General features: G+C 33.0%; 4 protein-coding genes and 1 non-coding gene across 5 annotated transcripts; 3 read left to right on the forward strand and 2 right to left on the reverse strand.

Moving 5' to 3' along the window:
* The first annotated feature begins 4,511 nt into the window (after positions 1-4,511).
* On the forward strand, positions 4,512-6,392 carry LOC122294735 (arogenate dehydratase 1-like). Its single transcript, XM_043103660.1, has one exon. The coding sequence runs from the start codon at positions 4,702-4,704 to the stop codon at positions 5,989-5,991; it is 1,290 nt and encodes a 429-aa protein (XP_042959594.1). The 5' UTR covers positions 4,512-4,701; the 3' UTR covers positions 5,992-6,392.
* A 23,132-nt stretch (positions 6,393-29,524) lies between these two features.
* TRNAL-AAG lies at positions 29,525-29,605 on the reverse strand. The gene has a single exon. It is a non-coding gene; the product is annotated as a tRNA-Leu (tRNA).
* Positions 29,606-35,013: 5,408 nt separating this feature from the next.
* On the forward strand, positions 35,014-35,736 carry LOC122294804 (putative phytosulfokines 6). The gene is made up of 3 exons (XM_043103777.1): positions 35,014-35,202; positions 35,292-35,371; positions 35,465-35,736. The coding sequence occupies exons 1-3, from the start codon at positions 35,106-35,108 to the stop codon at positions 35,573-35,575; spliced, it is 288 nt and encodes a 95-aa protein (XP_042959711.1). The 5' UTR covers positions 35,014-35,105; the 3' UTR covers positions 35,576-35,736.
* A 1,821-nt stretch (positions 35,737-37,557) lies between these two features.
* LOC122294982 lies at positions 37,558-38,993 on the reverse strand. Its single transcript, XM_043103976.1, has 4 exons — positions 38,819-38,993; positions 38,246-38,503; positions 38,063-38,137; positions 37,558-37,855 (listed from the first exon to the last, which is right to left on the reverse strand). The coding sequence occupies exons 1-4, from the start codon at positions 38,875-38,877 to the stop codon at positions 37,795-37,797; spliced, it is 453 nt and encodes a 150-aa protein (XP_042959910.1). The 5' UTR covers positions 38,878-38,993; the 3' UTR covers positions 37,558-37,794.
* A 2,817-nt stretch (positions 38,994-41,810) lies between these two features.
* On the forward strand, positions 41,811-50,020 carry LOC122294233 (protein TIC 100). Its single transcript, XM_043102814.1, has 11 exons — positions 41,811-42,545; positions 43,580-43,651; positions 44,586-44,675; positions 44,797-44,970; positions 45,631-45,721; positions 46,061-46,123; positions 46,213-46,279; positions 46,854-46,957; positions 47,032-47,158; positions 48,297-49,036; positions 49,474-50,020. Exons 1-11 carry the CDS (start codon positions 41,914-41,916, stop codon positions 49,903-49,905), a joined length of 2,592 nt encoding a protein of 863 aa, XP_042958748.1. The 5' UTR covers positions 41,811-41,913; the 3' UTR covers positions 49,906-50,020.
* The last annotated feature ends 22,069 nt before the right edge of the window (positions 50,021-72,089 follow it).

Here is a 72,089-nt window from a genome sequence, read left to right on the forward strand (position 1 = left end):
ACCATTAGTATTATTTGTTATGATTCGAGGGACTAAGGGTTTTTATCAAATTATCATTCAACAGCTCTAATGTTTTGAAAATTACAACAATTAGACTTCTAGCTTGTACAAGAACATGAATCCCCCGCCCACAACATAGATCATCCAAGCTGCTCCCAAAAATTATGAGAAATGATATTTGTAATCTTAGAATGTATAAGTATTGCACATTTTCTTTGAAAAAAAAGGGTAAATTTGGGATTTATATGAAAAATAATTTTTTAATAGTAAACCCACTTTTTTCAAAGAATGTTGCACGAATCTGACATACTCTAAAACTGTATTTAATATTATTTTTAAAAAATTATAAGATGAAATAAAATTTTTTGGTATTATACATGATTTGTAGGTGAATAAAACCATTAAAAGATAAATGGGTTCTTTCGGGTCCATCCTGATCGAGTGGACCATCGTACGTATTTATCATTATAAAAAAATCGTTTATTTGATATCAGTTATTTCTTATAAAAATAATTATTTTTTATTAAAATAAGTCTATTTTTGTTATAACTAATCATTTTTGTCTCAAATAACAAGTTATAAATATTCATTTATTTGTAGTAATATACGTACAGATCATGTCGGGTACGTTCGGATAATATAAGAAAATGTTACGATCTTAAAAGTAGGTTTAAGGAAATTCATATGAAAAGAGTGTTAATTAAGACGTACATAACCTGTAAATTAGCGCGTAAGTTCTATAAAGAATTGGTGGATTTAAGCTTAATTAATTCCACATTTATTTTGGAAAGTTTATGCGTCACTTTTGCGTATGGAACTGGCTTTAATTTTCAGGCTCCCCCGCAAGCTTGCGTGAACTATTAGCATGCCTTAGGAGGAGCCATCGACCAGATTTTCAGGCCTATAGAAAGGAAAAAAATAAAAATAAATAAAGCACAAACCAATTAAGTACGTACGTAATTTAATAAAATTTTTTATGTATAGTCAATTTTTATATATTATTTTATGCATTTTATTGATGTAATTGATTGTATATTAAAAAATAATAATACAGCTAATCACATTAGTGAAATTCGTATAATATATGTAAAAATTACTGTATGTAACATTAATTCGTAATTAAACATGATATCCTACATGATCATCTTACCATGTGTACGTTGTTTTAGATTTGTGGTACCAATTAATATTGATGCGTTTCCAAAAAATTATCATGTGGTTTCTTAATTATAATTATTTAACGTAATTAAGGAGTTTAATTTAAATTATTTATAACAAGCAATAAGAAATTATTATATTAAGGCAAGCATGGAAAATGAGTTTCGACTTAATAAATAGTTATATTAATATATCCATAAATTAAGCTGATCATCTAAGCATGACAGCTCCCAACCAATAACGTAAAGAATTGTAGTCTGTTTTACCATGTTTGTCACTGCAAGATATTGTATATAATAATGCAACAAGGAATCTTACTTAATTCAACCTATATATATATATATGTGTGTGTATGTATGTATATATATGCTTGAATTTTCACATCACGGAACTAGTTTAACTACCTTCACAGTAATCCAATCTTTGTTTTTCGAGTTAATTACGTACGTACCTCGCTTACTCGTGTCGGTGAAGTTGGTAACTCTTTCCTTGCATTTCGAGGTAACTCAATATATATATATATATATATATATATATTTATAAATACTTCATTTAAGAAGAAATTTTATAAAAATATATGGAAAAAGCTTCTTTACCGCCCGGGGTTGATCACGCAATTTGACCGTTGGGTAAATTTTCTTTTATTTAATAATTAAGAAGGTAATTTTAAGTATATTGATATATTTTTTTACTTAATAATTAAGAAAGTAATTAAATAAATATGAAATAAAAAATAAAATAAAATAAACCGCTCAGCGGCATGAATGGGGTGGCATAATAGCCGGATCCAAAATATATTTACAAATTAAAAGTGAGATATATAAGATATATTATATTATAATATAAATAAATCTGACACATTATTTTACAATGTTAATCTTGACATAAATATGAGAGAAAGAACCAAACTATCTTATATTTTATTTATTATTGGTTATATACTTGTAGCTAATAATATATATTTTTTTTATTGACAATATTATTAAACCGTTTTTATTCAACTTCTTCCTGAACTTTCCATCAAACACTCGCTCTTGGCTTCCTCCAGCTTCGGTAAAAAAAATTAATAAACCAATTATTGAAATTTATATCCTTAAAGAAATTTTTCTAAAAAATATTGGATCGTTGCATGGAAATATGGTGATCTAAATCGTAGTAGTCTTTTTGTTTTTTAATCTAGAAAGGAAATTACTAATTAGTAAGTCTGCGGGTTTAGCCATTTAAGCTAGCTTTGTAGGATGGGTTGAAGCTGATCATGCCACGTTCATAACATATATAGTTATAAGATAAAGAGAAGTGCTGCAGATGCAAACGGATTATATAAAAGTAAATTCATAAACTGATATGATTTTATGTGATTTATTAGATTTATTTTATAATAAAGTAATTTTATAATGTGACGTATCACGTTAAACAACATTACTTTATAAGTTTATTTTTACGTAATTTCTTTGTAATTAAAGTATTTTTCATGATACACAAGCTCTTTTAACTCCTTTGGAAATTCACTTGCGATTTTGAGAGCCTGTTGTTAAGAATCTAAGATTACGCCATATCACTCATTTTCCTCAGTTTTTATAGCCAAATCTTTACAAGAGGTTAACTCATTATTCAAATTGAGTATCAACATTGGTCGTATGGTGGATATATTGCAAAGAAAATAAAGTTTTGAGAGGGGGGAAGTTCAAATCAATTGAGTTATTTGATGATTAATGAGCTAGAGATTCAAGAAACTTGGTCAAATTATTATACATTGGAATTGTAAGTAAATAGACATGTTGAACAAGAAAGGACATTTGCTATTGTTATTATTCGATCCTTTTCAAAACTAAGAGGAAGAATAACAAATAAAGCATAATGTGTAATGGTATCTCACAATGAAATGGAGTTATTTGACATAATTTAAATGGAAATAGGAGGAAGACAAGGGTATCTCTAACCACCGCCACATGCACAATATATCACGTGGTTTCCAAACTTATTCAACCAATTAGAATCCTCTTTATTTATTTATTTATTTTTAAAATCTATAAATTTCTCGCTCATCTCATCTCATTTTTGCATTTCATTGTCCTCTAAGGTAGATTCTGCAGTCAATGCTAACCATACTTGATAAGATAGTTATAAAATAAGTTTTACGAGTATCAAAATGAGATTATCTTGATAATTACCAGGATAGTTTATTATCAAATATCTTATAATAAAATTATCTAAAACATCATCCAAGTATATTTTTTCTTCTTTAACATGTTTTTTTTTTTTTTTTTTTTTTAAGTGACAAATTAAATGCACTCAATAAGGTAGTAGAGCTTTCAAATTGATCCCCTTCCCCCGCCTCCCCCATCAACTATAGTCCACCTAGTGCTTCAATTAACCCAAAAATAAGGACAAATAAAAAGGCATATTGAATATCTCAAAGACAAATAATAGAGCATATCCTCCCTCCCCCAACCCCACCCCCACCTCCCCCTCTCACGACGGGAATGGGAGCTCCACCATGCACTCATGGTGTGGTGGGGTCTTATAGTTGAAGATACGTGTCATGTTTTTTATTGATCTAACTTAACACTTGTTTAGGTCTCTTCAAGAATGCATAAATGAAGAGACGTTTCTTTTCAATGATGTAATACACTTCAGAAACTTGGAAAGTTTGCCCCTTTCTCACTTCCTTATCAAAACAAAAACTTTATATGCAATTTTAGTATTGTATTTTATTAATATATTAATAATTAATTACGTCATTTTTTTAATATAAAATAAATATTTTGATCCATCACATCAGCATATAAAAAATATATAAAAATAACTATATTTAGAGTAACTCTTTTATTAATATTATTAAAAAAAGATACTTCAGTCACAAAGAAGTTATATAAAAATAATCTTATAAATTAACATAACATCACGTGATTTGTCAAATCAACTTTACAATTAACGAACTATATTAAACTAAATCAGTTTGTGAGATTATTTTTATATAATTTAATTATGGCTAAAGTTTTTCTCTAAAAACAATAGTGATTTGATTGATAAATATTGTAAAATTATATTGTAAAATTTTCATTTTATGTATCTATGTCCTTTTCACTCAAGTTATAAATTTTAAATAAAAAATATTAAAATCCATAAATTTTGTCAATTGAGTCAAAAACAGGAACTAGATGTTGTAAAAAAAGTATATAGCATAAATATATATTTTATATAAATTAAAAAAATGAAGAAAAACAGAAAGAGGGGAGAAAGAGAAGAGGCGGGGTAGGTGTGAGATTGACCGAACCACCAACGCACACATCCAGCCTCTCTTTCTCTCTCTACTCCTCCTCACCGCCTTCTTCTTCTACTCATATATATAGACCCCCACACAGCCCTGTATTTTCTCAGCTTGACGTTTCTCAGTTCAGAGAACACCAAGCTTTCAGTTTCCTCTTCCTTACCTTATCTTTAGCTTTCACTTTCTCTCTCACCTACCATTACTCTATTTTTCTTTCTTTTTGTTTTCTCTTCATCTTCTCTGTTTTTGTGCATACAAAATTCACACACACTATGCAGGCTATAGTTCCAACCCCACCTCATAATCTTAAGTGCTTTACCGGCACTACTCCTCCGCCGCTCGCCCGTGTGGGACGTCTCGTTGTCCAGAGCGTTTACCGCTCCGATTCCGTGCACTTTTCCAACGGTGTTGGCTCGAGTCGAGCAGACTGGCAGAGCTCCTGTGCCATCCTCTCCAGCAAGGTCGTTTCCCAGCAGCAGCCCAATGAGAAGCCTGGCGCTGGTGCCGCCGGATCCGGCGGTGCAGACCATGTTGCTGCAGTAAATGGCCACAAGACTACCATTGACCTCAGTCTCGTCCCCATCGATACCGCCGATAAAGATAACAACAAACCGCAGCCGAAGGCTCTCACCATAACCGATCTTTCCCCAGCACCCATGCACGGTTCGCAGCTCCGCGTGGCTTACCAAGGCGTTCCCGGTGCTTACTCCGAAGCTGCTGCTGGAAAAGCGTACCCGAAGTGTGAGGCCATCCCTTGCGACCAGTTCGAAGTGGCTTTCCAAGCCGTGGAGCTGTGGATCGCCGATCGCGCTGTTCTCCCCGTCGAGAACTCCCTCGGCGGCTCGATCCACCGCAACTACGATCTCCTACTCCGCCACAGGCTACACATAGTCGGCGAGGTCCAGTTACCGGTCCACCACTGCCTCTTGGCCCTACCGGGGGTTCGGAAAGAGTACTTGACCCGAGTGATTTCCCACCCGCAGGCTCTCGCCCAGTGCGAGCTGACTCTTACCAAACTTGGCCTCAACGTTGCGCGTGAAGCAGTGGACGACACAGCAGGGGCAGCTGAGTTCGTCGCAGCAAACAACCTGCGCGATACGGCTGCGATCGCTAGCGCACGCGCCGCCGATTTGTACGGCATGAACATTCTGGCAGACGGGATCCAGGACGACTCGAGCAACGTGACCCGTTTCGTGATGCTGGCCCGAGAGCCGATAATTCCCAGGACGGATCGGCCATTCAAGACGAGCATTGTGTTCGCTCACGACAAGGGGACGTCGGTTCTGTTTAAGGTGCTGTCGGCGTTTGCTTTCAGGAACATAAGCCTAACGAAGATCGAGTCGAGGCCGCACAGGAACCGCCCGATCCGGTTGGTGGACGACGAGAACGAGGGGACAGCGAAGCATTTCGAGTACATGTTCTATGTGGACTTCGAGGCTTCAATGGCGGAAGTAAGAGCACAGAACGCTCTGGCGGAGGTGCAGGAATTCACCTCCTTCTTGAGGGTGCTGGGCAGCTATCCCATGGACATGACGCCTTGGTGCCCCTCCCGGGGAGATTAGCAAAATCCATCCCAAACAAATAATAATTAAAAAAAAAAAAGAAAAAAAAAAAGACAGCATATATTCCAATCATTTTACTTTATTTTTTTATTATCATTTTTCTTTTCTATTTTCCCGAGAAAAAAAAAATCTTAAATTGTATTGATGGATGGAGAAGCAAAGCAAGAAGAAATGAAGGGACTGTTTGGTGGGGTAGAAAAAGAAATCAATGTATGTATGAAAGAATGAATGTAAGTAGGCCATCGTGATGAGAAAATGCCACTAAATTTTGTGGTGGTTATGTGTAAGTGTCAATACCCTCCACCCAATCATTTGTTTGTATGTTAAATGTTTGGGGAATTTCCAAAAAAAATAGAATTGAATTTCAAAAATAGAAAAAATGATCGATATTATATTTGCAATCTCTCTCTCTCTCTCTCTCTCTCTCTTATTTTTTATTTTTATTGTGAACTGAATTTCAAGCTCACCCGCCAGCCTCATGTGGCGACTCAATAGCTTATTTATTGAATCAGCTATTAATAATATACATTTTTATTAATAATTATTTTCTTAATTACTAAGTAAAAGAAAATTTTTAAAAAAAATTAAAAATTTAAAAAAATGGTAAAGTGGTGATAGAATAATAGTAAGTTTATTATTATTCTTTATTTATTTATTTTTAATACAGTATACTTGTTATTTGTTAATGCAAGTGGTGGCTTTTTATATAAGCGTAATGTTATATAACTATTTATTTATTTATTTTTAAGACGGTGTACTTGTTATTTGTTAACGCAAGTTATGGCTTTTTATATAAGAATAATATTATATATAATTATTGAGTGTAAAGAGTAAATTTATTATTAAAAAATTATTATTTTTTATGTGAGTCTCGTATTTATTTATTTTTTTAAATGATTATGCTGCATTTATACACTCATGACCGTAATTATCATTTTTTTTATATAATATTGCAAAATTCATAATACTCTTGATTTGATGCCCCCAATTAAAACATGCTTCTGATTCCCCCCCACTTTGCAACTTGTCTTTTGTCATGTCTTTGAACTAACTTCTTTCTTATTTCTATAGGGTGGAGAATTTAATTAGTAGACTGAAACTATTTATTTACTCAAAATCTTCCCCATGAGTTTAAAAGAATTAGGACCCCACCCTTCCCAATCTCAAATGGTACAATGATACCAATATTAATGTCAGTGGCTCAAAGTCACAGTTCAATCTTAATCAGAAAAACCAATTTGTGATAAGTACATTATGGTAGGATAGATGTGATGTGTCAAAATCATAGAGGCATGTATATGATCTGATAATGGTGGTTGAGATTCATTTCTTTGCTGTAAGGTTACCTGTCATTGATGAAAATTATTATAACTATCCTGGTCTCACTGTTAAAAACCAAGATGTTAGATCCGAATAAAATTGTTTTTTAAGGTAATTTTTTTTATAAATATTGGTTTCATGTCAACTAGGGTTACTAATAAACAATGTCGCGACTCCATAAACAATTCGAGCCGAGACCGAACATGACTCGTGTAGTTTCAATTCGAATTCGGTTCGTTTATTAAATTAGCTAGTTAAGTCTAAGGAGAGATGGATGAATGCAATATTGTACTATATGATTTGTTTTGTTTGAGAAAATAATAAACTAATCAAGAAACTTGCAAACAAGCTCGAATTTTGTTCAGTGTCACGCTCGACTCGACTCGACTTGATTGCAGTTCACTTATCTGCCAAGATCCTTATACCTAAACTTATATAGCGACGCCTCTTTGATCAAACAGAGTTGTTGCAGCCTTGTATGTACGCAACTAGCAATTAATTTCCGAGGAAGGCATTGACACATTCTTGATGTGCCATGCAATAACTAGCAATTATTCCTTGATATAGCAATTGCTTCCCATCTCTCTGGCTAGAGTCGCTTGACAATAAAGAGGATGAGGTGGAAAATAAAATGGGATATTGTTTCTAATTAATTTGTACCATAAAATGTGTAGATGATCATATATATAGTGTTGTATATAAACACTGATAAAAGACTATATAAATGATATATAATTTATACAGTTTTAAATTGTACAAATATAATGTATTTTCTTTAAAAAATATAAATAAATCTGAGATCTACATGAAAAAAGTTTTAATTTTTAATAATAAATCTCACGTTTTTCAAAAAAAATACGTGGGACTTGCAGTTGCACGCCCCAATATATATATATATATATAACGTTACTCTAAATAATAATACGTGTAACATACTAATTTCTATAAATCTTAGCTGAGGTGACAATAAAGGGGCAAATTAGCTATCCCTACTCTTTATGGATTAGATTAATACTATATATAATTGTAGAATGTGCAAGCGTCATGCAGTTTTAAAAAAGAGTGAGATTTATTATTAAAAAAGGATATATATTTTTTATTTAGATCCCGTATATTTATTCTTTTTTTTTTTAAATAATTGTACGACGCTTGCACAATCGCGACTGAAAGTATCATTTCTCTATAGCTGTATTTAAATGTTGGAAATAAAATTAAGTTAAAAGAATAAAAAAATAAAAACACGCTACGATTCCAATATAGTAAAGCAGAAATAAGTTTTTTTTGGGGGCACCAAGCCTAATAATTATCTTCATAGGAGCTAAGCTTAATTTTTAGACAAATATATATTTATATTAAATAAAATAATATTAAAAAAGTGCAGATAAAATGTATATTAAATAAAGAAATTCATATTAAAACATATGTGAATTATATCTTTATATTATTTTTTCTTAAAAGTGAAAAACAAAAACCACCCTAATTGCATATTTAGATAAATACTTTAGTCATAAAAGAATTCAACTAAAGTAAATTAATAAATTGATTGGTTTGGCGTGGTATATCAGATTATAAAATTATTTTTATTATAAAATAAATTTAATATATCACATTATATTGGTAGAAACAAAAATCTAATTGACGAGAAAATGTAGGTAAATTGTGTGGCTTTTCGCAGATTGCAGGACACCCTCAAAATGAAGAAACGAGTCAATCCGCGCATGCACATAGTTTTGCTCACCAACCATGGGGAGGAAATTGTAGTTTCAAACTTGATTGCTGCAACAAAACAAGTCAAGGTTTCTTTAATATGTTTTATACTTTAATCGAGATGAAGGTGAACTGGTCAAGGTTGAGACCAAGACTGGCCTTTATTTATTGATTCATTTATTATTATTATTATATAAATACTTAATTTCCTCACTTTTTCACCAACCATGCAAAAAAGGGGTCCAAAAAAACCCACCTACGGTTAGCATTTAATTGAGTTTGTTGATAATACAAAAAACAGTCTTTAAGATGAAGTCATTTTGGCTTATTTCAATGAATTTCTACTGTTCTAAGAACCACTAGTTAATCCATGATCTTCCCAAAATGTCAAATCTACTCTTCGATCTGTCATTTTCACTACCAAACTTTTTTAATTTCTTTATGCAAAACAAACATTCATACAGACGAACATATGAACCCTTATCGATTCATTGCATAACACCAAATTGTCACATGAAAACACAAACAATTTCTGATAAAAAAAATACTACAGTCGTTCGTAAAAATGAATTTATAAATTGATATAATTTCATATAATACGTTAGATCTATTTTATAAAAAAAAAAATTATATCATCTGATATACTACATGATCAAGCTGCTCGTCACGGCAATTTGTCGGATTTATTTTTGTGAAATATGTTTATAGTCAAAACTTTTCTCTTTTTGATATCGAAAATATATTATAATAGGATTATATTTTATAAAGAAAATTAAACAAGTGAGAAAAGAATATAAGTTTTGTAGGGGCGATGGATGCATAGGGAGATCGAGGGGTTTGGTGGGGGGAGAGGAGATGAAGAAGAAATGGGTATTGGTAGGTGAAGATGTGCTTGTTAATGGTAAGTGGTTGAAAGCTACCACGCTTTTTATGCTAATGACGCCCGTTCCACCTCTCGCTTACGTGTTACGTCGGCATTTCCTCACCGCCGTGCCATCAGCAGTACACCTGCTTAATTTTGTCTCATCATTCTCATTATTTCTATGCTCTCGCGCGCGTACGTACGTTGAGCTGCTGCGCTGGCTCTGAAGTCACCGCCACCGGCAATAATTCTTCATGCATGGATTTCCTGATCTGAAATATGATCCAGCCCATGAAAGTGAACAAAATAAATAAATACAACCAGTGCTATAAAGCAAGTATTAATGAAGTACTGCACCACTTTCGATCATTCTCTTTAATTCCCTTTCCAGTAGTACTACTCTTGCATGTCTTTCAAAACCCTGAATATTAGGGTACCACTTTTCAACTTCTTGTTGTGATGATCAGAAAGCATGCAACGACCACTACAAAAAAAAAAAAAAAGAGAGAGTAGATTAGGCTATTTTTATTTCGGACGACACTAAAATTACCGAAAATAGTTATATTTTTATTTCAGTTGAAATTTTGTAACTAATTAATATTAATGTAGCCACAATTAAAGACCTTTTTTCACAAGTTTTGATTGTTGGAAATAGTTTTGTCGTCTTAATAACTTATTACAGCGACATGAATTCGCCACAATTTCTTTCGCTTCTTCATTTGACTTATTACCGCGACTTATAGTCGCTGTAATAAGCCAATTTAAATCTCCCCCTCCTCCCCTGACTTCCTCACTTTCCCCTCTATATCTCTTTGTTTCTCTCTATGAATACGATTTAGCATTCTCACACATTTTCGACCGTTGCTGCCGCTGTCTTCTCGCCACCGTTTTCTCTTCAATGCCGGTGAGTTTCTTACTCTCTCTTTCCCTCTCTCGGATTCGGTAGCTACATTTCTCTCTCACTGTCTGTCATGGAATCCACCATTTCTCTCCTTTTCTCTTTGATTTTCTTTCCGTTAGCTACATTTCCTTCGCATGAAAGCAAGTCACTCCAGATTTGTGACAGATTTGTTTTATTGTTATTTTAATCAAGAGATTTTCGATTTTAGGGTTTGTAATCAAGGTATTTTAAGGGTGAACCTATAGATATACAATAATATTGGTTTGTATTCTCTCAAGTGAATTTTAAGAGAGTTGTTTACTGATGTTTGGGGTCATTTTCATATCAGTTGTATTTTTCTAACTATTATATCAAACTTACGGAGACTCGTCCATGGCCACCGAGAGATGACTGCAACAAACAGGTGAGTTTTGAATCTCAATAGGGAATATGAGTTGCTTTTCCATCTGTTAGTTTAGAGATCACCTGCAATAACAAACAGTAAACACTAGGGCTTTTGCATTAAAAAATTGTATTTGAGGGTGATAATGTAAATAGTACTAAATAAATAGATGTACCTAAATTGCAAAAGCACATACGTTTTATTCAGAGAAAAAATATCTACTATTGTTTGAGTTGTGGGCAAGCAACACAATTCCTTTTTTATTATGTTTTCTTAAGCATTATATATATTTATACTTGTTTGTAGAAAAAAAAAAAAGTCTGTAGAGGAGCTAAATGATGAGACAAATGGGAAATTACCTTCGAACATGTTTTTCATTTTATCCTAAATTCATGAGGTTTTCAATTTTCATGCAGTTGTTGAAGACATATACATGCGGAGGCAGCCATTACCCTCTATGGATGCCATATACTTCATCTAGCCATCCAAAGAGAAGTAATTATTCTCCTTTTGGTAGCTGGTTATAGATACTCATAGTGATAAATGAGCAGAATTACATAACTAATTCCATTATTATATTATTGATATGCAGAATTGCTATATCATGACTTGGGATTAATAAATAAATAATAGGTCCTACGACACAAAAAGTATAGAGCGGACACTAAAAAAATATAAATATGATCACTATTAATGTCAAATGCTAATAAATATATTAATGCATCTTTAGTCTTTTACCTGATCTATATATCTTGATGAGGAGGAGGAGGAGAGGAGAATGTAGGAAAGAAAATGTCAAATGTTGCATGAAGTTGATTAACCAACATGCTTTTGCATGTGTGAGTACTTGGATTTCAAGTTTAATGTAAGAAAAAGGAAGAGAATGTATCTAAACAAGTAATGGCAATAGTTTAGTTACAGGTAAAGATAAAATTTATCTAAACTCACATGATTTATATTTTATTTGCTATATCATGTCTATTCTATCATTAATACTTCTCTCTGTCCTGTGTTTCTGGGTCACATGCATATGGGTTCACAGCACATTTGTATTTTGTGTGCAAGTACTGGAATTATTTTTGTGGAGTACCCTACCACTCTCTGTCATGTGAATTTAACTGGGACTGATATTGTAACTGATATTTTAGGTTTCTGTGTTTTTGGACAGCCCTGGTTCGTATGATGAGACTGATAGAATAATTGGGAAGATGAAGTAGATTTCTCTTGTTCCTATCCACAGTATCTATTCTCCAAATGGTGTGTTACTAATTTTAGTTTTGTTGTCAACTTTTTTGCCTTCTTGTTATTTGGGTTGGTTTTCTATGATGTTCATGGGGTGCTACTATCAAACTCGATCTGTGTATTTTGTATGTGCTTTGTGGGAAGTTATGTTATTATGTCGTAATAATGACCAACCAAACAACTGGAACATATTATGTATATGTGAGTTTGTTGGTAATTTTCATTCAGAAAAAATCAAATAAAAAAAAGATAATTATAACAAAAAAATACCCTAATCATTCGCAACATCCAAGAGACATGTACGTGCCTATGAGATGAGGTAGTAAACTTTGAAGATTTGAGGCCAACAAACCTATTGGTACCATGTGTATGGGCATGTTGGGGCACTCACAGTCGCACAGATAGGATGGCATGCATTGAGCACCACATACAGGGACAAAGCTAGGATGTTTATCTGATTGGGGGCCAGCTCCAATATATATATATATGATGCTATCATAATTTCCTGATTCATTACAGAATTGTCAAAAAAATATACTAACTGCATATAATTAATTAAGAAAAATATTTGGTAGAGTGGGTTTAGATTTTGAAAAGCTTTTCAAATGAGTTTCTACGATGATACCAAAATGAAGCGATCAGATTTTTATTTTTATTCTTTTTTTCTAGATTCTGATTTTGATATATGGGATTGCTTAGATATTTATATCTGTCTATTAAATATTGCTCTAATCTATTAAATATTTGGGTGGGTGGGTTCTACAGTCACAAGTCAATGTGACTAGCTAGCTCTTTTTATGCGTTTTCTCCTTCACATATTTTAGGTTTTCTTTACTCTTCGGTTTGTGAACTCAATTAATTGGTGGTTTATTTTTAGAAAAGTAGCAAACTGTAGGCCCAAGTCTCAAATCGATCATGATATGTATAGTAGTTAAAAACTTGAAATCTCTTAAGCTACTATTAAAAAGCCTTGAAATCTCATATTCATTGTACCCTTTCAAATAGCATCAAGTTTTGTCAACATTTTTATCGCATGGGAGCGAAGCCACGTGAGCAAGTCTCTAAGAAAGAGATAGAAACTTTTAAATTTGGTATACAGATCCACAAGTAATATGTAATAATAATCTCAAAACATTTAATAACACATGAGAAAATAATAATAAAAAAAATACGAAAATCTGGATATGAGTTATATTAAATAATATTACAGCTTACAATTGATAGTTGATGGACTTTACCGTCATTGATATTAATATGAAAAATTATTGTGTAGCCCAATTGCCTGATAGAGTTGAAGTCTTAAGGGCCTGTAGCCCAATTGCTTCTTATCTTGTGTTTTTATTATTGTCACAATTACATCATTGAACATTAGGGCCACTAGTGGCCCATGTTAGGGTTTATGCTTTCTATTATTTTCTTTAAATTCTGATTGGTTAGGACATAGGGTGAGTCCATGTGTGGAATCCTATTACAGATTTTTTTTTTTTTTTAAAATGATGTTTCTTGTTTAAAAAAGGGTACTGTAGCAACCTCTATGAAAATTAAGCTAGGTTTATGTCCTCCTACATGGGAGTATCTAATCATGCTTGTTTGGACTAATTTTTTCTACTGACCTATCCATATTTGTTTCTAGATAGATAAGAGTTGGATGCAAATCACTGATAGATTTGGATCTAGAGAATATGCTAAAGAAGTTAAGGAGTTTCTTACCTTGGCCCGATCTCATGCTACAAGTGAGACAATCCGTTGCCCATGTGTCTGATGTTCAAATAATCACTTTCGACTAATAAGTCAGGTATAGAGACACTTGTTCATTAAAGGTATTGACGAGAATTATATGGTGTGGATTTTTCATGGTGAGGAAGAAGATTTAATCATAAGTGATGATAATGATGATCTACATGATCCCGAACAAGAGGATGACCTTCATTGATGACGTTAATGTTATGTTACGAGATATTCGGGCTGGGGAATTTCCTGATGTTCCCATAACTGAGTCATTCCATGCTGAGGATTCGTCATCAGTCGATATTAATTCATCTCGCACTTTCAATCAATTGTTGGCTGATTCTCGACGTTCTCTTTATGAATATTGTACAAAGTATTCTTAATTATCATTTACTGTCAAGTTGCTACACATTAAAACACTTGGTGGTTGGAGTGTAAAATCTTTCGACATGCTTTTGCACTTGCTAAAGTCAGCTTTTCCCAATGCTCTTTTGCTAAACTCATATCAAGAGTCACGTAACTTCGTGCAAAGAACAAACAGATTCCATGTGGTTGACATATAGTCGAAAACATTGCTACATGAGTCATTGTCGATTCTTGCCATCGAGCCATATCTGGAGAAAGCTATAAAACATGCAAATTTTGGTAAAGCTATAAAAAAAAAAATGCGTACTATAGAGGAGTTTGATTGGACAAAAAAATATATCTTCTTTCAATTACCATATTGGTCGACCATAAAGATTAGACATAATCTAAATGTAATACACATTGAGAAGAACATTTGTGACAATATTATAGGAACTTTGATGAATATCTTAAGCAAAACTAAAGATCATCCTAATGCACGTCATGATCTTTTCAATCTCAACATAAGGAATGAGTTACACCTTATTCAAGATGGACAACACATTAGCATGCCACATGCATGTTATACACTATATGGAGCTGAGCGAACTGGTTTTTGTAGTTGGTTGCTTGATGTGAAATTTTCAGATGGTTTCGCTTCGAACATCACCAGATGTATTAGTGTACCTGATTGCAAAATCTCAGGAATGAAAAGTCATGATTGTCACATTTTCATGCAAATATTACTTCCTGCTGCAATTTCTAGATACTTGCGCCAAGATGTACGATTGGCACTAACTGAGTTGAGCACTTTTCAAAGAATTGTATGCTAGAACATGTAGGGTTTATGTCTTAGAGAAGCTTCAAGATGATATCGCTATCATTCTATGCAAGTTGGAGATGATTTTTCTGCCTACCTTCTTCGATATAATGGTGCACTTAGCCTACCATTTGCCACGTGAGGTGCTGCTTGCAGGGCCAGTTCAATATAAGTAGATGTATCCTTTCGAGAGGTATTTTAGAAAATTCAAAAGATATGTTAAGAATAAGGCCTACCCAGAAGGTTCAATAGCTGAGGCCTATATCCATGTACAATGCTTGAATTTTTGTTCCATGTACCTTAATGATGTTGAGACTAGATTCAATCCTCTTGAATGTAACGTTGATAAAGGAGATGAGAGTGTAGGAGAGGGACTATCTGTTTTTTCACAAAAGGTGCCCCCCATGGGTTTCACATCAAGTCACCAATTAGATGATGACATTTTCATAAAAGCCACATGGTATATTCTTAGTAATTGCATAGATATTGGGGAATACCTTAAGTAAGTAACCAAACTACTTACCAATTTAGTTTCTAAAGATACTGATTTACTTGTGTTGATTAACTAGTGTTGGCCTTTTGTCTAGTGAGCACTACTTGCAAGTGAGTGAAGAGTATCCCGACAATGTCGATAATATGCATGCTGTAAAATTTCCAGATTAGTTCAAGTCACATGTATGTAAATTCACTCTTGGTATGTTTGTTTTACGCCAAAACTTGTATTGTGTTTACTTTATGTGATTCCTTGTTTGAACTTTTGATAGATTCAAAGTCGACGCGCTGATAATTCTCGAGAAGTTTCAGAAGATTTATATGCCCTAGCATGTGATCTTGACCCTTAGGGTGTGTCCTATTCTGATTGCATAAGCAATGGTATAAGATTTCATATCACAAATCGTGAATAATATCGTCGCACCCAAAACTTAGGTGTCATGATCATTAGTGAACAACTAGGATCCGAGAAGCTTGAGTTCTTTGGTAGACTAATAGACATTTTGGAAGTCCGCTACATGGGTTGGCGTCATGTTTACTTATTCAAGCATGAATGGTTCGACATCTCTGATTCCAAACGAGGGATACATGTGGAACAACATCTTACTAGTGTGAATATGTCTCATATAGCTTATAAGGACGACTCTTTTGTTTTGGCATGCCAAGCTTCACAAGTGTTTTATTTAAAAAATCGTAGCATCCGTAGTGATTGGTATGTAGTGCAAAAGGTCATAAATAGAAATGTTTATAACCTTCCACGAGAACCCCTTATTGAAGATGACGCATCTGATTCTAGTGATGATGCATACCAAGAGGATAATTCTAGCGATGCTTGAGTGTCCATGCTAATGACATTCCACTGCAAACAGACATGCACAGGCCTAATGTATAGCCAGAGCAGATTGATATTCACACGTCCGTAATGCAAAGGTCAAATTGGGATCACTTTGAGCAAGGTTTTATCAAGAATGATACTAGTGAAGATAGTTCTAATGACAGCACTGAATTGGAGGGTAGCATAGAAGAAGATAGCCTCTTGACGGAGGATGAACTAGCCACTTATTTCTCTTGAATATAAGTATTTTTTTCAATTTAGTATCATTTTGTGTAAGTTGCTTATTAAGTTTGTTATTTTTTTTTAAAAAACATTGCAAAGTTTAATGGTATATTAACTATGTAATTGCGAATATGTCGACAAGTGAAAGAAGCAAAGGTAGAGGTAGAGGCCAAGCATGTGGCGTGAACTATAATGGAGGAAGATCTCAAAGAAATGAAGTTTGAAATAGAGTACCTATTGCTGTTCTTAGAGATGATGCATTCTGAAGCTCAGATGACTCAGCTGAGCAACCCAATGTCATCCCGAATGACATGCCAGCATTCGATGTGTCACTAAGCACAAACCCGTCTGGTATTAATCTAATTTTTACTGGTATTAGTGTTACAAATTGTTTAACATTATATGCTTAACATGGTGGTTATTTTGATTTTTGAACTTAGTACCACCTTGTCTGAAGCGTAGGCGAGGAGAAGCAAAATGCACAGAATTTAAGAAGGTGCGAAAACATGAAAAGATACCTTTGAGAATAAAGGATGGTGAAACTGCACCTTGTTGTGAAAATGCACTCATTTTTACTACAAGAATTACATGGTTGGTTAAGCATTATATGGACTTGAGTCATGCAAGCTGGTATGACGTACTAGCTAATGAAAAGGAAGAATTGATTTCAAAAGTTCAGGTAAAAGTATTGAATTTCATACATATTCAAATAGAGTATCGAATTAATTTGTTTGATGTTTGTCTCTAGAATGACTTCATCCTTGATTGGACCAAGAAGAATCATTGTGATGCGGTTATGAAGACACTACGCAAACGGTTTAATCATATTCGCTATGATTTACATAGAACCTATAAGCTATATGATAGTAATGAAAAAGCACTTGCGAATGTGCCATCATGGGCAACACCAGCCACTTGGGTGAAGTTATGCGCTCGATATTCAAGCGAGAACTTCAAGGTAATTTACTGGTCAATATTTAATCAATATTATGTGGCATTTTTTTAAATTAAAATAGTCATATAATCCTCTTGACACTTCTACTTTTCTCATTTATATCATGTCTTGTGTGAGTGCAATGAATGTCTGAACAAAATAAATTTAATAGGGAGAAGCAACAAAACAATCATACAGCTGGACGAAGGTCATTTGTGCGGCTAATGGAGATGAGGGTAAGTCTCCATTTTGGTTGAAATATTCCTTAAGATTTCCTATATATATTCAGTCTAAGTTGAATGTAATTTGCTTGTATTTGAAGTCTGGGAATGATAAAACTGTGGTTGATTTCTTTAAAGAAGTGAGGTGGTAAAAAAAGAAGAACAAATTTGTAACTCCCATGACAGAAAAGTAATATGTGAGTATTAAATAAAATCCATTGATTTTTAGAAAAAATCGTCAAATAATTTTTCATTCTATAAATACATATTATGAGCACTAACATGTGTGATTTTCTATTGGTTGATAGGATAAGATGGTTGCAAATATGTCAAAATTGGAGCCTGAGAAGCGGACTACTGAGGTTGCAATGACAATTTTCAAGGAAGTTTTGGGTCAAAGGTTAGGATATGTAAGGGAGCTCGGCGAGATGGTTATTTCCGAATCATCTAGACAAGCAACTGATACCCAAATAGCAGAATTAACTGAACGTGCAGAAAGATATGAGAAAGAGGTTGCAGATTATAAAGGACAACTTGATGACTTACGAGAGAATGTCATGTTACTACAAGCCAAGTACGACAAGTTTATAAAGAGATATGAGTCATAGAGGCAGACTCAGGGATAGTAGATTTGTAGTTTAACAATAGTGCTTATCGTTAAATAAATTTGTAGTTTTGTGGGTTCTTTTAAGCCATTTGCTTTTCTTAATGACATCAATAAACCTTAACAATAGTTCTAATGGTTTATAGACTTAAAAAAATGAAGTGCATAAAGATTTTAGATGAGTAATTTTAGAACTTTATTTTATTGAGAAATTTATTGTCGGCCCAAAATAATTTTACTTACTTGAAATGAAATTTATAATATTTCAATTAATTTTAGAGTATTTGTGAGAAAAAAAATATTTTATTTGCATAGAGGAAAGAAAATAAGTTCATTTGATTTGAGTGAATAAAAATCAATATAATTGAGAGGAGAAAAAAAATAAATATAATTGAGAGGAGAAAAAAAATAAAAATTGTGTATGATAGAGATATTTGCGGCGAAATATAATAGACTTTTTGCGGCTACATTTAGTCGCCGCAAATAATGAAAAAGATTTCTTTACTCACGAATTCGGGACAAATTTTTTCCGTCACAAATTCTTTTGTGGCGAAAAATAGACTTTTTTTGGCGACTAAGTTTCGCCGCAAAAACCCTTATTTGTTTTAGTGGAGGCATATATAAAAGGTGTGATGTGAATGTACATGTTCTTGCATGCAGTCACATTCACTAGATTCATAATTAATACTACAAGAAAAGTGCTTATCTATGGTCAGTTATTTTCTGCTAAAATGATTACTTCCTGTCAAAATTAGTCTATTTTCATTATTATTGTGAATGACATATCCCACTACCGATCGTGATCGTCAACCTGCAAGTCAAAAGTGAATGGCATTGGATGCATGTGGTCACTCCAATGCCTAAGGTAGTAAAGTATAATGTATAATGGCTCAAGTATATGATCAAAAGTGATTTTGGAGTTACCTGTTACTTACATATAGGCTCCAAAATCACTTTTGATCATATACTTGAGCCGTTACTTATATATGGGCTCCAAAATCACTTTTGATCATATACTTGAGCCATTTATGTATATGTAACTCAAAAATCACTTCTGATCATATACTTGATCTATTGTACATTATACTTTACAGACATAAGCATCTGAGTGACCGTAGACATCCAATGCCATTCACTTTTAACTTGCAAGTTGACAATCACGATCGATAGTGGGACACGTCTTTTACAATTACTACTCATTCTCGTTATAAATAACCTGTCATAAATATTCATTTTTCTTATAGCTAGAATATTATAGAGTTACATATATACTTTTCATGGCCTTAAGTTGCACGAATGCTGAACATGATATAGATAAAAGAATTTGTATGGTGAATGCATTAGTAGTTAAACAATTAGATCCAAAAAAAAAATTAAAAAAAAAACTCCCCATGCACAAATTGGTGTGAGGTCTTTAGGAGAAGGCCGGGGTGAACTCTCCCCATGCACCCCTTAATAGAGGTAGCCCATCCGAGCCACCTTGAATATGACTCAATCGGGACAGATCACAGCAGTGGCTTGTGTGTTTTGGGGAATTCTGTCTCTTCCACGCCTAACCCACACCTTATGGCGTGGTTTTGGCCACTCTAAAGATGCATGAGCCACCACTAGAAAGCCACAAAGTATTGGACCTAACACTTTTGGGTGGTTTAAATATGTTGCCCTCGATGGATGGGAGCTGTGACGGGGGTTCAACTTTCAAGCCTCTCTTCTAGTACTCTAGCCCATTCACTCATGGGATGTTTGGATTCAAAAATATTATCATTTCATTTTATTTCAACATTACAATTCTTATAAACTTTCAAAAAGGATATAATAAACAATTCAATTTTTTCAAATCTCAAAATAAAAATAATATTAAAAAATAATATACTAATAATATTTTATTCAACTTTCATTTTATTCTATCTCAATTCAACTTACTATCCAAATCTCTCAGCGTACAAAAAAGCACCCAGCTAACCCGATCCTATCGATCAAAAGAATTTCAGTTATATTTCAAAAGTTATTAGGCTGACATTACTCGAAAATACCGATATATATATATATATATAAAGTTTTTATATTAATCACCTTATAGTTCATCAACATTAACAGAAAATATGTATTCAATCACTAATTGTCATGGGTCAAAGCTGCAACTCTAATATTTTTTAAAAATAGAAAATATAGTTATAATAAAAATGATCTATTTTTAATCTAAAAGCAGAAAACTAAGAAACTGTATGTAATTGGAAGCCTAGCTACCATCGTATGACCGTGTTTTGACCAACATTTGATGGCCAGAATATTCAATATGGCCAATGGGCCATCTAGCCTCCAAAGTGTGGTCCATATTGGGCCATCTCATTGTGGCCACAAATTGGCCCACCCAAATCTATGGTGGCTAGGGTGGCAACCACCACGGATAGCCAGCCCTTCTATGTTTTTTCCTTCATTTTTGTTTTTTTTTTTAAATCCAATTTAAGTTTAATTTTTTATTTTTAAGGAATCTTAACCTATTTTTTTAAAAAATAAAATCAACAGCTGACAACTTGTGATTACGTTAATGTTAATGAATAGAGAAATTAATGAAGGATCCTAATTCTAATTTACTCAAAGTATAGGGATCTAATTATAAAAAAGAATGGACATATCACTAAAGTTAAGTTTCCTATAGCACATTTTGATCTGTATTTTGTTTGGAGGTCAACTAGAGTTAGCCTTTTGTCTAGTGAGCACTACTTGTAGGTGAGTGAAGAGTATTCCGACAATGTCGATAATATGCATGCTGCAAAATTTCCAGACTGGTTCAAGTCACATGTATGTAAACTCACTCTTGGTATGTTTATTTTACGCCAAAACTTGTATTGTTTTTACTTTATGTGATCCCTTGTTTGAACTTTTGATAGATTCAAAGTCTATGCACTGATAATTCTTGAGAAGTTTCGAAAGATTTATATGCCCTAGTATGTGGTCTTGACCCTTGGGGTGTGTCCTATTCTGGTTGCATAAGCAATGGTATAAGATTTCATACCACAAATCGTGAAGAATATCGTTGCACCCAAAACTTAGGTGTCATGGTCATTAGTGAACAACTAGGATCCGAGAAGCTTGAGTTCTTTGGTAGACTAGCAGACATTTTGGAAGTCCGCTACATGGGTTAGCGTCGTGTTTACTTATTCAAGTGTGAATGGTTCTACATCTCTGATTCCAAACGAGGGATACGTGTGGAACAACATCTTACTAGTGTGAATATGTCTCGTATAGCTTATAAGGACGACCCTTTTGTTTTGGCGTGCCAAGCTACACAAGTGTTTTATTTAAAAAATCGTAGCATTCGTGGTGATTGGTATGTAGTGCAAAAGGTCATAAATAGAAATGTTTATAACCTTCCACGAGAACCCCTTATTGAAGATGACACATCTGATTCTAGTGATGATGCATACCAAGAGGATAATTCTAGCGATGCTTAAGTGAGTGCCCATGCTAATGACATTCCATTGCAAACAAACATGCACAGGCCTAATGTAGAGCCAGAGCAGATTGATATTGACACGTCGGTAATGCAAAGGTCAAATTGGGATCACTTTGAGCAAGGTTTTATCAAGAATGATACTAGTGAAGACAGTTCTAATTACAGTGCTGAATTGGAGGGTAGCATGGAAGAAGATAGCCTCTCGACGGAGGATGAACTAGCCACTTATTTCTCTTGAATATAAGTAGTTTTTTCAATTTAGTATAATTTTGTGTAAGTTGCTTATTAAGTTTGTTATTTAAAAAAAAAATTAGCAAAGTTTAATGGTATATTAACTGTGTGATTGCAGGAATATGTTGACAACTGAAAGAGACAAAGGTAGAGGTAGAGGCCGAGCATGTAGCGTGAACTATAATGGAGGAAGATCTCAAAGAAAGAAGTTCGAAATAGAGTACCTATTGCTGCTCTTAGAGATGATGCATTCTCAAGCTCAGATGACTCAACTGAGCAACCCAATGCCATCCCGAACGACATGCCAGCAGTCGATGTGTCACTAAGCACAAACCCGTCTGGTATTAATCTAATTTTTACTGGTATTAGTGCTACAAATTGTTTAACATTATATGCTTAACATGTTGGTTATTTTTATTTTTGAACTTAGTACCACCTTGTCTGAAGCGTAGGCGAGGAGAAGCAAAAAGCACAGAATTTGAGAAGGTGCGAAAACATGGAAAGATACCCTTGAGAATAAAGGACGGTGAAACTGCACCTTGTTGTGAAAATGCACTCATTTTTACTACAAGAATCACATGGTTGGTTAAACATTATATGGACTTGAGTCGTGCAAGCTGGCACGACGTACTAGCTAATGAAAAGGAAGAATTGATTTCAAGAGTTCAGGTAAAAGTATTGAATTTCATACATATTCAAATAGAGTATCGAATTAATTTGTTTGATGTTTGTCTCTAGAATGACTTCATCCTTGATTGGACCAAGAAGAATCATCGTGATGCGGTTACGAAGACACTACGCAAGCGGTTTAATCATATTCGCTATGATTTACATAGAACCTATAAGCTATATGATAGTAATGAAAAAGCACTTGTGAATGTGCCATCATGGGTGACACTAGTCACTTGGGTGAAGTTATGCGCTTGATATTCAAGCGAGAACTTCAAGGTAATTTACCGATCAATACTTAATTAACATTATGTGGCATTTTTTTAAATTAAAATAGTCATATAATCCTCTTGACACTTCTATTTTTTTCATTTATATCATGTCTCGTGTGAGTGCAGCGAATGTCTGATCGAAATAAATTTAATAGGGAGAAGCAACAAAACAATCATATAGCTAGACGAAGGTCATTTGTACTACTAATGGAGATGAGGGTAAGTCTCCATTTTGGTTGAAATATACCTTAAGATTTCCTATATATATTCAGTCTAAGTTGAATGTAATTTGCTTATATTTGAAGTCTGGGAATGATGAAACTGTGGTTGATTTCTTTAAAGAAGTGAGGTGGTCAAAAAAGAAGGACAAATTTGTAACTCCCATGACGGAAAAGCAATATGTGAGTATTAAATAAAATCCATTGATTTTTAGAAAAAATCGTCAAATAATTTTTCATTCTATAAATACATATTATGAGCACTAACATGTGTGATTTTCTAATGGTTGATAGGATAAGATGGCTGCAAATATGTCAAAATTGGAGCCTGAGAAGCGGACTAAGGAGGCTGCAATCACAATTTTCAAGGAAGTTTTGGGTCAAAGGTCAGGATATGTAAGGGGGCTCGATGAGATGATTATTCCTGAATCATCTAAACAAACAATTGATGCCCAAATAACAAAATTAACTGAACGTGCAGAAAGACATGAGAAAAAGGCTGCAGCTTATAAATGACAACTTGATGACTTACGAGAGAATGTCATGTTACTACAAGCCAAGTACGACAAGTTTATAGAGAGATATGAGTCAGAGAGGCAGACTCAGGGACAGTAGATTTGTAGTTTAACAATAGTGCTTAGTTAAATAAATTTGTAGTTTTGTGGGTTCTTTTAAGCCATTTGTTTTTCTTAATGACATCAATAAACCTTAACAATAGTGCTAATGGTTTATAGACTTAAAAAAATGAAGTGCATAAAGATTTTAGATGAGTAATTTTAGAACTTTATTTTGTTGAGAAATTTATTGTTGGCCCAAAATAATTTTACTTGAAATGAAATTTATAATATTTCAATTAATTTTAGAGTATTTGTGGAAAAAAAAATATTTTATTTGCATAAAAGAAAGAAAATAAGTTCATTTGATTTGAGTGAATAAAAATCAATATAATTGAGAGGAGAAAAAAATAAAAAAAAATAAAAATTGTTTACGACCGAGGCATTTGCGGCAAAATATAATAGACTTTTTGTGGCTATATTTAGTCACCGCAAATAATGAAAGATTTCTTTATGACGAATTGTGGACAAATTGCGGTTATATATGTACTTTTTGCGGCTACATTTAGTCGCCGCAAATAATTTTGTGGCGAAAAATTAACTTTTTTTGGTGACTAAGTTTCGCTGCAAAAACCCTTATCTGTTATAGTGGACTGATATGACATATATAAAAGCTGTGATGTGAATGTACATGTTCTTGCATGCAATCACATTCACTAGATTCGTATTTAATACTACAAGAAAAGTGTTTATCTATGGTCAGTTATTTCCTGCTAAAATGATTACTTCCTGTCAAAATGAGTCTATTTTCATTATTATTGTGAATGACATATCTCACTACCAATCTTGATTGTTAACCTGCAAGTCAAAAGTGAATGGCATTGGATGCATGCAGTCACTCCAATGCCTAAATTAGTAAAATATAACGTATAATGATTCAAGTATATGATCAGAAGTGATTTTGGGGTTGCCTGTTACTTACATATAAACTCCAAAATCATTTTTGATCATATACTTGAGTCATTACTTATATATAGGCTCCAAAATCACTTTTGATCATCATATACTTGAGCCATTTATATATAGGTAACTCAACATAAGCATCAGAGTGACCGTAGACATCCAGTGCCATTCACCTTTGACTTGCAAGTTGACAATCACGATCTATAGTGGGACACGTCTTTTACAATTACTACTCATTCTCGTTATAAATAACCTGTCATAAATATTCATTTTTCTTATAGCTAGAATATTATAGAGTTGCATATATATAGTTTGTCCCTTTTCATGGCCTTAAGGTACACGAATGCTGGACATGTTACAAATAAACGAATTTGCATGGTTCATGCATTAATAGTTAAATAATTAGATCGAAAGAAAAAAGACCTCCCCATGCACAAATTGGTGTGAGTTCTTTAGGAGAAGGCCGGGGTGAACTCTCCCCATGCACCCCTTAATAGAGGTAGCCCATCCGAGCCACCTTGAATATAACTCAATTGGGACAGATCACAGCAGTGGCTTGTGTGTTTTGGGGAATTCTGTCTCTTCCACGCCTAACCCACACCTTGTGGCGTGGTTTTAGATGCATGAGCCACCACTAGAAAGCCACAAAGTATTGGACCTAACACTTTTGGGCGGTTTAAATATGTTGCCCTCGATGGATGGGAGCTGTGACGGGGGTTCAACTTTCAAGCCTCTCTTCTAATACTCTAGCCCATTCACTCATAGGATGTTTGGATTCAAAAATATTATCATTTCATTTTATCTCATCGTTACGATTCTTCTAAATTTTTAAATAAAATATAATAAACAATCAATTTTTTCAATTCTTAAAATTAAAATAATATTAAAAAATAATATACTAATAATATTTTATTCAATTTTCATTTTATTCTATCTCAATTCAACTTCCTATCCAAATCTCTGAGTGTACAAAAAAGCACCCAGCTAACCCGATCCTATCGATCAAAAGCATTTCAGTTATATTTCAAAAGTTATTAGGCTGATATTACTCGAAAATACCGATATATATATTTATATATATATATATATATATTAATCACCTTATAGTTCATCAACATTAACATAAAATATGTACTCAATCACTAATTGTCATGGGTCAAAGCTGCAACTCTAATATTTTTTAAAAATAGAAAATATATTTATAATAAAAATTATCTATTTTTAATCTAAAAGCAGAAAACTAAGAAACTGTATGTGATTGGAAGCCTAACTACCATCGTATGACCGTGTTTTGACCAACATTTGATGGCCAGAATATTCAATATGGCCAATGGGCCATCTAGCCTCCAAAGTGTGGTCGATATTGGGCCATCTCATTGTGGCCACAAATTGGCCCACCCAAATCTATGGTGGCTAGGGTGGCAACCACCACGGATTGCCAGCCCTTCTATGTTTTTTCCTTTATTTTTATTTATTTTTTAAATCCAATTTAAGTTTAATTTTTTATTTTTAAGGAATCTTAACCTATTTTTTTAAAAAATAAAATCAACAGCTGACAACTTGTGATTACGTATGTTAATGAATAGAGAAATTAATGAAGGATCCTAATTCTAATTTACTCAAAGTATAGGGATCTAATTATAAAAAAGAATGGACATATCACTAAAGTTAAGTTTCCTATAGCACATTTTGATCTGTATTTTGTTTGGAGGTCAACTAGAGTTATGTTTCATGTTTTGATTTTGATTGTGTAATTGTTTAATTTTATGTTGTTTGTTTTGACATTTTTTTTTTCTCAAGGGGCAAAAAGTTTGATACTCTTCATCACCTTTAGATCGTCCCATATTTTAAAAAAAAATAAAAATTCAAATATTAATGGATAATGACACTTTATCGTAATATATAAGAGTAGAATGAGTGGGTAGTTTGTAGAATTTTACATTTTTAGATAAGAAAATACTTTAACTATAAAAAGATTACACAAAAGTAATTCTACAAATTAATGTGGCTTAATGTGGTTCGTCAGATTGTTAACTTACTTTTATTATAAAGTAGATATAACAGATTAGATAAAATCACGTTAATTTATGAAATTATTTTGTATAATATATTTTTTTTATAGATATAATAATACCCTTTTAGATATATATAATTGGATTTTTCATTTTGTGGTGACGTGGAAATCCCAAGATGGGCCATGTTTTAGAAGTGGGTTTGGTTGTGCCAAATCATTCAGGGAAGAAGTAGGTTGACCTAGAAAAAACGATCATTTAGGTCTCATTTGATTATATAATTTAAATGAGATGATATAAAAGAAGTTTTATTAAAAGTTGAAGAAAATATTATTATAATATAATTTTTTAATATTAATTTTGTTTTAAAATTTGAAAAAGTTGAATTGTTTATTATATTGTGTGAAAATTTGTAAAAGATATAATGATTATGTAAAAATAGATGAGATGAGATAGTTTGGGTTTAAGTATCAAAACTAGTCCTAAGATAATAGTGTAAGTGTATGTTTGAAATTGCGGTGGGAAATATAGCTTATAATTTTATGACTTATAGCTTATAATTTAAGTAATAAGTTCTACTATTAAAAAATTATTTACTGTTTGGCAATCATATATTTAAAACACTTTCAAACATGTTACCTTTATTTGGAAACAAATTAAAAAAGAACTTTTTGAGGTAGAAATGACGACTATTTAAATTTTTAAAAATATGATCATATTCTTAAAAGTTTGAAAATTGTAATTATTTTAAAGTTGTATAAATATTTTCGTCCATTGACAGTCTTTTTAAAATTCGAATTACGTTCTGCATTATACAGAAAATCACGTTTAAGAAAAAGCATCAAAATTCTCAAACGTATTTTGAAATTAAAAATATTTTAACATGTAACACTCAAACAACCTAATTTTTTCATTGAAGAGTTTTTAAGAATATTTAAATATTTTTTAAAACTCTTACATTAACTCCAAACATGCCCAAAGTCTTGACATAAGAATGCAAGACTTGGGTAACAAATAGGCCCCCAACTTTCATTGACCCAAATTACCCTACACATTGGGTAGGACTTTATCAAATTTAGCAAAGCTTTGGATGAGTAATGATTTGGACCCAAAACAACGGACCCAAAACAACAGAAAGAAATTAAAGGTGTTTTTTCTTGTTTGAGGACACTTTCAGTTAAGTTTGTCCTTGCATAGAAACATGAAATGCACTTTCAGGAATTCAATTCCATAATCGACAAGAATACCATTTTTGAACAAACTCAAGCTTCTTGAATCTTGATCAACTTATGTCTTCTGCGTACAAAATCTATGCTCAGAACTATATATTGAAGTCATACTTATGATCAAATTACTTAAGAGTACCCTTCTCCTCGTAATTTTGTCGATTCATGGGTTGTTTTTGTAAACCTGATTGGTTTTTAGAAGCTTTTAAGATAATAAATTATATTTACGATCATAGGATACGCAAGTCTTGCTTACTTCCTTTAAAACTAGAAGGTAAATCTGAGATTAATATTAAAAAATTAATAATGGATTCCATTTTTTTCTCCAAAAGGATCTTAGAATTTTTTATTCGTATTTATGAATCGTTCATTCTATTCACCCTTCCTTTTTTTTAATATTATTTTCATTAAATAGATTTTATTTAATTTTAAATATTATATTTAAATATTATTAAATATTTTTAATGACTCTTAGGGGTGTAAATTATTCGGTCTAGACTAGGAAACCCTCCCAATTGAATGGTTTGGTTTGGTTCGATCCATATATTGATATATACTTTAGAATTTTGATTTTTGGTTTGGTCCAAATGTCTGCTTTTTTTGGAATGGACTGGATCGTACCAATCGAAGTATATATATATATATATAGTTTTTTAAAATATTTATATATATTATTTTATATAGTAGTTATATAAGTTAATTATATGATTTTCATACAACCTATCACTATTATGTAATTTTATTTTCATTTTGTTTGTTTTTAAATTTTTATGATGATTGCTAATTCTCATGGATGAATATAGATAATTTTGATAACTTTCTCTACTTTTTTTAGGCTATTTTCGAATACAAAATGTGCTTAAAAATAAATAGTCAACATTTAAAAGTGTAAACATTGTAAACTTTTTTGTATTGATGGCCGAAAATAGTCAAAATACATATTTTGGACTTTTTGTATATTTGACCCATTTTACACTAGGCGAGACCAAATAGCTAACTGTCCAATTCGGTCTATAGAGATAATTGGTCCGGTCTTGGTCTAGGAAAAAAGTTGATTGAAATTCTCAATCTGCGATCTCTCGTATCGGACTGATTATACTCTTAGGCGCAGGATTTGAGTATCCTAAAATTGTATCTTAACAATAGCATTAATCATGTGAGATTGTTGTTGGTGGGAAGAATTTCTGGATTTGTGACTTATAAAAGCACCATCTTTTTAGTAGTTGGAATAACGAATAAGTCTCATTTTATTGATCTGTGGCGTTGCTAGTGAAAGACATGCTATTTAGAGGGAAAAAAAAAAAAAAAAAAAAGAATGTTGAGAGTGGGATTTGAACCCACGCCCTTTCGGACCAGAACCTTAATCTGGCGCCTTAGACCAACTCGGCCATCTCAACATTTTTGTTAGCTGCTACGTAACATTTTATATTTAAATCATACTGAAATCACATTCTGTTCACAAATTCCATATCCACCGTTAATGGTGACCAAAGACGGTATTTTCCCTTCTCATTTCCTTTATTTTTTATTTTTTATTTAGGCCAAGGAAAATATCATTTTAATATTTTTAGTTTTATGGAATTTCTCTTCTTTTTTTTTTTTTTTTCTCATTTTAAACTAAAATGTTATGGCTATTTACTTTAAATGCATTAAGGTGCCATTTGATAGTGAGTTAAGATAAGATGAAAGTTAAAATTTAAATAATATATTGTTATAATATTATTTTTTAATATTTTATATTATTTAGATTTGAAAAGGTTGAATTGTTTATTATATTTTATGTAGAAATTTAACAAATTTATAATGATGAAATGAGATGACACGAAACACTTTTTGTATCCAAACAGGATCCAAATTTTCTTTATAATAAAAATAGATTTACAATCTAACGTATCATATCAATTTGTGAATTTACTTTTATGATATCTCATTGTAACTAAAACATTTCTCATGTCATTAACAAAATAAACATTGTATATTGATCTTATCATGACCCTCAAAATACTGACCATTAATAAACTAAAAAAATCTTTGTACTCACAAAAAATATTGATGATCATATCAATTTGAAGTTTTTTATTCCCTTTTTGAAGTGTAAAGACCACCGATGGAGTTTATTTGGAGTTTATATCATCATTAAAGCATGCAGCTTGATCCCAACTAGTTTGGTCAACTTTTTACTCTCTCATTGGTTCCTTAATTTTATTATTCTTTTAATTGTTGCATAAAAGGCCATTCAATTTTCAAAAGAACATTCGATTCTTATTTCCTGAAAGAAAGAATTTCAAGGACTTCTTCCCCATGAAGCATAGCGCGGGCGTGCAATTAATTGATCGCTGTTTAGACTTTAGAGTTTACATTATGTTTATTAGAGTAAAGGAAAAAAGAAAAGAGAAAAGGGAATGGAATGCTGACTAGAATCACTTCCAAAGATGTAAATAGTTCAGATCTTCATGCCCCATAAAACGGAGAAAGAAAGGGTGTTAACAGCATGGCTTTACTTTGGACAGTGCACATAAAAGTGGAATGCAAAAGAAGGGCCATTATTTTTAGAGACACAGACACAGACAGAGAAGCCTGGGAAAACGCCAAGAGAAAGTGGGCACTTCATATTTTTGTTTTTCATGCAAAATCTTTGGTGCAGATTTCACTTGCATGGAGCATTTTGGGGCATATTCCTTGCTGTAGGATTTATGGGTGATTTTGACAAAGGTCTAAAGCAATAATGACTTTAGTCGGGTGAACAGTCCTACAAACATTTAAAGCAATGTCTATGTACTTAGAGGAGTTGAAGAACTTGAGTTTTGCATTTCCTCTCCAAACAACAAACAGAAGAGCTCCCTTATTACTTTCGGAACATCAATACATGACAATTCCTTTATACATTCAGTACTTGCAACCCTTATAATATGAATTTATCAAGTCTAGCAGGTAAGGATCTTACAAATCTCACTACAGTTTTAACGCTTGCAACCGAATCATGCCCATCTTTCAAACTGTTGATCATAATAAAATTTAGAATATATGCAACACATCTTATATGTAAACACTCACCACCCATGATTATCTTACTGTCCTCTTTAAGCTTATTGTTAAGATATCCCAAAGCAATCTCGTTAGAGGAGGCATTGTCAACTATTACTATTACAACTCGCTCCAACCCCACTTATGTATTATAGCCTCTAAGGTCTTCCCAATAGTCTTACCCTTGTGATTGACAATTTAAAAAAATTTAAGAATTTTTTTATTTAATTGTTACTGTCAAAGACATATAATTAAAATTTTGGATCAATGTCCGCGTATCAATCGTGAGACAAACTCAGTGACCCCTCAATTAGTTTCTCAATAGTTCTATACATAATATCATTCGCTACAATGTGGCGAGAAGAAATATCAAATCGAGGTTTCAAGTACTTAAGAGGATGCTTGGAACCTTCATCCTCCACAAGCTAAAAGGATAGCTCGTCTACTATTAAAACCTCAAATTTAATTTAAAGATTTTAAAATTGAAACCCCAAAACATATTAGAGTTTTAAAATTAAAACTCCAAATTTAATTTAGTGGTTTCAATATTGAAACCTTAAAACATATTGAGGTTTCAATAGTGAAACCCCTACCATAATAAACTAATTTAGGGTTTTAATTTAAAACCCTATATATTTTTAGATATTGAAACCCCATAACACATTGGGGTTTCAATGTCAAATCCCTAAATAAATATAGGGGTTTGGATTTGACTCCTAGATCAATAAAATCATTTAGGGGTTCAATCCAAACCTCTAAATTAATTTAGTATTTCTGATTGAAACCCTAGATTTATATTACAAATTCACACAAATCTCTTTACAGTACACAAATCACAATCTATCCTCTAAACTCATTCATGAATCTCATATTCCATATTCCAATAAGAAAAATCCATTGTAAAACTCAAAATTAATTTAGCCTTTTAGGGTCTTCAGGATACTTATAGGATGTAGGAGAGAGACAAATGGACTCAGCGACAACGACGCAAAGAGAGAGAGAGAGAGAGAGAGAGAGAGAGAGATGAAAGAGCAAAGAGAGTCAGATAGGGACGGGGCGGGGGAAATGTGGACGGGGACTTGGCCGTACCGCCCCCCCCCCCCCCCCCCCCCCCCCCCCACCCATTGGGGACTAGATGCGGGGCCAACTCCCTGCTCAGGCAAGGTCCGAGCGGAGTGGGGCAGGGTGGCTAGGGACGGGGCCCGCTGCCCTCCCCTAATTATTTACAACACTATTCCAGCTTCTTGTTTCCTATGTATGTAGTTAGCATAATGCTCTTTGCATGCATTTTGCAGTAGAGCCGGTCCAGATCAGTTGTTAATATCAAACCAAAACAAACATGTGCTTAAACAATCTTCCAAATCTCTTAAAACTCTTATCCGAAAGAATACAACCAAGTATCAAAGATGTAAATAGTTCAGATCTTCATGCCCATAAAACGGAGAAGGAAAGGGTGTTTACAGCATGGCTTTACTTTGGACAGTGCACATAAAAGTGGAATGCAAAAGAAAGGCCATTATTTTTTGAGAGAGAGGGAGAGAGAAGCCTTGGAAAGCGCCAAGAGTCACAGAAAGTGGGCACTTCATATATTTGTTTTTCATGCAAAATCTTTGTTGCAGATTTCAATTGCATGGAGTATTTTGGGGCATATTCCTTGCTGTAGTATTTTTGGGTGATTCTGATAAAGGTCTAAAGCAATAATGTCTGTGTACTAGGGAGTTGGAGATCAACTTGAGTTCTGCATTTCCTTTCAAGCAAAGCTCCACTCAGCTAGCTCCATGCGTTATACAGTAGTAGTATATTTAAAAAAAAAAAATAACAAACAGCTGCTTAAACAATTTTACAACTCTCTTAAAATTCACTTGAGAGAATACAAACAAGCAAGGGAGACGTCCGACAAAATAAACAAGCATAATGCAAGAATAAAAAACAGAGTTTGGTCATGTGCCGGCACGTCCGACAAAACATGCGAGAGCAATGGGGAAAGATTTCAAAAGAAAAACTAAAAGGAATTATAATACATTGGTAGAATTTAAAAAATAGTGATCATGGAACAGAAGATAGAGCTCAATTATGGTGTTAAAGGTTAGCGAATCTAAATCTAATCAATCGAATTAAAGAAGACTACTTTGTTGCATAATTAAGAGGTGCACATTGTTCATGGTGAAACAGGGCTTCTTCCAAAGAGAAAAAGTTCATCCCTGAAATGGAAAAATGGATAAAAGAAGTAAAAGCTATTAATTTGGCATGCACAGAGAGGATATACAAACACACACATATCTATATATATAGCAATGAGAAGAAATTTAGGTCTAGTACTTTATATTTTGACCTCTTAGAAGATCATATCATCAAGTTCAAGAACTTTGTAAAATGTTCCTATATCTTTATGAAACTAGTAGACAAATGACCAAGATGATGTGACTTACCTGGCATCCATGTCACGATACAGCATCAAACTTTTGCCACTTTGGATCATTTTAATATGGATCCATAAACATGTTTGTTTATATATATATATATTTATATGACTTACCTGGCATCCATGTCACGATACAGCATCAAACTTTTGCCACTTTGGATCATTTTAATATGGATCCATAACCATGTTTGTTTATATATATATATATATTTATATGTATGCATGCATGTATGTATGTGATGATTATCAGTTCTAGTTCCAATCACATAAACATGGTCTGAACTCTTCTCAAGAGTCAGGCTTATAATCATGCAGAAAAGATAAAACTCATGTTTCCCAGCCACATGTTGTCTGGGAGTAGCAGACACAATATCTCGGTATTCCAAATCATTGCTCCAAGAGAATTTAGGCACATAACATACTCGATCTACAGAATCCAAACCCAACAATGAGCCTTTTGAATTAGTTTATTCCACCAGCAAGAACTCAGAGGTTCAAATCCCCCCAAAAGATAAGCATGTTGATCTCCACTTCAGTTTAAAAAATTACCCATCCTAATTATATATTCAACAAAATAGGACAGATGCGCTCATCGATGAACTATATAAGTCTATAATTGAGTGGCATTCCACCATTGGTATAAAAAATATTCTCTCCCAAAACAATGAGTTGCTTGGATCATCCACATCAAGAAGCAATGCAAAGCTCTCCCATAGAATAACCTATGGGCAAAGTTTCATAGTCTGGTCTAGCACATGATATTGAAGTAAACCTCATCCTTTTGAGCTTATACTAAGATGGAATTTGAACAATACTGCATAAAAAACTGAAAAAGGCGCTTTGGTGCCACTAAAATTGGGTGGTGTAGCCACTCAAACAGGTTTCTTGCACGTTGGAAGCAATTTCAAGCACGGCACTTTGCACTATAGTTGTGCTGGCATGCTTGCTTTACCATGTTGTCTTTCCATGGTTGAAGTATCCAAGTGTAAAAAGGAAAGTGAAAGGTAAACAAGTGAAAATGGGCAACAGCTGTCAGCATGTCTAAAAGGTTGACTTATTGACACTCTCATTATATTGATTTTTGGTCTTTGGTATTTTTCATGGTCCACTAGGGCAGACAATGACTAAAACTGATATCTCTCTCTATCTCTCTCTCTCTCAGAGACATTCATATATTTGAGAATCCATAGTAGTGCTGTTGTCACAACAAGCATGGAGTATAGTACAATACGAAGATGGTGGGTTGGGTTGGGTTTGGTTGGGCCCACATTAAGGTAATGTAGATGCCTTTGAGGAGATGTGAGTTGCAGAGTTTAGCTTTCTCGATCCGCATGTTTTATATATATCCAACATCAGCTCTCATTCTTACCTCCACCCAAACTCCCAACTATCTACTACCTTCTAGCTCTCCTCTCTCTCTCTCTCTCTCTCTCTCTCTCTCTCTCTCCACCATGAAGCAAAACTTGCACTCTAATGCTCTTCTCCTCTTCCTTTTATTCGTTATTTCTTACTCAGAAATATCTGCCCGTTCCATACCAGTCCGACAAGGTTACCTATAGCTGCTGTCTTCTTCTGTTCTTACTCTTCTTTCAGTTAATAACTGCATTCTAATACTGAAGTTTGGATCCCTTTTGCAGAACAAGAAAAAGTAAAGCTCAACGAAATCACTCCTGGAGGTTCCCTTGTAGAGTTGGATCAAGGCAGTGAATCCATGAATGTATATATTCTCCTTCTTCTTCTTTTTCTCATTTTCCTCTAATAAATTTGAACTATGGCTCACACTTTCTTTGTGTCTTGAAATGATTTCCAGGAGCTCATGGGGATGGAAGATTGCAATAAAGGGGATGAAGAATGCTTACAGAGAAGGATATTTACAGAGGTTCACCTGGACTACATCTACACCCAGCACCACAAGCCTTGAAACTCCAAAGAAAATAGAAGTTCCTTGTAATTTTATTTACAGCACTTCTCTCAATGTTTCAGAATGTGATGTATATTCGACTACAACAATGAGAGAGTCAATAGAGTAGGATTGAGGTTGTATTTTCTCTATGATGCAATGTTACAAACTGTGTTTATCTCTTTCTAACATGTGACATTTTTGGTATTGTTGGGAGGAGGATCAGTCTCTGGCCTCTTAATTTAACAAAGAAAAACTCTTAAGAAATGGAAAGAGAATAACTTTACTTGCAGTAAGAGAAAGCATAAGGATTCATTAAAGCTGGATGTAACCGCTACCAGAAGTAGTTCCAAGTTCCAAGAAATGGGACGAGGAAAGCCATGCAGAAACTTCCAAAACTTGGTTGGTGAATGGGGGATAATGCTTTAAAGCAAGTAAATGAACCGTTGGGAAGTCAGGCCTCAACTGCATTTACTCTCCCCCAACTCTCTTCCAATCATGAAACCCCAAATGTAAATTGCACAAATTGTTAAGATGGGGTAAATCGTTCTACTGTTTTGGTATAGATAATATCATAATGTTAGTTCATTTTGGAGCCTTTGCCGCTCTACAAGGACGGAACAACCGTAGCATTCTATCAGTGAAGCCCCTTGTCTTGGGGGACTCAAATTGAAAAATATTCTTAATCCCTCTATTACTAATCATAAACAGTTGAAAAATATTCTTCTTATCATATATGACTAATGGTTTCCCAAAAAATCCATACACAATGTCTCATTGAACTACTCACTTTTTCATCTTTCTTTCATGTTCATTGTTTTTCATCATTGCTGTGATTAAAGAAGTTTGATTTATCGCATGCTACCCCTATATATAGTCCTTGTGGTCACACTATACAGTTGGCCAAAAGAATTAATTATAGTTCTCAAGTAACATTAAGAGCTTGATCTCAATCGTCTTTATTAAAAAAATTGAATGGATTATATATAGGGCCCATTTCAAACTAAGTATTGGGGTTAATAGTAAAATCAGTCCCTTATGACCCGACCTCTGTTGGGTGGTCCATATCTGAATAAAGAACATTTACATGCATACGATTCCTCTAAAAATAAATATTGAGTATAATTTTTCGAAGATTTTTGTTTGCTGACTTCTCTTGTCCTATATATGAGGCAACCCAAAGTCCAAGTCCACCAACTTAGTCCAATAATGGGCCCAGCCCTTAACCCTACCTTAGTCCAAGTCCATCAAAACAGTTATCTATTGTTTATAGCTCCTCGGAAAATTAAAATCTATTTTTTTATATTTTAACGTGGAAGCACATTTTTCATTGATCTTAATCAATGGTACAAATTGTTGAAAAGTGGTAGCCAGCTTGTCTTATATTTTTTCTGATAATTGAAGTTAATTTGAATGCAAATACTTTTGCCATATTTTAAGATAGAAAAATCTATTTGCAAGTTTAGTTATCGATATTACAAAAAATAATATTACGTGAAAAAACTAATTTCATATCAACTATGCATAAAAAATATTTACTATTTTAATTTTTTTTATAACTATAATGAATGTGAAAATGATTTATATAGTTTAAAAATGTGTAAATCCCGTGTACTCCTATCGATTCGTATCGAAAAAGGTGAGAGAAATCTGGATATGATAAAAAAAAAATCAAGTGTCTTTTTATTTTTTAATATTGAGATTTATTTCTTTTGTTTACATACACTAAGACTATATCGAACTGTATCCATTACTCTAATGAATCTCACTACAAGTCATGCCTCTAAACAAGAATTTATAATAATAATTCTACATATAATTATAAAGTATGTAAACGTCGTATAATCGTTTTAAAAAAAAAAAGATTTATTATTAAAAATTTATTTATTTTATGTGAATCTCATATTTTATTCATTTTTTTAAAACGATTACGCGTCATTATATAATTCACAGTTGTAAATATCTTTTCTCAATTTATAAATCACAAAATCTTTGAAGTAGAACTGAATTTGATGAACGTAATTAATGCCCACCTAAGTTGGTAACAAAAATTCCATTGATTGCAATGAATGAAAGTTATTGGGTGTGGGGATTTCCCCATCCCTACACATACTGTATTTAAAATGAAACAAAGAAAAGTGAAAATATCGACTTTCCAGCATTCCAAAGTCCAAACTAATACCAATTCTCAAAAGAGTCATTAATAAGCTAGAACTCTTAGCCATGCAGGACAACATTAATTAGAAAGAATTTCTCCTGGGGATCACTGACTCTAAAACCTTTCCACAGAAAGAACAGCATCTGCAACATACGTACAGTAATTCATCCATCAGATCAAAGTACTAAGAAAACAATGTATCAAAAAATTAAAAATATATAAGGATGAAGAAGAAGATCAAGATCCCAAAAATACTTTGCTAGGAGAGAAAAACCATATCTAATACATGAAAAAATAAATAAATTTAGTTCACAAGAATAAGATAAAGAGGTCATCGATCGAGTACTTACATGGCGTCACCACAGCTTTCTGTCCTGCAGAATTCGAGACAGTGGCTGCACCACATCATCCTGGTATTGCTTTTCCTTTGTGAACATGAAACACACAACAACTTTAGTCTTCTGTAGTACTGTCTTAGAACTAAAGTCAAAGACCTTTTTGTGAAAGCAAAGTGTGAAAGAAACCTGAAATACCTTTGAATGATCGGGTTCTTGTCGGTTGCTTTCTGGGAACACTCAATTGGATTAACTTTGCTTTCAGGGGTTGAGGGACTCGAAGAAGAACTAGAACTGTCTGGTTCTGTTGCACCTGCAGGCTTCTTCTTCTTCTTCTTCTTCTCCTCCTCCTTCTCCTTCTTTACTCTTTTCATTCTCTTCTGTCTGGCTTTAATCAAGTAAGAACTTTTCCGAACACCAACTTCAGCAAGAACCTTTCCACATGTAGGACAGGAACTGCAAAACATACATAACAGCCTTGAGTCATGAGAATATCAAAAGGAGTTGAAAACACAACCAAATACTCGAACTTCAGAAAACAATCAGGAATGTTTTTGGTGGATTATTATAATAAAACTTTCACAACAAACTTCTCTTTAGTCTTGATGGAATGAAAATATAAACGAAAAGATTCTAGAACAGGTTTAAGATCATTAATGGCGGACATCGAAAAGTACTCGTCTTGGTCTGGATCACGAGAAAATACATCTTAAAACTTTCTATGAAACAGGCCACCGATTGAGAAGCGGCAACGAGAATACTGCTACTTACATGAAGCCAAACATGCATACTTCGACGCAGCTTCTTTGACAGTGACTGCACCATTCCATTGCGGCAGGCTAACTTCTTTCGAACGGGACTTTGATTTGCAGAAAATACACGAAGAAGAAGAGTACTGCTATCCTTATATAAGAATCGATCAAACGTGGTTTCCAAGTAAAAGTAGGAGTTGGTTTCCTTTGTTAACTAGGAAATTACGTGCTTTCCTAATTATATGCAATTAAGGTAGCGAAGAGGGTCGCAATTAGGAAAAAGAAAAGATAAAAAGACCCTGATTCCGATTACTTAGGGAGCAAGAAACTAATATACGGGTATTTTTTTTGAATCAAATATGGGTATGATACCCTTCCAACTCGTAGACAACCGCTTTGCAACTAAGGTAACATAATTTTATCACCTTGTCATTAATAAAATTAATAAAATTGTTTTTTATTATTAATATATTTTACATATTTTTTAAACATTTTTAATCATTAAAAAATTTTAAAAATATATATAATTTTATTAGGACTCACTTCTTTAATTACTACTAAGTAAAATAAATAAATAAAAATACATAAAATACTCTAATAGTGACTTTAAAAATAATAATGAGGAGGTTAAGTAATATTTTATTTTACAAAATTATAAAATAAATTTACATAATTTTTTATTAATTTTTTAAATTTTTTTTAAAACTCAAAGTTGTGAACTGATTGTCAACAAGTGGTAAGAATATCATTATTCATCAAATATATGGGTATAGAATTTCGAGATATGATATATATATCTTTATATATATAAAGTGGCTATATAAATTGGTTGCAAATAGTATTTTTGTTGCAATAAATTAATCACAAAAATTTATTTTTCTTATAGTGACGGAATTTTGTTAGTTTAATGGTTTTTGTTGCTTTTCTGTTAAAATTAACACTGTTAGTTGTATAAATAAATTAAAGTGGCTCTCTCTTTTTTTAAAAGTTCTTATATTTTTAATATCTCCCCCTAATCACTTATGAATAAATTTATAGTTATCAAAGTTCATTCAGCATGTATCGATCTTGGAACTCATGCATTGATGATCATTTATTTAGGATGATATTAGATATATATATATATATATATGATATTTTATATAAATTATAATTTATATATAAATTTATATATATGATTTAAAATTTCTATTCATTCCTTATATAAATAAAGAAAAATATAAAATAATTAAGTTTAAATTTATTTACCAACTACATTTACGAATACATATTTATTTATCAATTTAAATTCATTATGAAACATTAAAATCAAATAATAATATCTTATAAAAACTTAATATTTTATTTATTTATAAAAATTATATCATTTTTTTAAAATAATTGCTTTATTAAACTAAAAAACGTGTTGTGCATGTTAATTTATTGTTAACAATTTCTCTCCTATGCTGCACAGTTTTGGTTCAAGGTTTTTTTTTTTTTTTTTTTTTTTTTTTTATTCACGTATTTGTTGTTTCCAACCATACCCACAAGCACATATAATAATAAATAATAAGATTTTAATTCTAAACACTTTAAAATCGATTTAAGTCTATCTTACTATTTGATGTTAAAAATTATATTTTTTTTTATCTAAAAACATTACATTATTAATCAAAAAAGTTTCCTTAATAAAAACAATATTAATTCTTAAATAATATTTCTATATGCTGGGAGATGCCCAACTACTAGTGTATATATATATATATATATATGGGTATAGATGGGTCAAAGTCCTATTATTATATTCTTAACACTCCTGTGTGGGTCAAGCTCTAATTTAATTGATGACTAAATACGTGAAATATTTAATAGAATAGAATAGAGTGTAGAATTAAAGTTTGAACTCAAGACTTTTGTTCTGATATTATGTGTAATCATAATTTGTTCCAAAAGTTTAAACTGATGGAAAGAGATATATTTTATTATTTATTTTATATTTTAACACTTTCTCTCACGTGTGGGCTAAACTCTCATTCAATAGATGGCTCAACACATCGAATATTTAATTAAATAGAATTAATTGATTAAATGTAGAATTAAGATTTGAACTCAAGACCTCTGTTTTGGTATAACGTAAAATCATCACTTGTCCAAAAAGTTTAACTTGATGAAAAATATAAAATTAATTATTTGTATTATATTCTTAATACTTTTAATAGTAGAATATAGTAGACTCTACTATTTTTTAAAATAATTACATAATGCTTATATATTCCACGATTTTACGTAGTATTATTCATAAAATTATCTATCACAAATAACTGAAAAATAAAAAAACAAACGAATAGGACAGAAATTGTTTTTTGTTTCAAAAAAAAAAAAAATATAGTAACTTTATTGGACAGAGTTTTCCCCTTTGCCGCGTTGTTTGGATTTTTCAATGTTTTTTTTTTTTTTGAATTTTATTAGGAGAAATTAAATATAAAAAAACCAATGTACTCGACCTTGTTTAGAAATTTAAAATATTCAAGAGAAACGTTTCCCTTTTATTTCTTACTTTTTAAGTCTAGTTCAGAGAATTATTCTACTTTTAAATCTGTGTATAAAATATATTATTTACATCAATTAAATGATAAGATTTAATTTATAAAATTTAAATTTTAAAATTAATTTTCTAAATTAAATTATATCACATAAGATTTATTTTCACCCCCTAATTTACTCTGTCTTAATATATCTTCTACAAATCATATTATTTTATCAAAAATCGATATCTAAAAGTACTTTTATTAAATTTCTAAAATGGAAATTCTGAAAATACCTTCAAAAAAATCACAGTTGGATAAAAACAATATTAGCTAATAGATTAATGTTAGGTGGAAATTTTAAATAAATAAATAATTTTTATTAATAAAAAATAAATTTTTAATATTTTTTTTAAATAGAATATATTTTTTAACAAATTCTTGGACGAGGCTTGAAATTTTTAGTTTCTCTTAACCGCCCGGCCCAGTAAGCCCACGCAAAACCCTTGGAGTCAAGGAGTCTTCTACTTCCTTCGAAATTATCACTGCTCACTTCCTCCTTCCCACCTTATCTTCTTCTTCTGCTCCTCACACTAGCTCACAGGCCACAATGGCAGGCGAAGACTCGACTAGACCCACTGAGTTAGAACAAAAAGATGAAGAAGAGAAAAACCCAGCGGGAGAAGACCAAGTTATCTCCGAGGAAGACTCGGACGAGTCCGAGTCGTACACGGACGATTCGTCCTACTTCACGGACTACTCGGATGAGGAAACCCTCACGTATGTCCGACCAGGAGACGAACGGCCCGCGTCCGAGAACACCGCGGAGGCAAACATAAAGCGGTTAAACCGGATTCTGGATAGCAATTATTTGAAGAAGCAGCTGGATGAGGAGGACCGGGAAATGGTGAACGAGAAAGATCGCTTTGATTTCCCCAAAGACCCGGAGAACTGGAGGGAGGAGGACCTGAAGGAGATCTGGGCGGACGCTCCACTGGCAATGACCAAACCCGGATGGGACCCTGTCTGGGCCGATGAGGATGACTGGGATGTCATGAGGGAGGAGGTGAAAGCTGGGAGGGACCCGCCTATTGCGCCATTTTACTTGCCGTATCGGAAGCCGTACCCGGTCATACCGGACAACAACTACGACGTAGCTACCCCCAAGGCGGCAGTCGAGGAGTTGGATAGGATCGAGGAGTTTCTCAAATGGGTCAGCTACATTTTCGAGGATGGCAGCTCGTATGTACTTATGTGTTCTCTTCTTTGTTCTTGGGAATTTCGTTGGAACCTCTATATATATAATTTTGTTGGATGGGTGTGGTTACTTTGTCTTCTGTGGTTTATGTCACATTTCATGAGATGGGATTCATTATATTTCTTCGTTTTCTCGACGTGCAGATAGATTTTCGTATGTTTTAGAATTCTAAATTTCGAATTTGGCTTATGTTGTACGATCATTTGTTGCTTAGTGCATGTAACGAGTTTAGTCGTTACAACTCTAAGATCACTTAAAATTTTGCCCTCTTCAGTAAGAAAATCATTGCAGGAGTGGGATCTTTTATTGGATAACATTTTGTACAATGCTTTTTTGTGGGAGAACGTGTATTCATAGTTGTAATTCCATTTGAATTAGCTACACTTTTGTATGTCGAAGACATTGGATCTTCTGTGACATTTCCCCTTTTAACCGTGGTTGGTCAAAATTAAATTTCTATGCGTCTGTCGTAGCTTATTGCATCTTTTATAATTTGCTTTATTTTTTCTCAAATTAAAAGGCTTTCTTGCTCAAACTTCAATTATCATAACCCATCTGATTGTGTGAGAGTGTATGTTCTTAAACTCGTTGGCATTTGTCAACAGGCTAATCACAAGATAATAATTTAAGATTTCCTAACTATTGGTGTTATTGAGTTTATGATGATTAATGTATAGAAATAGTGGTTCTTTTGGTGTTTGACTGTTCATCTTGCCCCTTGCTTTGAGTTTCAGCCATTAGCAAAATTGAACTGATTGCTCAGTTGATTTGGATGTCTTTGAAACACTGGCATATTTTGTTGTCTTTCCACCTTTTTCTTTTTTTTTGTTAAATTCATCATGGTATATTGGTGGTTTTATGAAGTCTGTATGATATGTTTTCTTCTCATATTGCTAACCTTGTTGTTTAGATGACTGTTTCTCCTTGTACCTTACAGGAGTTGTTGTTGTTATGTTGACGCTTGCCCAGCTTCAGCTTTTTATGTTGCTGATTATATCAAAATGCTATTCTTTTGAAGGTATGAAGGCACGGTTTGGGATGACTTGGCACATGGTAAAGGTGTATTTGTTGCTGAACAGGGGCTTGTCAGGTATGTTTGTTCTTCATGAGAGTGGTTTTGGACATGATCTTTTTGTTTTTGGATAAGTCGGACATGATCTTATCAGGAATCTATTTAGTGATCAGTCCGCTGGGATCTAAATGTTCACACTTTCACCAATAGGACCCTGCAATACGATAACAAGTTGCAGAATTGCCGAATTATATAATGAAGTTCGAGCAAAATCAGAATAATAAGAAAGAAACATTGATGTAATAAAATCAGTACATAATGCCATTGAAGAGGATACCACGCCAGTGTTTCACATAGCTACATGGCATGTGATATTGAAGTTGAGAACCCAAGGCAAGCTATTTTTTTTATAATAATGGTTTCATTTGATAAGAATACACTGATATTAAGAAATTCAAAACACTTGAATATTACTTATGTTTGCCTCAAATCTCCACAGGCATAGATCTACCATAAATAAGTAATCTTGTTTGTAAAATTAGCAATGTAAATGCCAATAAGAAAGTTTCATTTATAATAAGATGAAAAGGCTTCTCCCAAAGTCAAGAATTGAGAAGGAATACTTTTGTATTTGAGGCTCTTTACACAAATTTTAAATAGTGGTGGAAAGACGTTCTGCAGTATTAGGACTATATAGTTTTGAGGGCATTGGTTCAAGCAAGATTAGTTGGTTCTGCAAATATCGTTCATGTATTTGCTCAAGCTATGCCGCTTTCAGAATTTAGAGGGCTTTATATTGACCTGACTGTGCAATACTCCTTGATTGTGCTATGTTACCTACTTCCTGGCTGCTTTAACTAGGGTTCTGATACTGCTTGAACTATTATCCCTTTTTTCCTCTTGTGGAACTATTATCCCTTTTTTCCTCTTGTGGGTGTATCAGCTCATTAGAATATTCTTTTTTCAGCTTACAATGTACTTAGATTTCTTACGATCCCAATCCTTGTGACAGGTATGAAGGTGAATGGCTTCAAAACCACATGGAGGGCCATGGGGTTATTGAAGTTGACATACCCGATATAGAACCTGTGCCAGGCTCCAAGTATGTTTATGATTCCTCAATATGTGCCAATAGGGTCATACCATATGGTTCATCTCTCAGCATTTAGGACCGAAATTTCATGTTTTAAATATCGTAAGTTGCTTGTTAACCATATTTCTAGGCTTGAAGCAAAGATGCGTGCTGAAGGGAAAATAATAGCAAGGGATTATATGACCCCAGAGGACAGAGAATGGCTGGAGATGGATATCGAAGATAGCATTCGTCTTGCTGACGGGGTGTATGAAGTACCATTTTATGAAAGGGATGAGTGGATCCAAGAATTTGGGAGGAAACCGTAAGTTTACTTCTGACCTCTCTGTTTCTTTCTCAAGATTAATCATAATGATTCTATGCTCTCTGTGTAGTTTGATTTTTATCCACCATATTGTACTTTCTTTGAATATCAACACTCACTAATCACTGGTGTCTTGATATTTTAATTATTGGCTTTACCAATCAAAAAAATTTTAACTATTGACTTTTACTTAAGTAGGAAGCCACTGCATTCATATGTTGACTTCGTGCATAAGAAGCTTACTAGATTGGCATCTAAGTTTGTAGTTGGTGCAGCACTTTATTATGCTTTGAGCATTTAGTAGGTGTTATCGGTGAGGCAATTTCCTTATGCTTCAATTTGTAGGTAATGACGATGGTAACTTGACCTGTATAAGAGTAATACAAAGGCGAATGAATTGTTCATATGTTGATCTGAACCTCAAGTGCCAGTTAGAGTCTAGTTCAAGGAAATTAATCATTCATAATGCAGATACCAATTTGATTGAATCTTTGGACAACATTCCTCTTGTCTGAAGAAAGGCTTGTTGATTAGTATGATTTTCTTTGTATCATCCTCAGACATTAAATCTTTAGCATGTCTTTTGCATTGAAGCCACAAGCTCAATTTTCTAGTTGAAAGCATCTTATGGGTCTATTGATAATTGTACTCATATCACAGGGAGAAGGGTCGATACCGATATGCTGGTCAGTGGAAGCATGGCAGAATGCATGGATGTGGTGTTTATGATGTCAATGAGCGTACCATATATGTAGGTGGATGAAAAATAGGCCATCATTTTTTGAGGGCTGAACTTATTTGATTTCACTATATGTTTACAAAATTCGTGAACTTTGGAGGGATCAACTTTAATCCACTGAGGATGCAAAATGAATCTCTGATACATTTTTGTGAGATAGTAGGTGGTCTAAAGATGCAGAAAAGGGTCTTATCAACATTCAACAAGAGGGTTGATAGGTCAAGATATGCATAGTCCTTAAATTAAGTAGAAGTACCATGTTTTATACAATCCAATTCTCTCAATTAATTCAATATTGAAACTGTTATGTGGTTAGTGAATTTAACAAATACTTGTGTTGAATGTTTACAGGGTAGGTTCTACTTTGGAGAGCTGTTGGCGGATTCTACTGGTTGTGATGAAGATACTTGTGCGGTATCATATGTTTTTTCATGGTTCAATGAATCATTCATAATGTCTTCCCTCTGTTGAAGAAAATGTTTCTTGCATTATGTTCTTTTCAGGTGCATTCAGGTATAGCAGAAGTAGCGGCTGCTAAGGCTCGGATGTTTGTTAACAAGCCTGATGGAAGTATGTCTTTTTGAAACTAGTTTAATCCTATTTGTTCTTAAATGTAATGTCATAATGTACTGCATTGGCATCTTCTACCTGTGACTTGTCAGTTCAGTTCTTGGTAATTGGATGGCGAAGCAATCTCATATGAAATATGGGATGGTGAATTTATTTGTTTCATCATCTTCATATTGGTTGATGTGTAATCTTAGTAATATAGTTAGGTGCATACATGTGGTGGACCAAGTTATGTGTAAGAGGGGATTTTGAGTTTCTTTTTTGTTGTCATTGGCTAAAGCATTTCAAGAAAGCTCACTTTTCCCATGTTTGGTAATTATTCTCCCAAGACATTTTAATTGACGGCTTGGACATCCCATTTATCATGGATTTAAACATGGATAATTCAGTAGGTCCTGACTATGATTTGTCATGCAGTTTTAAATTGAAAGTGTATTTTTAAATATTAAGATTCTTGGTACAGGTTTAATATCAATTATAATTTCTGCATATGCAGAGATCTTCTCCATCAGAATTCATGTAGTGATTGTTTGGCCTACTTTGTTCATGACTTACATTTCATATTTCCCTGTAGTGGTTAGGGAAGAGAGGGGACCATATAGTGATCCTCAACATCCCTATTTCTATGAAGAAGAAGATGTTTGGATGGCACCAGGCTTCATTAACCAGTTCTATAAGGTAAGTCGTATTTGTTCTTTTAACTTTTTTTCCATGATACAACGAGATTAGAAATAAATATAATTTGGTCACAGGTCCCATATTTATGGGAACGATATGTAAGTGAGGTGGATAAGGAAAGAGAAATGTGGTTAAATTCCTTCTACAAGGCACCATTAAGACTGCCTATGCCTGCTGAGCTTGAACATTGGTGGTCCAAAGGTATTAGTTTTCTCTCTCTGTCTCTCCCTCCCCTTTCAAGGATTTCTTTTTTGTGTGGTTGTGCTGAGATATTGGGCTGAGAAATGAAATTGCCTTATCAAGAAAAGAGGCCTAGAAATGCACTCTGGCAGCATTTCCTCTTATAACTCTTATCTGGAGACTCAAATAAAAAAAAAATTGTTCTGAGTTGAAAATTAGAGATTTTGTTTTACAAAAGAGAGTAATTTGTCTTTGTTAACAAATTCTAAAGAATTTACTTGATACATGCATGAAAGCAATTATTTCCACTTTTCTTTCTATTAAGAGTAAAAGTGGGGGTTGGCTCAAGTGGTAAAAGCCTTGGTCTTGGCGGTATGCTCCCTCTAGGTCAAAGGCTTGAACTTTGGGTTGCAAACAATTTTTAGGGATCATTGAACTCAAGATTTTCCCTTGAATTACCCAAGGTGCACTTGCAGGAAACTCCTTGTCGAGGGCCTATGCGCCCTAGGGATTAGTCGTGACTTTTTTCCAAACACCCAGTGCCAATTAAAAAAAAAAAAAAAAGAACTGAATTAATGGCTTGGGACTACCTTCTTCACCTGGTAACTTCAATGTTTATACAAACAGCGTGGGAGCCCAGTGGTAAGGGCGAACTTGTGTGCATGTGCCTCATGTCAGAGGTTTGATTCCTTGAGATTAAACTGCGATTTAAGTGGGAGGCCATGGCAGTGGGTTCCTGTTCTAGTCTCTCCGGGGTTTAGGTTCCATGGGCGAGTCCTAAGGGCTTTGCTGTGGGGTGATTCCCATCATAAATAAAAAAAAAAAAAAAAAAAATGAAGGTTGATTTGGCAGGTGAAAACAAATGATGTAGCGGTTGGGCAATTTGAAAATGATTGAAGAGATGAATATTATAAGATACTCAATATTTGAGTATATGGTTTCATATGGTATCAATTTTGTTTTGGTGTTCATACTTCTGTCTCATCGAGTTTACCATACTGATTCTGCTTTAATGAGTCAGATGCTGCTTACATCTGAAGTTTCAGAAATACTGAAAAAAACTTGGAAGTTTCAGAAACATTTCTGTTTTGTTTCATCCTTCCACTTAAAGGGAAAAGGTGTGATTTATTCTTGATATAAGTTATGTTTGCTTGATCAGATCATTTTCCGGAATTTGTTCTCATCAACAAGGAACCAGAGCCTGATCCAAAAGATCCATCAAAGCTTATATATACTGAAGATCCCCTCATACTACACACACCAACCGGACGGCTAATAAATTATATCGAGGATGAGAAGTATGGGCTTCGCTTATTTTGGCAGCCACCTCTGAAAGATGGGGAAGATATTGACCCGGAGAAGGTTCAATTCCTACCCCTAGGCTATGATGAGTTTTTTGGAAGAGATGTGAGTGAGAAGAAAGAGAACATATGGATGCGTATCATCCTAGCTCTGGAAAATACATTCAAGCCATGGTATGATAAAGTAGAGAAATGGGCTGAAGAGAAGAAGAAAGCTTCAGAGATGAAGATGAAGGTGATAGAAAAAGAACTTGAACTAATAGAGGCTGAATTGTGTCTGGAAGAGGCCATCGAGGACATGGATGAGGAGTTGAAAATGAGAGAGAAAGAGGAGGAGAAGAAGGTGGAAGTGGATTTGCAGGATGAAGAGGATACTTCTGCATTGAACAACCAAGACGAGAGATCTGCGTTGGAACAGGAGGAAGAGGTGGAAGAGGAAGAAGAAGACGAGGACGATGTTGATGTTGCACCTTCAAGTTTTGGGTCTGTTGGTACGGATAAGGACCTAACAAAGAATGACCAGAAGGGAAACAAACCGGGAAAATCTCCATTTTCAACATCTTCACTGTCATTTGCTTCTAGTAGCCTTATTTCAGGGGTGAGTTCTAAATACTCATGTATTATCTTCTATATCATACTTCTATTCATAGTGAGGATTAGGCTTGGTAAAAAAAGGAGCATGAAATTTATATCCTTTTCTTTTTTGCTGTATTTTGTTCGGAAAATGTGATCCAATTAAATATTGTTCATGAAATTATTATTTCACAAATTTGCTTGATTTGTTTACTTTCTTTAGTTAGATATATCTGACGTATAGGCCCCCTGTTACTTGGATAATGCATTTTTTTTTATCATTAATAAAAAATTTCTATCTTATCAAAAAATTAATTATTTGATTAACTCTTTTAGTTGACCTGTATATTTGTACCCTTTTCTAGGAGATCTCGTGTATTGCTCAAGCAGGAATCTGTTTGGGAGTTTGTAGCTAATTTTTTCCAGTTTCGGAGAAAAAATATTTTCCTGTTGCCTTTGCAGGTGCCATTGATGCTACAACGATCATTCTTGGCATGGAAGAAGGGTAGAACAGGGTTAATGGCAGCTTCTCCATTGGGTGTTGAGGCCCCCAGTGGCCTCCCAGAAACAGTTAACTCGGTCAGTTTTCCTCCATTTTTTGGCTCAAGAGGACGCTTGAGAGCTGTAGTGGAGGATCGTGGGAAAGTCCAAGTACAAAGCCACTCAAATGTAAGATTGTCTCAACTGCATTCGCTATCTCAAATTCTATCACGTTCATCAGGCTCTGTGAAATCCAAAAGAAGCCTTACAGAGGCAAGAAGAATGAGCAATGGTTGGCTGCATAAAGCACCGGTTAGGGATTTTGACAGTATATTGTCTTTGCACACACCTGAACATTATTTGGAACCGTATAGGAAGACAATATGTGGTGAGCCAATGTCTCTTTCTCTTTAAAATTTTGCAATTGCCGAGTTTGGCAAATTTTTATTGAATACTTTAGTTCAGCCTTTCCTGGTTTAAGGCGAGTAACGAAAACCAGAAAATGAAAACCCTTTGGATTCATATGTTACTTTTGTGCGCCATTTAAAGACATGCTGTCTGTGCCTTGAGGAGTTCTGCTTTCTGTTTCCTTTCAAATCCCTTGAACGGCAGCTACTTAAGGGCATCATAACATCAAAACATAATTGGAGTTAATATAGAGTGCATGCATGATTGATGATTGGTGACCATAGTACGAATAAGAATTTTTTCGATATATTTTTTTTAAAGTCTCCAATTTTGTTTTTTATGGAACATTAGGTGCAATCACAATGCCTTTCCTAATTAGGCTTTGGTTCCAGCAGGACAAACCTAATAAATAGCAACTTTCTTTTTAGCAAGGTACATGGTTATGTGCTTGTATTTTAAACAGAATACAAAGGAGGTGGACTCAGAAAACAACTCAAACCAACCACCAACCTTGCAAGAAAGAAAAAAATTAAAAAAAAAAAAAAATGAGTAGAATGTTGGTTCAGTTTCATGTTCAAGCTAAAGACGGGTACAATTTGGATAGTGAGTTAAAATGATGAGTTGAAATAGAAGTTGAATGTTGAATAAAATATTGTTATAATAGTATTTTGTAATATTATTGTTGTTTTGAAATTTGAAAAAGTTGAATTATTTATTATTTTTTGTGAAAAAATTTGAGAAAATTGTAATGATTATATGAGTTGAGATAAGTTTTGTATCCAAACTGAGTGAAAACTAATATGTTTTGTGGTGGCGGGACGTGAGATTTTCACGCTTTGTCGACTGCACGGACTTGTGCAAAGTAGGTGGAATTTGTTGAGGAAAGCTGGGGAGACGTCGATGGAGAGGCTGTTGGATGATTTCAGTTCAATCTAAGCCGGAATCTCTCTTTCAAAAAAACAAAAAAAAAACTAGCATTGTTATTTCATTTTGTGCACAAACAAGTGTACGATATCAGTCGAAGGACAAAATAAAACCAACATAAACGTTTGTTATTCATTTCATTTGAAATCATATATCAAACTATTGGTAGGTAGAGTAATGTTATGCATCATATCATCATTTCACTTGTATTCTATTAATATGATGTGGCATATTTATCATCATTTGATTATAAAAAAGTATATAATAAATGATCATTTAATAGTAATAAATATATCACATCTTACTTAGTTAGATGCAAGTGGAATGATAGTATGATATGTAGAATTTTCTTGACAAAAGACTACAAGTTACATACTTTTTCCTTTAATATTTAAGTGAGTTGCTGCTGGTACTATCCTATTGATGACAACATCAAAAAACACAAATGATTGTAATGCAAGGAACCCAATTAAACATACTTTATTGCACTAGGTGTCTTAGCCTCATGGTCACTGATTTAAGTAAACCTTCGGTGTTTTAGCCCATCACCAAATGAATTCTTAAAATCTCAAGCATCATGTTAACAGCAAAGCTCTTACACAAATGCTCAATCTCACCTGTCCTCTAGATGCTATAGATTTGGTGAACTTAGTGCTTAATAGTAAAATTGTTAAGACGTGATAGCAGCACGTAAATATAGAGTATTTATTAAATAATTTTTAAATACAGATACGTGATTCTTCTGTATAATTATAAGATATCATCTCAGTATTTATATAAGTCACTTTAATGGTATTATATGTTTCTGTATAAGACGAGAGTATCACATCATCTATATTTTAGAAACACCTAATGATTCTTATTGAAAACAAAACAATTTATTGATTCGTAAAATTTTGGAAATGTGGCTAAGCATTAATGGGGTGGGGTTGCACACAATAGTTGAATATTCACCAAATAGATAAGACTGTATGCTCGAATGTTTGCATTAGTTGAGAGAGAGAGAGAGAGAGAGAGAGAGAGAGAGAGAGAGAGAGAGAGAGAGAGAGAGAGAGAGAGAGAGAGATCATAGGACCATTTTCACAAAAACCCATCAAACTTCCATCTCAAACATTTTATCTAAATATTATCCTAACTTTTTCTCTCCTTCTCAACATCCCCACACACCCACTTGTTTATCTACTTGTCATGGCCAAGCTAGCATATCCATTGAAAACCAAAGAAACAAAAAAGCCTTGTTGCCCACTTGTTGCCTAAAACACTTAATATGACTGACATTTGTCAACAAACACAACAACTTGGAAATAATGAAGAGAGTCCATAAATGATGTCAAAAAGAGGAAGAGAGACAATGACTTGGCCCTTCTTCCTCAATCCTCGCATGTTTTGTCTGAGTCAAGAGACCCACACTTCACCAATCATGAAGGAGGGGGACGAAGCTTTTCTGTCTTCTTGTGGCAGGAGGCTTCTCCCAAGTTGTGGTTGTAACCTACACTAGACCCATATGTTTCTTTCATTCTTCATGCTTTCTAGGGTACTTAATTTTGCAGAGCTTCTTTAATTAATTACCATCAATCTAAAACCTATGATTATCAAAATCAAACCAATTTATCTTAAAGAATAGTGACATTTATCACTATTCTTTAGCATGCTGATACTCCTGACAAAAAAGGGTCATGTCCCACTTCATCATCAAAATGATGAAGGTATTCATTCATCGAATGTAGCAGCTAGCAAGGATGTTGGAGTCTTGCAAACTTCCAAGTATGGATCTTGGCCATGATTGAAGAATTTACTATCATAATATATTAATTATTTATTATGGGATCTATTATAGTTATAACAAGAATTCAAATAAGATTATTTTTTTATACTATATAACGTGGTAGGCCTTCACATCAGTAGTATATTTGACGTGTCAATAAACGAACTTGCAAATATGAATTGAATTACAATCCATTAATGCAATTATAAAAGAATCAAAATAAGAATGTTTTTTTTATACCATCGAACGTGGCAAACTTACACATCAATAATATATTTGGTGTGTCGATAAACGAATTAATAAATATAAATTAAATTGCTATCCGTTAATGCAGTTATAAAAAGAGTCAGAATACGATTTATTTATTTATTTATTTATTTATATTACCTAATGTGGCAAGCCTCCACATCAGCAGTATATTTGTTGTGTCGATAAACCAACTTGCAAATATGAATTGAATTACTATATTCAAATACTTTTGATTCTGCTTTCTATGTTTGAATTTTGAATTATAATTAGAGAATACGGTTTTTAATTTAAGAGAAAATATATTGTATTGCTAGAATTGTACTCATGTTGGGAATTACACCTAAGATAAAGTCGGTCATGTTTGCCCAATTTTCATTTATTTATTTCTTATTTTTGGAGAGAGAAATTTACAAATATATCATAATAACAATTGAAACATTAAAAACGCGACAACTTAGAGCATTGGCTGAGATTTGAAGATTATAATTAGGTCAAAGGTTTCTTTCTTAGGGCACCCATGATCATGAAAGAGATAACAAGATGGAATCATGAGCATATTCATTTGTCTAAGATGTCACGTAATCAAAATATATCGTTGATATTGTTCTGTCATCTTTTTAATTACAATTGATGTGACGTATTTCAAAGTTTATTCTAATCTAAATGGTTGAATTAATGGGTATATAAATTGAAGTTGCTTAATACATTAACTGATATAATTAATTAAATGCGAGAAATTTACGTGAAAAAGGCAAACACTCACTCAGCCTCTTGTTTTAGAAAAATTATAGTTGCAGTCGTAAGTGTACAAGCGTCACGTAATTAAGTTAAAAAAATTAAATAAATAAAAAATCCACATAAAAAAAGCTAATAATAAACCCAACTCTTTTTCTTTAAAGCAACTGTACAATATTTGCACGCTCTACAACTATATATAGCATTATTACTTATTTTAAGTAAAAACAATACCACTTAAAATTGTGAAAGTGTTGCGTTACTATTTGACGAATGAAGCTAGCTTATTTATCATTATTTTTAATTTATGTTTCTTTAGTATAAAAAATATATATTTTAGTTTAGTATAAAACAATTAACAATTAGGTGATTATTAATTCCTTTGATTAAAAAATATAAAATGATAGACAAAAATAAACTAATCTCGCTCGAAAGAAATAAGTCATTTTTCACCCAAGGGGATTAATTTTACTTATGTTTACAAGATAATATTTTCATTGACTTCAATTTTCCACCCTAACCAGACACACGAGAACGTAACTTTGTAGTTAGACTATTCATCCGAGTCGGGTTTTTTCTGATCTAGAATCTGATTTCAAATTGCTCGTTTTTTAGCCGATAACTGGATTCCCTTCCTACCCATACCTGAGAGCGGATACGGGTATAGAATATAACTACTTGGTAAAATTGGTTTCATGCACAAAATTATTTCGTTTTTATCTCCAACATTATTTTATGCATTAATTTTGTGTTACATGCATTTTACATATGAATATAAGATTTTTTTTTTTTTTGGTTTTACATTTATTTATTTAAAAAATTGTTAATTTTTTTTTAGCTTTAGTTATTTTTTTCTAAAAAACAGAATTGCATTCATATCATTAAACATATATACAGTATCCATATCTATAAACTCAGAATCAAGAAACACAACTTCTCTAGCAAGCTTATGAGCCACACCATTAACCTCTCTCTAAACATGTTGGATTTTCCAACAAGAACCACAAATAAAGCTTGAAAATATGATAGGATACAACACCTTCCATCATTTTGATCATGTGATAATAAAACAATGACAACTTGACTTGAATCACCCTCAAAAAATAAAGAGTGAAACCCAAGATCTTTACAAAAGTGCATTGGTTTCATCAGATTGGATTTTAGTTTGTTTATTGGTTTTAATAAATTATATGTAAATGAAAAAAACAGAGCTATATAAGAAAGGAGCATAGAGACCTTTAAATTTAAAGTAATGTTGGATATAAGTTTTACATAGATAAGTTTTGTGCATTCCTTCTATAAAAGGATCTCGTTAATAAAATAATATGTTTTTTTAGATCTTTTTAATGTGGACCTACTTTCTTACAAATGATTACACGAAATTTATCTATTTAAAATTTATATAAATCATTTATCTTAAAATTATACATTGAATTGCATAAATATGTGAGTTGGCTTAATATAAATAAAAGAACATGTTTCAAAATTATACACGCAAATTGCAAGTTCAATGGATTCAAATATTTTGAACCCAATAGGTCAACTTCCCCCCAAATATTTATGATCCATGCCAGTCTGTTATGGTCAAGCCCTCAGGTGAGAGGTCCATAACACTTCAAGTCCAATGCAACCAGTGATTTTTTTTTTATAAAAATAAATAAATAAATAAATAAAATTAAAAAATTTTAAAAAATTAAAAAATTAAAAAATTAAAAAAAAATACATAAATACAATATAGGGATCATGATTTTCTACGACTTTTTAATTTTAATTTTTTTATATTCTAAAAAGACATAAATACAATATCCATAGTTATGTAAGATTTATATTATCTACTAGTAATATTTATCAATCTAAATATTAGAAACAGATAAATAATTTATACAATTTTAAAATGTAAAAATCTCATAAAAATAAATTTAAAAATGCACATGAAAAATAAATTATTTTAATGAATTTCAATCTTTTAAAGATCACAATACAGGAAATTTATACGGTTTAAAACTGTATTTAACATTAATTGTTTTAAAAAAAATTACTGGGAAACAAAAATAATATGGGGGGGAAATAGCAGTGGAACATCGTGGAGGCAGATGCTAGTGTGGTGAATGCGACATAGATTTGAAATGTTGAAGAGATACGTAATTGATGATCTCATCCAAATGGATAGAATTATCACGTGTCAGAACAGTATACGATGATCTGATTTGTTGTACTGGCGAATCCCAGCAGAGGACCACTGCTTCTCTATTCAGCCAAAACTATTTTAAAATACAGTAGTTATTTTTATATATTTTTAAAAAATTTATAAATTTAAAAAATTTATAATTATGAGGTAATGATTAGATAAATATATTAAATCCTTAAAATTAAAAAGCATTTTATATTCGAGTGATATTTAAAAAAAATATTATGAAAAATTTTGAATTGAAATCATTTTATCTTATCTAAATGGCCAGACATAGCCTAAAAGTTTTGCATTTTGCACTTCAAACCATTGAATAATTTTATTTATCATCCACACATGCAATACATCATAGTTATTTTAATTTCTTTTTCATTTTTCCTATAATAAGGATATTGTTAATGGATGATAAGTAGAATAATTCAATTAATTTAATAAAAATAAAATAAAATAAAAAATAAAAAAATAATTTTAAAATATGTAAAATAAGTAGGATAGAATGATGAGTATGGTAAATTATTTAGAACTTTACGAATAAGAAAAATTCTACTCATAAGCCTCATACACCACACACCATCCTTTTTATTATTTTTTTAATTTTTTTTCTTATTAAATGTGTAGTATATGGATAATTAATAGAAAAATTCTATTATTTTAAAAAGAATAAAACTAAATAAAATTTAAAATATAAATTTAAAAAATAAAAAAAATAAAAAATTATATAGTGTATGGTGTATGAGCTTATGAATAGTAAAGCTCTACGAATAATGGTACATTATTGCATCAATTATTAAGGTGCGAAGTGTAAAATTCATGACGCATGCAGAAACCACGTACAAAACAAAACGAATTGTCACGTCGTCAAAAGTCTGATGGGAAGCCGAGAGTTTGGTAGCCAGGTAACCCAATGACGTCCCAAAGACTCGAGAAATTATTAGGAGCAAAGCCAGCCTACTCAAATTCTTAATTAATATCGAGATGTCTCTAAGTCGACTTGACTAAACATGAATTTAGAATATAATACTCTCAAAGTCACGCCTAAAAGATCGATTGAGTTTGTGGCTAGCCATCCACAGGAGGTGCCTAAACATGATCATCTTGAATGGTCCAAAGATTCGAGTACAGCAAAGAGAGACGTACAACCTGACTATACATGAACAAGTTTAATTGATCTGATCCCAAAACTGTGGCCAAATATTCATAAGATGGAAAATAAAAGGATTATTATCCTTTAATTACCCATTTATTATTCTTTCTATATATATATATATATTTTTTATTTTTTATTTTACTTAATAGTTAAAAAAATAACTATTAGTAAAATTATATTTTTTTTAATTTTTTCTTAAAAAAAATTCGTAATATCTTATTAATAATCCTATCACCACCCTCATAAGAAATGCTAGCTTTAGAATTATAAACTCACGTAATTTAATAAGATATATTTGTTAAATTATAAAATTATTTTTCTTATAAAATAAATTTAACATCGTATTATATGACATCATGTCAGTTTATAAATTTATAATAAACTGATTAAAACTTTTGAGATTTATTACATACCAAATATCTTTAAAAAAAACCCTTTGATTATTTTTCCTATGATCCTATCCCCTAAACAAGTTCTAAAAATGTATTTTCTTTTAAAATTAACGAAATTTTACCATTCTCCATTCAATTTCTTTTTATATATATATTATTTATTCTTTATTTACTGCTCTACGGGCCATGATATATCCACATCCACAAACTACTACAATTCTTGTCCACGTCTTTATTATTTATTTTCTAGGCAAGCGTATACATTCTTGTCCACTTGTTCATCAATGAGTGTGTAGGCATGAGAAAACAAACCCATCTTAATGTGTGTGATGCTCAGTTTGCCACCTTCATTTTACACGTGTAACACGTGTATGCGGAGCTGGCGCAATTGAGGCCACGACATATGTCTTTAATTTCTTTTCAGGTACGCAACTCACATGCAGAGTACTGCATGCGGATGTTACCTTCACCGGATGATTATAGCCGAGGCCTGTGCTTAAAATTCTATGGAAAATTCTAGTTAAGTGAATGATTGATCATGTACATACAGCCAGCAATCATTAAATGTATATGTACATAATGTTTAAAGAAAATGATATACAACAACTATATCGCAATTCATTTATAATTAAGTATTAAAAAAATTATCAAAAATTTGGTAGCATACTGGCATATATATATATATATATATATATATATATATATATATATTCTAATTCTCTAAATGAAAATTTTAAATTCGAATTCCATACCCCTTATAAAAAAAAGTATTAAAAAATTATTTTTTATGTACTTTCAAAATTGTTAGGACAATATTTTCAAAATAAAGTGAAAAAAATATGTTTTTTAATATAAAATTATAAATCAAAAATTGTAATGTAATTGGTATTGTATTATATATTGTCCTATATATGTTTAAACCCATTAACATCTCGTGCGGCAATAACCAACAATGTCATCGACCATTAAGTTTCTGGTTTAATTGGATATCCACATGTGAATATATATATATATATATATATATATATATATATATATATATATATATATATATATATATATATATATATATATTTACATGTATATAATGTAAAAAGATAAGGCATAAAAAACCACCGACCCACCATTAAAATGGCTACATTTGTTGGAACAAGAAGAAGAAGAATCTATCAAAAAACAAAAACAAACAAGAACAAGAACAAAAGAGAAGTTAATTAATCAAAATGTTATCAAGATAATTTGTCTTAGTGGTCCAAAATATTAAGATCAACAACCCACTGCAAGAAAAATGAGTCTATTCTCATCGTAAATACATGATTATGAATAAGTATTTTTCTTGTAACGATACTTTTATTGTAATTAGATATCATTATAAAAAATGAAAAATGCTAATTAATTTTATAAGATGTTTTGAAAAAGTTTTTCATGGAATCCCAATTTCTGTCCCGAGTAAAGGAATACGTTGGCCGACTATAAATTTCACAAAACGCCATATGATCATGGGAAGGTAACTAGGAAGATCGAACCAATCCCTGGTTTTAATCAGCATTTAATTCTATCCACCCTATTTAATTCACATACTAAACAAATCCTTGGTTTTTGGTGGATGTTAGCAATTTAGCATATATAATAGGTACCCTATGTATCATGTTTGAGCATTGATGAACACATGACCATGATAAAGAGAAAACATCTAGGTTTTCTACTATAACCACAACAAGAAAAAAAGGTTGTTCGTAACTAGTTATTTGGGATCAAAATGACTAATTGTGACAAGATATATAAGTCGGTTCTCATAACAAATAGTCATTTTCGTAGCAAATATCTGATTACAGATAAAAAAATTTCTTATAACTCCTTTTAAACAAAGTCACCTAATTTAATTCAAGTAGGTTTTCCTTTTTCTTTTATTTTATTATTTCGTTAAGAAATATTGATAACTAATTAAGGACAGTGGTATCGTAGCTAGTTCTTAAATGGTTTAGATATAGTTATGACCTTTTTATTTAAAATTTATATTTTCAAAGAAGATTCTTCTAGTATCATAAGTTATGTTTTGGATGTTGAGATAATCTCAGATGATCTGTGAAAAATAGTTTATGAATAATAATGAATTATTTGTAAATAGTATAATGGAGTAGCCTCACTTACTGAACACTACTGTGCAAAATTATGAATATTTTCAACTTTAAAAACTAAAAAAAAATTAAATAAATATATTTCCAAAATTCTTTTCTTATCAAATATCTTGTAAGTAACATGTGGGATTAGTTGATTGACAAAACTAGCTACCCTATTATTGTTTCTTTCTTAATATTTTTATTGGCTATCTATTGTTAACAATAATGATTATTTTGAAAGCTTTTGAAAATAATGCACAGCCACTTATGACAGAATCAGAAAGAAATTGGAGAAGGAAGCAAATGAGCTAATGATATACGCATGGAGGGGCTACAAAATCATGGTATCTCTGACTAATTATTTTTAAATCACACTAGTTTCTGTCGAGAGATGATGGTAAAAAAGATAATAAATAGATTTATTTTTAATACAAATCACCTCCGAATTTGTTGAAAGCAAGTTAATTAGATTTTCATAATTAATATGGGTGAAATACCAATACTTTACAAAATTATACTCTGTAAAAATTAGTTTGTCTAATGTTTAGAGAAAATATATTTTTATTTTATTTTATTTTTATTGATCATATAAAAACATATAAGTTTGGTTCGAAACTGTACCGATAGGTTCGGTTTTCAACCCTAAATAGCATGCTTGATGTGTCAATATCCAAGCTTGTATATACATTCTTTTATAAACTTTTAAAATATCATTTGTGATTATGAACTATCTATTCATTTATAATAATTTTCAATTTTAACTTAGAAACAAATAAAACAGTGTATTTGATAACTTATTTAATTTTATAAAAAATAATATTTACAGTTTTAAGATGTGTAAATCATGGACTTTCTTAAAAAAATAAATAAATAAATATAATAATCAGGTAATGAACCTCATATTTTTAAATGAATATGCAATGTTTGAATATCTTAAGACTACATATAACATGAGTTCTCCTATAGAGCAACCGCTACGTACACCACACATTGCCTTCCAACTTGATTTATTTTAGAAAAATTTTAAATAGAAGTATACACGTCACACATTATATTGTATTTTTTAGCAAATATTTGACATATGGATAATGAATAGAAGAATTAAATTAGTTCATAAAATCTAAAAAAAATTAAAATAATTTTAAAAAAAGTGTGACGTGTGGACTTATAGGTTGCAAATTTTTATTTCTTCTCTCTTTTTGAACGCTCGTTGGAACAACAATCGGCAACCCTATTTCCAATTTCGCTTCCCACCCCTCTATGTTTTCCTGTTTGGATCCTGAGAAGATGAATTTTCTTGACAGCCAAACACTCAAATCTAAGATTCAAATCAACTTGCTTTTCCATCCTACCAACCGTTCCTTAGCAACCAAATGGGACCTATTCTATAAGTTCTACAAAACCTTAAGAATAGGAGTAAGAATCTAAGCTTTGAGGATTAAAGTTGAAAAATACACTTACCTGAATCTATGCATCCCTTTCCTTCACTTTCTTGTAAATTTGTTTTTTTCTTAGCGATTTTTCCATTGAAATGTTATACAAATAAAGAGTCGTTCACAAATCACGATCGATAATCAATTATCATGCAGTTTTTTGCCTCACTTCGTTTTCTCTCTCTCTCCAATTCGATCCTCTCTCTCTCAAATCGACCATCTTGAGTCAGTCGACTAACACCAACACCGAAAAGAAGAGAATAACCTGTAATCGACTATTTGTCTTTCACTGGTGGGGGTCCATTCTCATTTCTTTTTACCTTTGCCTTTCTTCTTTCAATCTTTCTCATCGAAGGGGGGCCATTTTCCTTCCGTTTATGATGCACAGTTGAGAACTATGACGTGGTGAATCCGGTCTCACGGTGTGGAGTAGATTTATTCATATCACATTAATTTATTTTATTTAAAAATTTGACGTATAGTTATTTTTATATATTTTATTAATATAATTAATTATATTATTTTTTAATATAAAATAATTATTTTAACCAATCACAATAATCAAATATATAAAAAAATATATAAAAATAACTGTACTTAATTAACATAATTTAATTTTATTATAGTATTGTTGATAAACAAAGCTGTGTGATATGGTGCGAATGTCATTTCTAGGGATGCGTAAATAACTGGAATTACGCATCCTAATCTAGAAAACTTCAATAAGCAAACCTTTTGTTAAAAACTTTTGATAAGATGAGATAAAATGAAAGTTTTTTGAAAGTGAACAGTTTAAATTTGCCTATTTCCAGTATCACAATAAAGTTTTGCTACGTACAAGTAAAATTATATACTAATCTGCGTATCAATACTTTCAATAAAATCTATATTCAAATTTTAAATTAGTATTATTTTTAATAAAATCTATTTTGACTAATCATATTAGATTGGGGTATATATTAATATACAGTTGTACTTGCAACTAGATTTTTTATAAAAAATATTATTTAATTAAGTCTATAAATAATTTTTTTATCAAAATGAATTTATTATCGTCATAAACAGTTATTTTTGTTTCAAATAATTCGTTATAACAGCGCCACTACAACAAAAAACATATTTTGGGACGAAAATTTTCGTCCCAAAATATATCGATTTCGTTCCGAAAGATTTTTTGGGACGAAAAAATTTCGTCCCAAGCTCGTCCCAACATCACTGTCCCAGAAGATATATTGGGACGAAAAACACAATTTCGTCCCAAAATATATCTTTTGGAACGATTTTGAAAGTGACCGTTCGATACCGTTCGAACGATGCTTTTTTTTGTCACGGTTAAAATTCGTCCCAGAATGGCGTTCGAATGCTTCTCATATACCGTTCGAACGTCAATGTTTGTTTTGAACGGTTATCAAGATACGTTCAAACGATCAGTAGAAATACGTTCGAACGTTAAATGAGACGATCGAACGGTATAAGAGATCGAACGGTGATGATCAACGTTCGAACGATATGGTAATGTCATGCGTTTGAACGGTTTTTTGAGCATCTGGTATCGTTCGAACGGTTTGCGAGTTGACGTTTGAACGTTACATTATCGTTTGAACGGCATGCCCATTAATGTTCGAACGTGACTTTGTCGTTCGAACGGATATTATTTTTATTAAAACCAATAATTATAAAAAAACTAAATAGACATCCATATTATTTGAAAAATATAAATTAAGAACTGTTTAATTACTCACAAAAGTTTTATAATAAGTGCGAAGAAATAAATAACCATAAAACTAGCATTGTTCATACATAATTAGATAATGTCATAAGCTAGACGTAAAAAACCATCAGTTGGTTGGAGGCCTGTACTGTTGCATAAGCTGTTGCATTTGGAGTTGCATATCTCTCCTGAACTCTGCTTGTTCTTCTTCATGTTGTTTGAGGCGCATCTCCATGTCTCCTTGTCTCGCCAATTGAGCCTCTAACTCTTGTTGTTTTGCAATCAATTCTTCAATTCTACGATTCGCATTCTCTTGAGCTATAGAGGCAGACCCGGAAGAAGAGGAAGAGGGAGAAGGTTTTACACAGCGACCCAAACCCCTCAAATATCCTGAACGTTCACCCAGAACTTGTGTAAAAATCTCAACATCTGTATTTGAGGAATTTTGATCTGACGCAGATTCAGCACGCAGGGCAACCATTTTATCCTACACATAAGATAAAGAGTTAATATCATCATAAATATTCAAATATATTTATTTAAAACAAATTATAATACTTACATAATTTTCACGGGCATCAGGATGACTCCACTCTCCATTACGATTAGTATGTGATGCAGCATATAATTTTGTCAGATCATAATTGGCATCTGAATCTTGCTATAATAAAGATTTGTTAAGATATAAAGTCATTATGATTGATATATTCAGTTAACTATATACAAATGAAAGAATAGCAATACCAATTTTTTAGAGAGGCGGTGGAAAGATCTTGAGCCTGCATGATGAGTAATCTTCAATTTTGATCTATTTGTTTTGTTTATAGAACTTCGCTCCTACATAAGAATTGAAAATATTAGAAAGCGAAATTAAAAATAGGACTAAAATAATTAAATTAATTATACCTTATATGATGAATCCTCAAACATGTCACAAAGTTTTTCCCAATCAGAAGGTTGCACATCTTGAAAAGGATGTTGGCGTGCTTCTTCACTATTCTCAAACTTATTATAATGCTCATGACACCTCGCCTTATACTTGCGGAATGCATTACTCATAAGCTCTTCCACAGTTTTACGCTCCTCTCTCCGACCAAAATTTATTTCGAAATCATCCTTACAGACAAAAGTTTGGACAAAAATATTATCATTTATAATATTCTAACTTTAAAGTAAAATAAAATTATAAGTCCAATTAAATTTCATTTATTAAACATTACCAAACAACGCTTCTTGATAAGGTCCTTAACATCTTGGGGGACTTTCTTCCATGAACTTGTTGCCAAAGGTGCATAAGTTCGTGTAAGAGCACCCACATGCGATGCAAGCCAAGCTGCTGGTTGTCCTTCGCCTCCGGTATGTTCATCAAGAATGTTAACTTTGATCTTACCCACCTTACGATATTTTTCCAACGTCACGCCTCTCGTAGTGCCTCGACCTTGACGAGATTGTACTGTGAAGTCATCATGATATATAACATTATAATCAATTTTCTATTATAATCTTAATTAATAACTTTTATGACTATTAGAATTTTACCTTGTTCTGTAGAGTCAATCTCTAATGGTGAGTCTGAAGGAGAGCTAGGAACAGGTGGAGATGGGTTGCGCACTTCCTTTCTCTTCGGAGGCATAATTTCAAAAAACTGATACAATATTCATTAAGTAAAATAGTGCTCATCATCACGTAATGTGAAAATATAATTCGTCAATCACTATCTGTATCAGTATCATTTGACAATTCAGTCTCATCTTCTGTAGATAGTTCAGATGAATCAACACTTTGCTCAAGTGTCGCATCAACAATTTCAGCCTCAATATCTTCTCTATTCAATGGAATCATCTCATACTGGCTCAAATCCACAAACAAATTAAAGACGGGCTGACTCTCTTGGTATGCTTCTTGAGTAGAGGCATCATCTTCTTCTTCATCTCGCCCTTCTGCCTGAGGGATAACATCATATATATTTCTTGGAGCATATTTTTGTACTACTCGCCATTGAGTTCCCAACTTCGGGTCATCTAAGTAGAATACTTGAGATGCTTGAGAAGCTAAAATAAATGGATCATCCTCGTACCATTTTCTTGATGTATTAATACTCAAGAAATATTCATCATCACGGACTCCAGTTCGAGGATTGCTTAAATCCCACCAATCACACTTAAACAGATACACTGCAAGCTCCCCCAAATATTTCATTCCAATTATATCAACAATCACTCCATAGAAATCAATATTTTCTCCATCATGGCTTCCCTCAACTAGGACACCACTATTTTGTGTTTTCCTATAATGATCTCGATCTATTGTGTGATACCTACTACCACGAGAAATACATGCAGAATATCTTGTAGCCCGTCTCGATGGGCCACGCGCTAATGCATACAATTCATCTGATATATCGTTTGGATTATTGGCATGCATTTGTACAACCTACATATTAAGTAAAACGTCTATTATATCAATAAAAAAAACAATCAATATTTTCTATTTGTATTGAATGAAGTGTCGCATATGTAATGTCATTACCCGTTGTTCAAACCATCTCGGAAACTCCTCTTCATGTTTCCGGTCTATATCATTTACTCCTAGTTCCTTGAGCATGTTAATATGATCACTGAAATTGATGATTACGACATGTATTTTATATTATTAGAATTTTGCGAAAGTAAATGAGCGAATACTAAATTAAGAAAAGATTAATACTTACTTCAAGTAAATCTCTATGTCAGGGCAATTGTTCAGCACGTACCACTGAGCTTTCTCAAACTCTCTTCCACATAAGTCATAACCACGCACTGCACCAAGTGGACGTACTTGTTGGGAAAACACGGAAAACACATTTCGTTGTCTTGCTCTGTCAACGTCAAAGTTTCTTTCTGGCCGATCAAACCTAGTGTCAACTCCGTGGAAATATTTGGAACAGAAGGTATGCCACTCATCATCAATATATGCTTCTGCAATTGATCCTTCTGGGCGAGCTTTATTACCAACTGTTCGTTTCAACTTCCCAAGAAATCGTTCAATGGGATACATCCATCTATACTGAACTGGTCCTGCAAGTCGAGCCTCACGTGGCAAATGGACGGCCAGGTGAACCATGACATCGAAAAATGACGGTGGGTAAATACTTTCTAGCTTACACAATATGATGGGAATTTCCCGTTCCATTCGATCCAAAGCTTCTACATTTAATGTCCGTGCACATAAGTCTTTGAAAAATAAACCCAACTCAGTCAAAGCCACGCGCACGTCTCTAGTCAAGTACCCACGTATACCAATAGGCAAGATACGCTGCAAAAGGACATGACAATCATGACTTTTTAATCCAGTTATTTTCCAATCATTTGTTCGCACACACCTTGTCAAATTCGAGGCATAACCATCTGGTAATTTAATTTTCATTATCCACTCACAAAAAGTAGCCCTTTCATTCCTTGACAATGTATACCACCCAATCGGCATGTAAACGGACGAACCATTTTCTTGCAACTGCATTTCCGGTCTTATTCCCAACCGCTTCAAATCCTTCCTTGAGTTTAATGTATCCTTCGTTTTTCCTTCAATTGACATCAATGTTCCCAATACGGATTCGCATATATTTTTTTCAATATGCATAACATCAAGACTGTGCCGTAATTTTAACTTTGACCAGTATGGAAGATCGAAAAATATACTCTTCTTAGTCCAATTCAACTCAGAAGTAGCTCGTTTTCTCTTTCGTTGTTTTTTACCAAATTCATTACAACCAACATCTACAAATTGTGCAAGTAAATCTTCACCAGACAAATATGGTGGAGGTTGGCCCCATTCAACAGTACCATCAAACATTTGTGAATTTCCCCGCCATCTATGATCACCAGGTAGAAATCGACGATGACCCATGAAACATAATTTTCTCCCGTAAGTGAGCCATTCAGATTTAGTATGTTTGTTACATGTTGGACATGCCATTTTCCCCTTAGTACTCCAACCTGACAAGTTTCCATATGCTGGAAAATCATTTATTGTCCATAAAACCGCAGCATGCATCTTGAACGACTTGCCTGTTGATGAATCAAATGTGACAACCCCATTCTCCCACAAATCTTTCAATTCTGCAATCAATGGCTGTAAGTGTATGTCTATATCATTTCCCGGCGATCTCGGACCTGGAATGAGCAAACTCATCATGAAATATGGATCTTTCATACACTTCCACGGTGGTAGATTATACGGCATAAGTACGACTGGCCAAGTACTGTGACTAGTACTCATGTTCCCAAACGGATTAAATCCATCTGTTGCCAACCCAAGTCTCACATTACGTGGTTCTTCTGCAAACCATGTATGCTCCTTATCAAATTCCTTCCACACCTGAGAGTCAGCAGGATGTGATAAAATATCATCGTTTCTAACTCTGGCTGATGAGTGCCATATCATGTCTGCAGCTGTTGCACGTGACATATATAATCGTTGTAATCTAGGTGTCAATGGAAAGTGGCGTACTACCTTTTGCGGCACATTTTGTTTGTCAGATGTCCATCTTGACTCGTGGCATATGGGACATTCGTTCAACTGCTCATTCTCTTGCCAAAATAATATGCAGTCATTCTTACATGCATGTATTACGTTGTAATCAAATCCAAGTCCTCGTTTCAATTTTTTTGCTTCATAGAAGTTACGAGGAAGTGTATTATCTGATGGCAGTGCCTCCTTAAACAACTCGAGTAACATATTGACAGCCTTAATTGATAATCGGCACATTGATTTTATGTGTAGCAGTCTTACGGTAAATGACAACTTACTGTGTCTTCTGCATCCTGGATATAGCTCACGTTGTGACTCATTCCACAATCGTGCAAAAGTATTATGACCCCCATCATTTGAACTTGATGTGTCCGTGCCACCTTCATTCATAAACATTCCCGCACCGATGTCACCTAACATTTCTTCCATATCCTCATCATACTCATCTCCAACAACATCTGGTTGTACATCTTCATCGATAGCTTCTTCTTCATGTGGAGTATCGAATGAAGTTGGATATGGTTCCCCGTGTAAGACCCAATCAGTATAACCCTTGTCAATACCTTTTACAAACAGATGCTCTCTCACCAAGTCTATCTTATGAGAGCGCAAATTCCTACATGTATTACATGGGCATCTAATACGTCCATCACTATCACATGTACCCAATGCAAACTCTAAGAATTTCTTAACACCTTCAGCATATACGTTGTAATTCTGACCCAAACGATCGCTAACTCGCATCCAACTCTTATCCATGCTGACTATCTTCATTATAAACAAGCACGTGTGCATCAACAAACAAGCATGTATCATGTATCAATCAAGGAGTATGCCACCTTACACCGGGTAGTTGGTCCTATCCCATTCGGAACTGTAAGATCATAGTCGCAAACCTATCCTCTATAATCTGTCACGCCCAACAAAATTTCGGCAGCATATCCCCATAGTTCTCCAAATATGCTCGTCTGGTTGTGTGCACCGACTTATCCATCGTCGATACAACATCACCGAAACTGCATATCCGGAGAACAAGGGATAAATCTGCCAAAATCTTAATGCTGGACGTATAACAGATATAGCTCGATAGTTTGCGAGAATGATCTTACAATTCCAAACTGTCCACTCTGGACAATTCAAGAGTTATCAATCTTTCAATTAAGGCGGATTGATAACTCTCGAACGGGTCTAAGGCTAATATTGATGAACAAGCAATATAAGATATGCCAATATTTAACATGTATCAAACAAATAATTCAACATCATAAATAATTAAGTTTTGTAACAAATCTTAGATGATTTGTAATTTAATTCATTCTCATTTGATTATTTGAATCTTTTAAGTATTTAAGTATTATTAAATGTAGATTATATATATTTAATTTTTAATTACACTCCTGCATTTAAAATGTTAATTATTTTAACACTGCCCAAGAAATCGTTCAAACGGTGTTCGTGACCGTTCGATCTCCTATACAGTCGTTCGAACGGTACACGTACCGTTCGAACGGTTTACATCCAGAAATCACTCGTCTTCAACCTCCGAAAACCCCAAGTAATACAGTCCATATTACATCAAAAGATAGCAAAATATATGACTAACTCATGTAAGCAAACGAAAACACTTATATAAAAACTAAAATGAGGTCAAATTTAAGGAGAATACCTGATTTGGAGAGATAAAGCTTCAAAAATTCCAAACGGTAAAAACTCTTCACCAAACGGTAAAAACAACCTCTTAATCCGAAAATATAAGAGATTGATAGGAGTTTGTAATATTTGAGGGCTAGATTGAAGAATAATGGCGTTGGTTGGAACAAAATGAGCGTGGGAGTGATGCTCGGTCGACTGAAACGAGTCCGAGATTGTGAGGTTCTGTCGTGTAAATGCAGAACATTGCCGTTCGAACGGTTGTTTAATGAACGTTCGAACGTCAAATCGACTAGCGGGAAAAATTTCCCCCGCCGATTTGACGTTCGAACGTGAAAATATACGTTCGAAGGCTAATAATTAACGTTCGAACGGTTATATTATACCGTTCAAACGTCAAATCGATTAGCAGGAATAATTTCCCCCGCTAATTTAACGTTCGAACGTTAATATAAACGTTCGAACGTACTATTAAACGTTTGAACGCCAATAGTAAACCGTTCGAACGTTTAATTATATTGTTGCTTATTGTATTTTTTTTGCACTATACCTTTAAATATAATAATTTCTAAATATACTATAGTTTAGAGCCATAGTAATATAACTATATAATATATAATCAAACATATATTATATAGTTTAGTAACATATATAGTATAAAATATCATATTACATCTAATATAATCAACAAGTACTACATATATTAACCTATTATATATAACATATATATGGTATCATAGCATAGGGTTATATGTATCACATGCATATATATAATGTTTATTTCTATAATATTAATAGTAGATATTTAATAATAGAATATCTACTATTAATATATATAGTGTCATCTATACTAGTATATATATATGTGGTACTAGTTAATATCACATATAATATATATGTTATATAAATACATGAACATGGCTTCATGTATATAGTAGTCTATATTATATTAATTATACTATATAATATAACTTATACTATATACTATATAATATTCAATAGTATAATATATTTTAATTAAATATAATATAATATATACTATAAATTGCCAAAAAATTATATATATAATACATAGTGTTTAATAATATATAAGTGCATTAAATATATTGCATTTAATATTTTTAACAATTAAAATATATTATAATTGAATTAATTATTATATTTAATATAATTAATACGGAATATTGCATTTAAATATTTGAAAACCGATTAATTAGGGATGGCAATCAATATTTAGTTAATTCGTTCGAACGGTATAACGTACCGTTCGAACGGTACTGCATATATAAGCCCATCCCGACGTCATTTTCACGCATTTCCTCCGTGAAAAAGCCTCCAAACCGTCGATCTCCGCCGTTGAACGCCGTCTTCGCCGCCGTCAACAGTGCCCACTCGAAGCCCCTACCTCTAACAACCGGTATTTTTCATTTTTAAAGCATTTTACCGTTTAGATTTAGGTTTTTGATAGATTAATTGTTTAAGTTAGGGTAAACCGATTTATACATCAAAATAATCGGTAGATTTGCATAAATCCATGTTAGGAACATTTATTTAGGTTTCTATTGCATTTATTTTGGTGTAAAATCCAGGGAATCGAAGGATTCCATGGATTTCAATGGCCGAGTCGACTCGGCCTGGAATCCCGATCGACGAATATCGTTCGAACGCTATGCTTAGCGTTCGAACGTTATAACTTAACGGTCGAACGGTCTGTCTGTAACCGTTCGACCGTTACAGTAAACGTTCGAACGATATAAATCAACGGTCGAACGGTTTGTCTGTAACCGTTCGACCGTTAAGTTACATCGTTCGAACGATATAACTAAACGGTCGAACGGTTTGTCTGTAACCGTTCGACCGTTACGGTAAACGTTCGAACGGTGTTTAATATTATATTTATATTATTAATATTGATATTGAGTGACATATTTATTGTTGATAATGTTGTTCAGAATGGCAAATATTATTAAATTGCTGTTTGTTTCAAACTACTGTAAATAGTTCTTTATTGTATTTTTCTTGTTAATGTTATATATCTAGTTTGTAATTATAAATTTCAGGTTGATTATAATGTCTACTTCTAGACCGGCACGTAAGCGACGCAATCTTGGTGAGAGTAGTAGTGGTCCAGTTCGGGAGAGGACAGTTTCACTGGAGCGACCAGTGAAGATTTCTGATTTCCAGAGTCTTATCTGGGAGGGTCATTCATTGCCCTCAATATTCAGTGATCGTGGTTGGGGACCTATCTTGGATGAACGGGAGGAAGCATGGGAGCCAGTCTCCTACATTGACATTGTTGCTGAGTTCTATAGAGAACTCGGCAGTGCCAGCGCAGATGATTCTGGGGCCTACAGTATCACTGTCCGAGAAGTACCCGTTGTATTTTCACGAGATGGACTTGCTGAGCATCTCGGTATTCCTAGGCTGCCAGATGCATATCCGAATGTGGTGCCTAGAGAGTCTGATCCTTCAGTTGAGGCGGAGACAGCTGAGGAGGAGGCATCAGTTTATACTGATGAGGTCGATACCCTTGCTGATCACGAGGTGAGGGATTTGGTTGTCGGTCCAGATGCTCCACCGTATGACGGGACGAAGAGCATCAAACAGGCAGATTTATCTTCTTTCTTTAAGATATTAAATTTGATAATTGCCAATAATATTGACCCTCGGCAGCACAAGACAGAAGTTGGCATTGATCGGACGAAATTTATGATACGGGTCGCTCGTGGCATTCCTATCGACTTGGTGGGATATATATTCGATAGGATTCGATCAGAATCTCGGTACATTTCGATGGATATACTACCATTCGGAGTCCTGATCACCCGATATCTACTATGTGCTGGTGTTGTGCCAGATGTTGCTGAGCGTAAACGGGAGCCGATGGGACCGATAAACAGCACCACCCTCTCACGCAGCACGGGACACTCGAGACTGCGTTTTCGTGCACATGTTCCAGAACCAGTTGATCCTCACAGAGATGCACAGCCGGGAGATCATGGAGTCTCAGCTGCAGCTGCAGAGACATCTACACGGGCCGAGGCATCAGTCCACAGTGTTACTCGTGAGGAGATGGCTGACATAGTGCGTGCAGCGATCAGCGAGCAGACATCAGCAGTGATCGATGCAGTGCGTATGGAGATCCATTCTGCTGTGTCTGAGCTTCGTACAGAGTTTGCTGCCATGTCTGCGACTCAGGTCACCATCAGTACTCGACTGACACAAATAGAGGAACGTATAGCTGCAGTCGAGGAAGTGTGCAAAGACTTGGGGTCTTAATTACTTTATGATAAATTTTATTTATTTATTTCCTGTTTTTTGTATGGACAATATTTTGTGTTTTGTAAATTCAGTATTTAAGTTATAT

The sequence above is a fragment of the Carya illinoinensis genome, chromosome 14, assembly GCF_018687715.1.
Source record: "Carya illinoinensis cultivar Pawnee chromosome 14, C.illinoinensisPawnee_v1, whole genome shotgun sequence".
Lineage (NCBI taxonomy): Eukaryota > Viridiplantae > Streptophyta > Magnoliopsida > Fagales > Juglandaceae > Carya > Carya illinoinensis.

Coding starts and splice junctions, on each gene's coding strand:
- LOC122294735 (XM_043103660.1), top strand. CDS start 4,702: ATGCAGGCTATAGTTCCAACCCCACCTCATAATCTTAAGTGCTTTACC.
- LOC122294804 (XM_043103777.1), top strand. CDS start 35,106: ATGAAGCAAAACTTGCACTCTAATGCTCTTCTCCTCTTCCTTTTATTC. Junction 35,203..35,291: donor TTCCATACCAGTCCGACAAG/GTTACCTATAGC, acceptor TCCCTTTTGCAG/AACAAGAAAAAGTAAAGCTC. Junction 35,372..35,464: donor AAGGCAGTGAATCCATGAAT/GTATATATTCTC, acceptor AATGATTTCCAG/GAGCTCATGGGGATGGAAGA.
- LOC122294982 (XM_043103976.1), bottom strand. CDS start 38,877: ATGGAATGGTGCAGTCACTGTCAAAGAAGCTGCGTCGAAGTATGCATG. Junction 38,504..38,818: donor GTATGCATGTTTGGCTTCAT/GTAAGTAGCAGT, acceptor TATGTTTTGCAG/TTCCTGTCCTACATGTGGAA. Junction 38,138..38,245: donor AAGAACCCGATCATTCAAAG/GTATTTCAGGTT, acceptor ATGTTCACAAAG/GAAAAGCAATACCAGGATGA.
- LOC122294233 (XM_043102814.1), top strand. CDS start 41,914: ATGGCAGGCGAAGACTCGACTAGACCCACTGAGTTAGAACAAAAAGAT. Junction 46,280..46,853: donor TGTTAACAAGCCTGATGGAA/GTATGTCTTTTT, acceptor ATTTCCCTGTAG/TGGTTAGGGAAGAGAGGGGA. Junction 46,958..47,031: donor TCATTAACCAGTTCTATAAG/GTAAGTCGTATT, acceptor ATTTGGTCACAG/GTCCCATATTTATGGGAACG.